This window comes from Syngnathus leptorhynchus, chromosome 3 (assembly GCF_054491065.1).
Source record: "Syngnathus leptorhynchus isolate UIUO chromosome 3, UIUO_Slep, whole genome shotgun sequence".
Lineage (NCBI taxonomy): Eukaryota > Metazoa > Chordata > Actinopteri > Syngnathiformes > Syngnathidae > Syngnathus > Syngnathus leptorhynchus.
This window is the reverse complement of record NC_141197.1, coordinates 12503345-12562734: the sequence shown is the minus strand read 5'-3', so window position 1 is coordinate 12562734 and position 59390 is coordinate 12503345. Positions and strand designations below refer to the sequence as shown.

Here is a 59390-nt window from a genome sequence, read left to right as displayed (position 1 = left end):
CACCCCTGCGGCCAGGATGTTAAATAAATCAGTTAACATTTAATTAAGTCCCAAAAAAAGGTCCTTACGTGATCTTGGTGATAAGCCAGAGTAGCACGAAAGGTATGAATTTGTACCGGTGTATGAATGGGCAGTGTGCTCTCTCTCTCTCTCTCTCTCTCGCCAATGAAATGATGCTTTGTTTAAAATGAGTGCATCTGAGAGTTACAAAACGCTATTTTTTGCTCCCAAGCATGTGTCCAACTGCTGACACCATAGAGCCATGACTACAAATCACATTTAGTTTCCCCACAGACAGAAACCAAATTGAAGTATCTCAAGTCAAGCACCGAGCACATTGCTCCATAGTCTAATCGACTGAAACGCGCTTTAATTTGGGAGCTAATGCATTAAAACACTGTGAGATTTTCCCAGCTGTTATGAAGTATTTTGGAAAAAAAATAATGTGTTCCTAACTAACGTCATTTGTTCTGTGAACATGTTTGGAACTCAAAACAGTTTTTTTTTTTTTAATAGATAAAATAATAATACAGGAGTTGTCCCCTCTAAAAAATTGCCTTCAAATTTATTGTCATTTTGACAGCATGTTTTTAAACGTCATAATTTGATGTTTCCTGTTCTTATCTTTACAGATAAAGAGATGCCCTTCATTGGAAGAGAAGAAGCGTTTTGTGCGTCGGGGTATGCTCGACACGAGACTGGGCGACATTTGTGAGGGAATTCTCATAACAACTGCGATTCACATTTGAACATGGCAGAAAAAAAAACAAAGAAATGTCATTGATGGATGTGATAGATGCTCAGCCGCTATATAAAAAGAGATCGTAAAGTGTAAAGTTGGGAAATTAGTTCGTTAGGCCCCAAAGAGCTCCATTTGTTCCTAATTCTTGGATGGCATGAGTATTTTTTTAATGACTTTATCACGCTTTGTCTTATCCGCTTGCATTACACTAAGCTTTTGTTTTCTATGTTATTTGTATACACCCTCTGGGCTTTGAACACAAATAACTCTGTTTTGTTTTCTGCAATGAGTAGCCTTAATCTACCAAGCTTGACAGAGTTTATTGTTTGGATAGTTGTGAAGAATTTTCTTTGCTGTGAACAGAGCCGCTTTGTGCTACTAATGAACAAGACATTGCTGCTCATCCCCTTAACATGTTACTCGTTTAGGCTGAGTTGTGTTAAGATGATTTTCAGATCGGTTCAGTAAAATGATTTGGTTTGCATTTTGAATGAGCACAATTAAAACCTATAGGTGTGATTATTAAAGCAGAAGTTTTTGCCATTTCTATTTTTCATGGATACGCTCAGAAAAATAAATCTCACTGGAAATTCCCTTCTTTTTAATGCAGCTATTTACAACCAGCAGAGCAACATCACTTGATTATGGGTTTAATTAAAATCCTTTCATTTCGATTTTCTTGCATTATATATCCATCAATGATGCCTCTATCGGATAAAAAATAAAAATATTCATAACACTTTTGTATGTTTACACTTTGTAGTAAAAGCACAGCTAATCACTGTCATCTGCATATTTGTTTCTTATCAGTACAGGCAACCGGAGGCAACTGAAATTTTATAGTAGGACCTAAAAAGCAAAAGTACAAGTTTTTGAGATTTAATTTTTTTTGAGTTTTTTATAACCAGTTATTATGTTCAGGGCCTGTACATGGGGGGCACACAAACAATACACAGCAGATTGCATACAATAAACAATTTCTATTATTCCGATGAGATTCATCATGTCTTCTATCATATCAACATATTTTTTTTGTTCAGACAATCAAATTTGAAGTTGGGACCTTCTGACAGTTTCGACTCATACTCCAGTCTTCTTCAGATGACTGCTCTGAAGTATCAGTCCAAACTGTCAACAACTTACATTTTTATCGTCTGAACAAAAGAATCTATTCATAATAGACAATTTGATCCTCAGAAGATCCAAATGAGACGTTTGCCTACGGACATCCCCGAATGTCCAAGACGTGTCTGAAAGTGATTCCATTTTTAGCACAACTTTCCCAAAGATGCCCAAAGGGTTTCCTAGTTCTCCCTGTGACAGCAACACAGACTGCAGCTGAGGACTATGTAAAGCTGTTAAAGTTGCCACAAAAAAATTATTTAATGGACGTAAACAGCAGCTTTCAGGCACATACCACATGACTGGGGTGGAAGTACTTCTTCAAAGAGTGACTGTAATTTATAAAGGCGACTTGCTTTGGGTAAAAGCACAGTCGTGGTTAGGAATAACTAAATCAAACCTTTCTTCACACGCTGCTGGCAACATCAATTGAACAAGAGCCTGTTGATGATGATGATGATTATGTGCTGCTCTTAAGACTTTGAGACGAGGAAGTGACCTGATACACAATTTTCATATGATGCGAAAGGTCGCGCTCGATTTGACAATACGTACTATATAACAATAAAAAAAAGCGTAAAAGTTGGTCAATGTTATATTTACCCTATAGTCGTCGCTTCAAAAGGAAAAGAAGTTTTCTCTCCAAAAACGACAACTGCCAGACACATTTAACTGCAGTTTGTGTCATCTTAGATTATTTCTCTATTAACTCTGCTCTAATTAACGATTTTTTTTTAATATTTATATTTTTATGTTACACAAAAAAACATGAATTGTGTGTGTTGTTCATTAGTTTGAAAAGACAAGCCAGGGAAGCAGCTGTTAAGGAACATGCAAGTGCAAATATTTGACAGTATTTTGTTTTTACGTACTTTACAATAAATTTTGTAGCACTCCATGTTAATAAAATCTACATAAAGAATCGATATATTTGATATCACTTGTTTTTTTTTTTTAATCAGTAAATCATTTTCAAAATAATTTGGAAATCATTGAAATACAAAAGTAGGGATTACTTGGGAAATTCACATTAGTTTAAGTGACTAGTTTTTGCCGATGTTGTTTGTAATCAAGTCAACGGGGTTTTGTGGACAACGGAGAAGAAAAGAACTGGCTGTGCAGTCAAAACTTTCCTTCCCCTTTGAAGAAGAAGTTAGAATTCCTCAAATTTGACTCAAATGAATTGTCTGCTTTTGCCTTTGAACACTTCAGTTTAAGGAATTACACACAAGGGAATTGTTATGATATAGTCTCTTTATTTGAGACAAAGAAGACAACATGTAAATATTTACAATTAAAATACAGGATGACCTAACATCAATATGAAGTCTATGTCTGAGTTTGTATTGGCCTTGTAATAATTTACACACTCTGAATGTCGAATTAACATTCAATTTAAGCAAAATGCTTATTTTCCAGTGCTCCTCAGCTAAATAAAAGTCATTCGATTTAGTAAATCCAACTTCATGGAACAAAATCTTGTCAGCCCTTTATGAAACACTTGCATTATAATTCATCTATATTGCTTCTCAGCCTTTGCACATATCATGAAATCAGATACACGACATGCAAAGTGAACATAGCTGCGTAGGAGAGAAGACTAGACCAACATGATGTCACTGATGGTTAATTTTAACGGAGTAATAAGATATAAAACACTGTCAACAGTTGTTAGCCGATTACCAAACGGCAGCGCGTACAATAAAGTCCAATTGTATACATTCAATAAATGACTATCAGGCAATACAATATAATATATGCATCATAATTGAAATTCTTTCAAGTTAAATCCTTATATCTGTATCAATTTGATTTTTTTTTTATGAGCAGTCAAACTGGGGACATTCCAGCCAACAATGATGAAAGGTCAGAGTCATGTGTTGCCAGTCACAGCGGCTGAACATGTACGTGGAAATGGCTTTCAAAGCCACACAGACATGCACTTAATAGATAACCGGGCGTATCAGGCTCGGTTCTTCACGGGCATCACTTTTGAACCGTCGTGATTGAGTATCTTGCTACAACAAACACAGAGGGGGAAAAAAAAGAGAACTTTGTATTTAGTATTTAGTATTTAATGCTAATTGGTTCCACATAAATGTATTTGGGGAGGCAAAAAAAATATCCCTGAATAAGCCTAGGGAGGCATTGAACTGGTTCTTAATGATAGTAGTCATATTACATAATGATCACTTCCATGTTGATAAAAATATACAGATACTGCTTGAATTCATTGTAAACAGTGTTTGTTGAACTCATTGGCAAGTTCAAGTCAATTGCCCCAATAATACGTCAATGTGACTTGACTTGAACATGATTTTGTGACTTTCAAATAAAATAAAGGATGAGTTCAGTTTTTGTATGGCATTGTTGCAATTGAGGTTGATGTCAAAGTCACAGCTTTATTTCTTCAATGAAAATTCTGTGGCGAAAGATGGGCCACTCATCAGCAACACCAGCCAGATCAAGCTTTCCCATTCCGAACTGGACTGAACAGTAACAGTCAGCGGAACGGCGGCTGAAAACTTCCGGAAAAAGTGTCAAACACTGAAGAACCAGCTGCACAGGAGCAGCTCCTGAAGAGTTTTACGCAGCTCTTGGCTCCTGTAGGCATAGATGAGCGGGTCTATGAGTGAATTACAGATGATCAGGATAAGGAACAGATTAAAGTTCCGGAAAAAGCAGTTACAGAAGGCGTTGGTGGGGCAGGTAAGGATGAGAATGAGGTGCAGGAAGAAAGGTCCCCAGCATACGATAAAGACGCCCAGAAGGATGGTGAGCGTGATGGCGCCTTTGGTGCTGGTGGACGGGCGTCGCTTATTGTTGAAGTTGACGGTGATGCTGCGCGAGTGTATGCGCGCCAGCAGGAACATGTGCAGGTAGAGCACAGCGTTGAAGACCAGGCTGGAGCAGAAGAAGGTCACCAGGCACACGATGACGGCGTTGTCCGTGTGGTAGACGATGAAGAAGATGCTGGAGGTGAGGCTGGCCAGCCACACCGCCACGATGATGCCCACGGCGCGCCGCGTGGTCATGATGCTGTGGTAGCGTAGCGCGTAGAAGATGGTGATGTAGCGGTCCGCCGCGATGGTGCTCAGGAAGGAGAGCGACGACACCACCGAGCTGCAGATCATCACGTCGATCACGTTGTCCAGGTGCCGCAGCATACCCGGTTGAACGTCCAGAAGGCCGTGGTCGTGCAGAAGCATAACGATGGTCTCCACCACGTTGCTGACGCTCACCAGCATGTCCGATACGGCCAGACAACAGATGAAGTAGTACATGGGCGAGTGTAGATTTCGATTCTTGACGATGGCTACGATGACGAGGATATTCTCCACCAAGCTGATGAGGCCCAGTGACAGGAAGAGCTCCTGAGGGATCTGCAGCTGGAAGCAGCCCGGCGAGTTGGGTTCAGCTTCACTCGAGTTGGTCTCATTATCTTGCGGGAAGTCGCTAAGGTAGTCGTGGTGCATGAAGAAGTTGTTGTGGGATCTGTTGGAAAACTCCATAGCTCCTGAAATAGAAAATGGGATTTATTCCTGTCAAATATGATCATAATCAGGGCGTGTCCATTTGGGGGCATCAATCTAGTAGGCTAATTGATTGATGAGATATATTTTTTATAACATTTTCTTTAATTTTAACTTGAAGTCTGATGGAGACACCTTATAAGCCCGTCAGGGTTTCTCGTCTTCCTTGCGCATGACCATTTTCTTTGAATTCTTTTCTTTTTTCATGTGACATTTGTGTTATTTTTTTTGTGTGCTAAATAATAATAATATGAATAAAAAAAACTCTCTTAATCAACACAGTACTTTATATATACGATGGAACTACAATGAAGACCTTCATCAAAAAGCGAAGAATAGACCCATCAGTCACATCAACACAAATTGTACGGTCAGGGAGAAATATGTTACGGTTTTGGGCTGTAATTCGAAAAGTTAGGTCTGATAGACACACAACATGGCTCATTAAAAAAAAAAAACAAAAAAAAAAACACTATACCTGCAGTGGAGCATGGTGGTGGCAGCATTGTGCTTTGGGGCTGTTTTTCTAGCTAGCTTTTGTCAAGGCAGACGGAATTATGAACAGTTCCAAATACTGGTCTGTGAAAGAACAATACCTTCAGGCTTCTGCGAGAAAGCAAAACAAATGTCAGGAAAAGCTTACGAGATCAGAGTGGCAGCCATTTGCTGACGGCCATTTAACACAAGCTTGAATGGGATTTGGTGGCAATTCCAAATACATTTGTTGTGCTTGTTTTGGTCACTATAAAATCCATCCATCTTCTATCAATTCAATTTGAAAATCCTCAAAAACCTAACTTGAAACATTGCTTGATCAAAAGCATTTCTCTTGAAATAATGTTTGACTAAAAGCATTTCTCTAAATGCTGTTTATTCTCTTTCTGCAATCACTCAACTGAAAATTTCGTTTCATTTTTCGTTTTATGTAAAACGTGGAAAAATAAATAAATAAATAAACAAACAAGACTGACACTTAGACACAATAAAATGACACTGAAGGAAAGATGATCTTTATCACTAAAGTACTGTCACATCTTTTTGAGCACGAAAGTGACATCGAGAAGAATTTGTCTGAAAATATAAAAGCTCCCTCTTGGGATGAGTATTGATCCTCACCCCTCCGAATATTTCTTGACACACTACTTTGCTCGAATGGAGCAGATGTCATCAAATTGGTTCCGGATACCCTCTTAGCAATGGCCAAATCAAATTCATCATTTGAGCTCCTATTGACAAAGATCAACTGGAGATAACTTATTTAGAGAGGATACTGTTGGCTAGACTTGCAAGCCAAGTCAAAGGGCAAACAAAATTGAAAAGCTTTGGGGTGCTGATACTGGAATTTATTTCTGGCCAACGTGTTGCCCCAACACATTCGTTAATCACAGACAAGCTACATTTATTGATTGCATAACAAAATAGCATAAGTACAAGCAAACTTGATTGCAAAGAATTAGAATTAAAGTTGATCTAAGATTATTATCACTGGAAAAGAGTGCAACCTTGGGGCTCAATGCTTAACTAGTTGTAAAAAGAATACCTACCAAATAATACCAAATAACATTGGTGGAATTTTAGAGTTAGACTTGATTGGTGATGAAATTACATTTGAAAAGCACCTACGTTGAGTTACACCTTGACAACACAATAATAATAATAATTTACACATTTTCCCCTGAACATTAGTATGATATGGAGGAAAATAAAATTTGTTGAACATACCAGTCGCAATCAATCCAGGCGAAAAGTGAATGTCTTCGGCTTCTTTATGAATGCAAGCTGACAGACACCAACGTCCAGAACATGTACTTTTCCCAAATCATGTTTTTTGCCTTGGGCACGCTGAAGGCGCCTGTCCTACCTAACAAGAGAGCTTCTTTGCAGAAAGCACCAGGACCAACAGGATGATAGAATACTGTACTTGGAGAGAGAACCGATGTGGGCCCAATACACCATGTGAGACTTCACAAGACTCCTCCTTATATGCTGACATCACTCGGAGGATGAGCGCATGAAAGAAAAATATGGAAGCAGTCGCATCATTGTGGCGTGCGGTAGACATGCAGGATATTTTTTTTTTCTCTAAGTTCATATTTGGCCAAATATCTCTTCTTGTCTTGTGGTGCATATCTCAAATCATTATCCCCAATTGGAATGAATGGATTTTCTATTCATCTTTGTCCGCCTCCTCCAAAAAATCAGCAACAGTAATATTATTATTATTATTTTTGAAAGAAACTTCATTGTGAATTGCATGAAGCAGAACTAATTAGTCTTATTTCCCATTTAGAAAGGTATTAGTGTGTGTATTGTATCGTTGAAATGGATGTTTAACAACAAATATTTAAAATGGATTGCATAAATATTGAAAGTAAAGAGTGAAATACAAGTCAAGTGCACTTCTTCACTGATTGCAATAGGTCAATCTTGTTTCCATCAAGGGCCATAATGAAGTTATGGTTGCCTGCAGGAAGTGGACATAAATGTCATTTAAATAGCAACATCAGCCACTTAAGTCTCGTCTTTTTGCAAAGCATCAACCGTAAACATTTAGAAGTAGGCCACTAAAGATCAAATGTGTGTTTTGTCTTGAGAAATATATTCTCAGCATGTGACATTTGTAAAAAGAAAATTGGCCTACATATCGGAAATAATTGATAAGGTCACATTTGAATTGTTTGACCTAGAAAATGTGTTTCACATTAATAATGCTTATGTAAAACAAAGCCTAGTTTATTTCTATGTGTTTTAATGAAAGGCCTTTAAACTATATTGGATCACATTTTTGCCAATTCAATCCTATCCAAGCATGACAACAAAGAGGTTGTGTGCTCTGGAACTACCCTCACTTAATCAATATTAAGATCAGGTGATTTTGTTTGTGCAACATTTGGTGAATGATGTGACACAAGAATCCAATTTAAACATCAACAGTTTGACTGTATTATTTTTTCTAGGTCAATTACAGTAGTAACAGTGGCTCAAAATGTTGGTCAAATGTGTGGAAATTTAGTGGTGAAAACACAGCCAAGATAAAAAAAAATAAAAAATCCAGCAAGCTTCATAGTTTCAGCCTCATTAAGTGTGTCGGTTTGTGTCCTTTGGAATTATTACCGGGAGGAGTGGTGGGGCCATCAGGGCTGCAACAGTCAGAGGCTTTTTCTTCTGCTGCTTCTGGGGACGACTTATGAGATGATTTCTAAACTGTATTTAGATCACATGAACAGTTCTCAAATACTTCATTTGTAGCTCCAGATGAAGTGAGAACAATGAAATCATTTGAGAATCAAGCACACTGTCATTTTTTTCGTTAGCGGATTAAGAATAAACAGATAATATATGGGAAATGGTGCAGGTAACAAAGTTTAGGAAAGCTGTTTTTAGATGATTGGAACCAGAGCAAATTGCTCACAAGGCGGATCATGTAGATGTTTATCATATTCTTAGATATTTGACAGAAGAGCAAGGCCCTGTCATTCTGTATTCTGGCAGATACAAACCATTTGGCAGATTCACAATTTGACAGAAAATAATATCTTTGAATCGCACTTAATACACACAGGGGCCATAATATTAGGAACACCCAGAAGATCTCATCGGATTACTGTCGATAAATGCATTCAAATCGATTTAATTGGGGTTTATAATTTTCAATCAAATAATTGAAATCTGTGAAAATGATCTGGTAGAAGTTTGAAAAAGAAAAATTGAGAGGAACCTCTTTTTGAAGGAGCTCATTTGGCAGCATTTTATTTTCATCCCAGATGTTTTCTTGATGAGCTGTTCTTCTGAGTTTCCTCACTCAGTCCCACTCTTCCTCATCTCTAAAAGGCTGGTCCTCTCGTGGTGGCTCTTGAAACCTGATGTTTGCCAGCATGTCCCTCATCGCCACCATGAGGCGATTCACTTCTTGGTTTAACTCTTGTCCAGCCCGAGCCACCTCCATGTCACCCTCCTCTTCCTGCCTTGGCCCACCCTGATAAGGAAAGTTTCAAAAATATCGATCAAACCAGCAATCTGACATTTCTGATACCATCACATATTGAGTTTTAAAAGATGGTCAGTGTATGACAAATGGAGTTATGTAATTGAGGGCGAGGTTGTATTTTTTTCCAAGTATATTTATAGAGCAAGAAATAAAACCTAGCAGTCTAAGACATTATCTTGACACAACCGTGTCCCTTTTCCTTGCCATAAGTAGATCATCCAAATCCAAATCAATTTTAGATGACAAGCTTCAGGCAATTCTGATCATAACAATAAACATATATACAGCTGGTGCTCCGAGGGAGGGACTAATCCATATGTATAAGATCAGCACGCTGTCAAATACAACAGTGCCTTTGATTCGTTGTCGAGTTGGGACAGCACGCAATGATTCTTCTTCTCGTGGGAGCCAGCAGAAAATAATCCAGAAGCAATAAAGCCATGAAATAAATGCAAACTATCCGCCATTAAACAACAATAACGCATTGTTTGGAGTGACAAATTGTCCACGTGACTAAATACAAGATACTACATACTACAAGACATCATTTCGAATAGTTTACCTGGAGGTTGAAGTTTGGCAGCAGGGAACGGAAAAACAGCGACAGCGTGCTCTCATTGGATGCTCCAACATGTCTTCTACAAGCACGCAGAGAAACTAAGCATTACAAAACATGACAAACAAAAACATGACTTGCGTTGGTCGCTAAAGCAACAAAGGGGAGGTAGGACATTACCTCTCTGGTCTGGTGTACGAGATGACAGAATCCACTGGCGGGAGGGGGTCAAATCCCATCATGGGTTGAGTCGTCACCTCCTGAGTTGGAGCAAAGAGGGCGAGACACAATGTTGTGGCAGGTCTCGTTGAAATCATGAATGCTTGCAAGTTTCTTTCGAAATACTATAAAAGCATCCTCAAATAAACACAAACTTGTCTACCAAACACATTTACCAATTGAAATAAACGACTTTACTGATTTGTGTTTGTTTTTTTCAGTGGAATGTATATTCAAAGGAACCCAAGTATGAACAAAATACAGGCATACGTGCAAAAGTCATGCTCTTTCGTTTTTTTTTTATGATAAACGTGTCAATGCCGACCAACATGAAGTGCAAGCACTCAGTCATCTTATTCCTTAATCATAAAAATAAATCATGCAAGCAGTTCAGCAATGGATTTGTTCCCCCCCCCTTCCATTTTTCCCTATTGAATCTATAAAAACCCAATTTTTTCTTTGTATGAAAGGTTGTGCGTTGTACCAGAGGCAGATTGGACGTGGCTTCTTTGATCTCCGACAGCAGAACGTGGCGATGGATGTTCCGTGGAGCACTCTGGTATCTCTGCTTTCTTCTGCATGGCAGTGGTGATGGAAAATTAGTGTGGCCCAGTACGGAGAGGCAAATGCATTCATTTGAAACTACTGGTACTTTTACTAATATGGTAGACTGGGAACTCTGAGTTAAATCATGATTCGCCAAAACACTGGTCGAAATTCGTTCAAGTTCAGGAAAAAAAAAAATTCCCAATGGAAAACATATTATCTAATGCAGGGTGACGTGAAGTATTGACTTAAGTAGTGAGGGAGATTTCCTAGGGATTGTTACTGCACAAGATGGAAGTTCGAAATGATGAGCAAATTTACAATGACATTTTCAGGACAATTTGTGCCAATTTCCTAATTTCATAGGTTCCGCTGCGCTGTTATGTAAGCGTGATCAGGAAATTGGGAACATTCAACATGGAGTTTGAGAAAGATTCACACGGATTATTCACGCCTGTCGTGAACGTAAGTTTCAGTCAGTAGAGCAACCGAGCTTTGATCTCACTTGTTCTTGCAGTCCTCCACCAGTGGGTCATTTGCATCAATTCGACGTAGGGCTTCCTGCACACTCTCTTCCAACCAAAGCATGACTGCTGCTTCCCTCCAAATATTGTACATCCTCCCCACATACAGAGCAGTCAGTTCAGCCAAGGCTGGCAGTTGTCTACAGAGAGCAAATGGTTCAAGAATTACAATTAGAATTGATCAAGATGATATCATCAGGCCAAAAAAAGTTGATATTACCCAATCTGACTGCTTGGGCCGAAGTACGCATGTGAGGTTACTGTGGCATCTGGCTGCACAGTGCATAGATCCAGTAAAGGCATTAAGACTGTGGAAACATATTCATATTTATGACATGATTTTAATCCTCCTTTCAACGTGTCATGATCACCGACTTGACGCCACTGTTTGTTTTCCTTGCATAAAAATATCAGTACATCTGTTTTTGACAGCAATGTGTGTGCTTGGGTGGGCATAGGAAAATGGCAAAATTCGCTTGACCTGTTTATTAATAGCGTAACACAAAATATACGCAATATCTTCATAAAACTCACTTTTAGGTAACCATGGTGGACAAAATCGCTATTATTAGTGGACACAAATGTTAAGTGTGAATGCTTGTTTCTCAGCATGGAGATGCTTGGGCAGTGTGAGATTTTTGACCTGCAGGAAACATGATGAGCGCATCCTGTAGCATTTGGTCAGCTTTACGTTTTGCTCGATCAATTTCATCAGGCTTCATTTCTTCCTGCTGACTGAGATGGAAATGGCAGAGCGCGGTGGAAAATGCAAAGTTTGGCAGCTGGGACAGATTTCTGTGCTCCTGAGACACAAACAGACAATTATGTAGGTCTAGAATTGGGTAGTTGTCCATGAAAAATAAAAAATAAAAAATGAGGAAAATGTAGAATGTGTAGGAGTACAATTTACCTCCCAGGCCTCATAAAGTTGAATGAGAGAATCGTACTGTCTGGAACGTAGCATCAGGAAATCAATAAGTAGCAGCATGCAAAGTGGGTCAGAGTCCGGGTCCAAACTAAGAATGAAAGGGGGGGGGGGGGGCACGAATCTTCAGAAATGTAGCCTCTTTGAATGCACACACTCAACCAGTGAAACAGTCCTCAAAATTCCAATCTCTTAATATGACTTCATTCTGTTGACAAAGTTGGTGAATAACTACGTCATAAGATGAAACCCATGCCACAATACACTGAACGCCATGTGACAATATCATATTTATATTACAATTAGATTTATATTAAAATAAATATATTATATTAATATTTATATTAATATTATTATATATATTTAGATATTAGATATATATATATATATTAGATCTATATTAGATATATTTATATAAATATATTAATTTATATTACTGTCGTAATTGGCAAAAAATAATGATAATAATAATAATAATTTTCTGACCTTTTGTGGCACATTTTGCGAAACCACAAATAAAGGAGCATTTTTCCCTCCAAAAATCTGAATAGGTAAATTGGCGAATACTGATCAAACTATCAAAGATTTTGCGGTCTACTATTTCAAGTCTGGTACACCAAACTGAATGAAAACAGTTCTACATTTTCATGTGTTATATTTTTTAAGTGAGCAAATTCCTAAGAAATGTGCATGATTGTAATTAGTATTTGGAAAGAAACACACACAGCCAATTGTCTGGCCTTATAAAACATTTTGCGTTGACAATTCGCTCCACAGAATTACACTGGCAAACCCATTACACACACACTCAACAAATTATCTGTTCTTCAACGTGAACATGATTTCTTTTCTTTATGAGATGCTTGTGTTCTTTTCTCCTACCTCAGGATCAATTTGCAGTACTCTAAAGCTGTCCGGGGGCATCCTCTCTTCTCAAGGAACATCATGTGCTTGAAAAGAGCAAGATAAAATGCCCTAAAAGCACATTATTTGATCACTCGACTCTCTGTTTTTCAATAGGTCATATTCAGGATAGCATTTCAAATCAATAAAAACGGACTAGTTTAGTCAAGACCCAGAAAACGTAAAAGGGTTAGAGAGAAAGTTCAAGTCTTTCCAACCTGTTTTCAGGTCTGAGGTAATCCAGTCTGCAGGCGCCAGAGGTCAGACTAAATACAGGGTGAAACGCACACTCAAAGCTGTACAAGGCCCTCTCTGGAAATAAAATACAAATCATTCAAATACATCATTTGTGCAGGATGTTGATGTAGCGTATGCTTGGTTTGAATTTTGTTTTTGCAAGATGCTCAATCGAAGGAGCGAGCAGAAAACGCTGCCGTGGAACGCCTATTGAATGATAAGGTAGAGGCACTGTCGGGGACAAGTACGGTTAAATGACATCTTTGCTTCTTTCTTTCTTTCTTTGGATGAAACAGCCTCACCAATGAGGTCCCTGGCCATCTCCTGATCCTCTTGTATACGACAGACGTCAGAGAGTTGGAGCAAGGAATCAATGTGGTAGGGATTCAGCTGCAGCAGAGCCTAAGAAGAGACATCAGTAAATGATCCAGACGTATAGGAGATGTGGGAGTTTACTTTTAATCACGATTCTATGAATACTCAAGACAAATTATAGTTGTTACAAAATCATGAATCAAGAATTTATGAGGTTGACTTATGTTCACATTAATAAGCAAAGATTTTTTTAAGTATTGAAAAGAATAATGTGCTTTTACCACAAGGTTGTTTGGATCCATAGACTCAACAGCATCCAAGAACTTGAACTGTACTTGTTGGTAGTCCCGACTATGCTCAAAGGTGAAGTACTGAACACCATCTTTTGACTCAAGTAAGGTCATTGAGATTCCTGAAAAGATGTCATTTCAGGTTAACACGGATGGATGTATAAGTGGCACTCGAGTTACAACACGTCCAACACAAACAAAGCAGTGAAATAAAGCCTACCATACAAATGTAATTAATTCCATGATGATTAAAAAAAAAAAAAAAAGATAAATATCACCAACAGCTACATTCAAGGCAAATTAAGAATAAAAAAAGATGCTTGCAAGTGAAGCAATACTCGGTTTTACTTTTGCAACTTTCCATGATATAAGGGCAAGAATACCAAGAGGACACATTCTTCAAACACATGAAAAAGATATAAACAAGCCTAACCTGGGCGACTGAATCGAGGCCAACTTTCCTTGGGACCGGTCATCCATGTGTTTCGATGAAACTGTCTATTGCGTTGTCGCGGTCTGAAAACAAATGCCAGGATGATGACAAGGCATGAGCCACAAAGAAGGTGTTAACACCACCAATCCATGCTTACCTCTGATCCCCCAAAACTGCTCGACTCCCAAAATATTTCTTTAGCTCCGTCTCTGGGTTTAGATTCCTGGAGATAAAAAGAGAAAGGAAAAAAAATCACTCTGATCCAGATAAAGTACCCAAACTATTACAACTATCATACAAACTACAACTCTCGCAATAAACATAAATCTAACTCTTGAGACACATCACTATAATTTTTGTAAAGCAGATGAATAAGTGGCATCTGAGCCCATGAACATGGTCCACCATTATCATCCTCACCTATGCTCCACATGTAGGATAGGTCTTCTGTCACAGCCACCACAGTCATTTTGCAGAGTCAAACCATTGGACTGGCTCAAGTTTTCCAGCAATAAATCAATGTTGTCATCTGGTGATTGTTCTTGCTGACACAAGATAGAAGTCATTGTGAGATACCTTTTAGGGAGCTTTCTATCTTATGAAAATCCATCGAAGGTATGGTTTCAAGGAGATCATTTGGAAACAATTTAGGTTTACCTGTACGATTTCAGATTTAACTTTTGTCTTCTTTTTCTTCTTCTTTTTCTTAACACTGGACAAGGGCTGGGAATAACAAATGACAAATATGCAAAACAACATACACATAAACAAACGCACAGAAAAATAATTTCTCAAAAAAATAAAAATTACAACCAAGCTTCCACATCGTTTTTAGTACCTCGTTTGACCCCCGACTGCAGTTTTCTTTGCTGTCATTGTTTCCCGTGTTGCTTGTTTTGTTTCCATCTAGTTTCTCTGGGTCTTCATCAGCGGAGGCTTTTTCGGTATCACTTATCTGGAAAACAATTGAAATGAAATCCCTTATAAAAAAAAAAGTGTTTGCTGTAGCAAGGCGATGTTCTCGACCAGGAAGTGTCTATCAGATGCTCACGATATTTTGAGCACCCTTGAGATGTCCTGAATCAAGTCTCACCTCTTGTCACGCACGAAACAAATTCAAGGAGAAATGTTCTCGTTTTAGTTGTGTTAATTGATCATCTAGCCCTCATTGGATGAGGTAAACTTCTTATTTGTCATCAACATGTATCTAGAACATGTCTTGAACGTTTGTCATACCACGAATGTTCTGTTGTTTGACAAATAAAATCTGCCATGGTTCGTTGTGTACATTTAAATGACAACTCCCTATTAAATCTGATTTGTTATTCAAAATAATTTGTGGCTTTGTTTACTTTATCAACAGGCACCAGATAGGCATCGCTAAACGCTTTAAGCTCACACAACAGGCGTACAGTCTGTACAACGTGTAGATGGATCAAGTATAATGTGCACAAACCATTCCCAAAACAGCACAGATGTCTTTACGATCCTTGTTTGTTTTTGAATTTCGATTACTGCCATTCCGACGTGACGCTGGACTGACACTGGTCGTGAGCAGCTGCTCGTCCTCACTTTCAGCTAGCTCATCGGGGCTATCTGCCAAAGTTAGCTCCTCGACGACAACCGCCTCCTGTGCTCGTTGTTTGCCTTTCAGCCTCCGCAAAGCCCTGCTAGACATTTTATACTGCCTGACCACTAAATTTACGTGAGCATACAATCTAAATAAGCTGCGTGGACTGCCATGTCGCACAAGTTTTCTTCTTTGTGTTTTGTTTAACAGTCTCAACCGGTTTGTCGTACTCTACTGCCTCCAACAGGACAAATGGGGAAAACCGACGTAAACAAAAAACACGTGATGCGCTTAAGTCAACAGGAGGTGGCAGTGTAATATCTCTCTATCTCTGCTATTTCAAATATTTTAAATATAATAAAACACAATAATAATAATAATAAAAATAATAATAATAATAATAAAACGGTCTATAATAATAAATAATAAAAATAATGAATATAAATATATATAATATAAATAATAAAAACTAATAGGTTACATTTTTTGTATGATCCAACATAACTGGGGTGTATTCTCATTTAATGTGTTCAACTGTTTGTCCCGTTCAATAAAATGCTGAAAGTGCTCCCCTCTTCACTGCAGTAAAAAAAATTAAACTGAAATAATTTTATTGCACAAGTGAGTACACCGGCTTGTAACTTGGGTGTGACTGTGTTCAGAATTAACCAATTATATTCAAGCTCATAAAAAAAAAAAAGTCAGCAGACACTTTTCACCATTGAATAAATTCCAGCCATTCAAATTGTCTTGGCATTTTAGTTGACGTTCATGAACTTCACCAGGAAGTTTAAGACTTCCTCGTTTCCACACAGACACACAAAAAAAAAACCTAATTGGATTGTGCAACATGAGTGCACTGAACTTGTCCAACAACATACCCTGGAGGAACAAAGTATTAATTTGACATTGTTTGCCAGGAATGTAATGTGAAGTCACAGATATGCTTTGTCTGGAAAAGGACACAGGAAATATTCAAGAGGGGAAATTTCAACATTTTGAAATTCAGGGTGTTTGCAAAATGGGAAGCAGCAAACAACCTGTTTCAAAGGGGAAGTAAAACATGTTCAAATGTAGACCTGACAAAAATAATCATTTATTTACATTAAGTAGAGAAAAATATAGTACAAAAGATTTTTTTTTCAGTGAGTCAAAGTGGACAGACAAAATAAATGTCAAATTCACCCAAACGAACAAACTGTTGAGGAATAAAACCACATTGGTGTGTGCAATTGCAAAACAGTGGCTTCAAAGCTCAAAGAAATGAGACAGCGGGAACAGAAATTTCAATCAAATGCACAAATATCAAATCAAAAATAACAGCGCCAATCTATGCATTTAGACATTTTACCCCCTGACAAATAATATGACATTCACACTGTCACCCTTTGTTCGAAAGGTATTTACCAAAAGTTCATGAAACCTTTTCAGCAAAACCACAGTGGAGAAAAGGAAACCAGTCAGGTTACTTCTCATCAACGACAGCCATGGGGTTGTCATAGGCGGCACCTTCCAAGTCATCAACATTTTTCCTGCGCATCTCTGCTGGAGGTCTTGGTGGCGGGTTCTGAGGGGGATTCTTAATGCTTGGAGCTGCCCTCCTGACTTCCACTCTTGGTAGAATGGGTTCCCAGTGTTCTCCGTGGATGGCCGCCTTAAATAGCAAGAAATAGATAGAAAAAAAATAAAGTAAGCAATCACCCCATTCTTCAAAATATAATCATATATATATTATTATAATATAAATATCATATTTCTTCATGCTGTGGACCATTTGCAAATGTAATTTTGAAAAGCAGAGCCACCTTGTTGGCAATCGACACAAGGACCAAATAACTGTCACACCTCTTCCTTGTCTGATTTCAGGTGTGCTGAAATCCGCTCTTGAAATATGTCTCAAGAGCTGTGTGTCATTTATGAAACAATCTCTTCCTTGTAACCATTTCCACCAACTTCCTGCATGGGCTGAACGAAATGTAAATATATACTGACGCAATATTTTACTTACTGAGAGGTAGATGAGGCTGGCGATAGCGAGGCAAACGCACCCAAGGACAGTAGCAAGCATAAAACCAGCAGGAACAGACAGCCTGGAAAATAGACGGAGGTATTTATTTCGGTCAATGTGACAACACAATAGAAAAGATTGTTTGGGAGGAATGTTGTCGAGCAGAGGAAATGGACTCGGATTTTCAACTCACGCTGCATGTAAAAAGGCTCTGACGTAATAATTCCTTGTCAGAGGCCCAAAAGCTTTAACACACACAGTGAAACAATACTGTCCCCTGAAAACAAAAGATAAGGAGAAAATGAGCATTAATCAATCATGCCACCATGTTAATTTTAATTCGATTGATGCAACGGCATCACTTACTTTCGTTCCACACCGGTGCCTTTTGCTCTTCTGCTTCTCGGGTATTCCAGCAGACATATGAAGACGCCGGCGACACTGCATAACGCTGTCAAGGATTTCTTATCGGACAGGTTTGTGCTATTACATAGGAGTTAACCTTCCTGAAATACTTTGCACATGCCACGGACATTTTTTAAGAAGTACACTTAAAGGGAAAGACAGAATATGAGCCAATCAAGTTGCAATAACAGTAATAAATATGTTGTCGTGTTTCTGCCATAGCATAAATATTAATTACAGCAGTACAGTAAGGTTATCCGGGCAATAAATGTATATTGGTATAACTGAAGAGGATATTTCCAGCCTATAAAGTGGACATTTTTACTGAGATCATTTGAGTTAATACCTTTAAGTGAGTTGGGCAAAGGATACATAGCATAGGCAGCAAACTGCCACCCTCTGAACAGCCCTGCCACCCCCACAATGCCTCCAGTCAGGAGAACTGCAACAAGGAAGCAGGAAGATTCATATCACATTCAAGGTCGCCCATTGAACATGAAAAAATAAATAAATAAATAAATAAATAAATAAATAAATACTTGAGTAATAGTGACATGAAAAATATATATATTTCGGGATTGGAATCTAAATACTTGTCAAATTTGATTGGACAACAGTTACAGCAAAAAGTGGCAATTCTTATCTGATCAAAAATATCAAATGAAAATAAATAAATTCAGTGTGAAAAGTGGCTGAACTTACTGAGTCCAGAAGCGAGAGCCTGCTCATTGGCCCACATAGCCCACTCGATCTTCCCCATGTTGCCTTCGGTGCACGTTCAAGGAGGAAATGTTTTCTCTGATGTGAAATGTTATGAGAAGTAAGGTTCGAACCTACCTGCGACACGCCCCCTTTGCGTCACTTCCGGTGAGAGCACTTCAAATGTGGGTCGATACATTCCTGCCTGTGATTGTATTTTACTTATTTTATTGAAACTAAAATAAATGGTTAGCATTATTTTTTATTAGTATATTGTGGTCTTCTACTATGAACACAAAATAATGTCATCTTACATGCTCTAAATTATTGTTGGTTAGAAATAAGTAGTCTGTCAAGATGTATTTCAATGGAAATCTGCCTTTTATTCAAAACATTTGACATTTAACCCAAAACATTTATCTGTATTAAACAGAGTAACAATGTGGGCAATAGATTTGTACAGTCTTTAATGTAAGTATGAGACAATGTTTCCAATTACATGATTAGATCTATGCACATTGTACAATCACATGAAATTTGCTGAAACAGCAAAAATAAACTGATTTCATGGTTTATTTGTGAACATGAATGAGAAATGAAATGTCTTCAATCTAAAATACGTCATGATCAATATTCAAAATTATGGTTCAGCAGCATCTAAGAAGAGCACATAAAACAACTTAAAACAGGAGATATAATCAAAATTGGAATCTGATAATGATCCCATTGATTTGTAGTGATATATAGTATTAGTAACAGTTTTTATGTTTTACTCCAATGTCCCTGCCCAGTAAAAGTTGTTTCTTCGGTAATCCATCAGGTCCAAGCAGATGCTGCGTGGAATCCTTCACAACACAAGGGCCTGGGCCAGGCTGAAACAAAAGAAACAAATTATAGCGTGCAGGACAGAATATATAGGAATAGTGTGAGTATTTGCCACAAACTTGATAAAACATAAAAACAATGTGGTCACTTCGTGCTATGTTGACAAACTGAAGATGGTACATCCAATTACAATTAGCAATTAAAATTAGCATTAGTAAATGGGATCACAGGTAGATTTTGTTTTGAAACGATTCCTAAATGTATAAACCGGAACGTCCACGAGTAATAAGAGTGACATGGATGAGAATTTGGTATGCATGTACCTTAGTGCTGATCATGTAACTAATTCCTCGAGGCATGGGCTCCAAACCAATTGCCTGTTTCAACTCCTCAGGAAGATCTACATGAGGAACTGGAAGACCTTTTACAAACCTAGACACAAGGAAGTTATATTTGCGGACACGGCCCAAATGGGATCACTCGTGAATTTTTAAGGCCAAAATCCTTCATTGGGGATCTAAATGACAATGGTCTACTCACTCGCTACCATTGGTTTCTGGAGGGAAGAAATGTCGGACTGCTTGAACAAATTCAGGAATGTGCTGCTCTAACGTGAATATTACCGCATTGGGTCCTGCATCAAAAGTGTAAGCGACCTTACAGGAAAACACAAATTGATGTTTTTTTTTTTTTTTATAGGAGAACTTGAAACTCACACACATTTTCACATCCTCATTAAATCACGTCAGAAATACAGCTGCACAAATCAAAATAGCAACTATGAGGAAGTTAGCCGAGTGGGGTTTTTGTTCACGGCAACCATTTAAATTACTTTTGATTTGCTTTCCTTTGAATGATATCTAAGTTTGCATCTTAAAATGATGAAAAAAAAAAACATGCTCACCCTTGTCTGCCCGTAATGGCTGTTGTATCGATGTACCAAGTTGATGACTTGATGAGATATACTGTTGAGGTAGAATATGGGAGGGTACGTGTCCAGGCAGGTGGCATGAAACTGGTTACTATCTTTCATGGTGAGTTCAGCGAATGCAGGAAAGTCTTTCCTGCGCACGGCTTTAATCATGTCAACCATGCGGCCTGGGACAACCGACTCGGCCCGATACTGCAAACACAGTTTTGGGGTTATTTCATCTTGCGCAAGAATTCAATCTGTTTTGTTTGAACAATACCACATTCATCTATTAAGCCATGTTTCCACCAAGTGCAAGTTCGGTTTAGCAAGTCCGGGACAGATCTGACATTTTTCCTTTGCCCGCAAATTGCATCTATTTTTATTGCATGGTGGAAACAGAGCTTTAGAACATGGGTTAAAAATAGTACCTTTAAGAGCCGACTTGTTTGTACACTAGTTTGCATGCCAGAAGTGCTGCCCACATGTTTCCGTTCAGCGCTGGCCTGTCAAACAAATACGCAATTAGAATAAACTGGCATAACTTGTACTGTTGCCCTGTTGTCATTTTATGTCCCTCCCTTCTTCAACGTAGTGCAAAAAAAAATCCAACATTCATACCACAAGTACAAGTATTCTCAGCTCAGGCCAATGAGTCTCTGGCTCCACCTGCTGGGCAAAACTATCCTTGCCGTCATTCTGATGTCCCATGAGCCACTGCACAAATCCGCCGTACATACTTCTGCAAGCACTGCCAGAGCCTTGACGAGCTACCAAGGACAATTCCCCTTCTACACCGAACGCCTGGGCCAGTGTGTATACTGCACAACAGCGGGAAAGAGTGTGTAAGATGCTTTGAATATCATCGATGTTGAATGCAACACAGCAACCCACCTAAACAAGCAAATCCTGCAGCAGAGGAAGCAAGTCCAGCAGCGGTGGGGAAATTGTTGACGGAACAGATGTGAACTTTGTGAGATAAGCCCATTGAGTCTAACCCAGGATCGTTATCATTACGTCTTTTCCTTGCAAGACGTCGAACTACAGGGACAGGACATTGAGATGTAAAGAATCCTTCATTTTGTTAGGCTCGATTTGGCTAAGCAGAAAAGAAAATCGTACTCTCTCTCAGACAGGACTGTAGTCTTGGATGGCTGATATCTTCCTCCTTGCCGTTGAGCCACAGTCGATCTTCTTCAAAAGACTTGCTGGTGGCCACCGTTGTGGTTGTCTTCAACTGAACATGGGAAACACAATACATATTTGCTCAACAGATGTACCTGTCCAAATAGTAATGGTCAGTAGACTGAGAATCCACGTTAAAATATGATTGTCTTTTTATGACAGGTGGTCTAATAAAATAGTCTGTATGTATATGGAGTGAGGGGTTCAATAAAAATAAGTCACAATGTATGTTGTAATGGTATTTTGTGGGCGCAGTAATTCAATGCACATCAACTTTTGATCGGAACTGGCAAATTTGTTTTTTCTTTTACGAATAACTTCACCAGCACATTATAATTAATGTGTCTGAAGATAACCATAGAATAATGTTTTGCCAACATCATTTGCCGACTTTTACTGAAGGAATTTCCCCCCCAAACAATCAATGATATTTAACTTTTTCTTTGTTTATTTTTACCTGATCTTGATGAAGTGTAACACTCAACGATGAGTTAATGGGTAGAATTAGGTCTTCATCTCTCTTCCCCCCTAAAAATACCATGTTATAAAATACAAAAACAATTATAGTCCAATACAGTCAGGGTTATTTTGAAAGTTGCAAGGGTGCGCAACAGAACAGATCTCTTGCAAAGAGGTCGATAAAGTCAAGACAATTTTATTTCTCAGGTGAGCCATAGTGATACTTACAGTATTTAACGACCGCTATATTGACAGGAGCCGTGCACGTATGTGTCTTCTCCATGTTGTCTTCGGGCATATTTCTACTTCTGTAGATCGGTATTAGTCAAATTTGTTCTAAATTTACAAATAAGATCTTGCCCTTAGTAGCTACGTTAGCTAACATGACTGACAACACCACAACAGTCTAAAGACACAACTGTCTTGTTCGTGATTGGCTGGTGTTGAACACATGGGTAAAGCCATAACCAATCAGAATTAGACCCTCGGTGCGAGCAGCCAATGAGAGATTATCTGACCACACTGGTGCGAAAACGGGCCATCAGACCCATCCCATTTACTACGATTTATGAATTTTGATGGTAAAATACAGATTTGAATTGATGTGCTACAAGTAATAAAGGGGCTTTAACACTTTGCCAACATTAGCATGATTTAAATATTTGATATACTCACATGAGCATGAGAAAACATTTGTCAATTAAAATTGAAATTTTAAACTCAGTTGAGACTCATTCTTTAGAACCTTATAGCTTAGATGTTTATATGCCGTGGTGCAAGATTTGACGTTGTGGGTATAAATACAACCAAGCTTGGCATGTTTTTAGGTTGAAGTATATACAATATGTACAACCTCGAACACATGACGCACTTGCAAAAAAAAAAAAAAAAAAAAAAAAGGACTAGAAAGATGTCAAGGCTTTTTTCCACTTTATTTTTTTGTAAACGTTTAAGAGGCATGTTTGCTTGAAAAAGAAGACCGAAATTGCTGGCCCAGACAGAAGAATGACTTGTAATACGAGTAATCATTGAACACATTTGCTTCTTCAGAAAGCAGTAAGAAAAAGAAACCTCATCATGAACGAGCAGGAGAGTAATCCAGTCATGTAAATTAAGAAATAAATGCAAATGTGAAATAAAACCGCAACTAAACATTATATTTGACACTGTGTGTATTCTATGCAACATCTGCTTTTGTCAATGCTTGTTTTCCCCTTCTGGTGTGTCACTTCCAGAGACACAGTGTAAAAACTGAAGCATTTTAGAGTACTAGCAGGAACACACTGGTCACAGAATCCCAGTGAAACGCATCGCCTTCTTTTCCTGGTTCATTTAACAGCTTCAGTTGCCATTTAATCTTCTTCCTCCTCGTCCGAATCCATCACTCTCCGCCTATTGAACTGAGATTAAAAAAAAAAGTGTTTTAATAAATTAGGATCTTGTTGCTAACTATAATCTGTAACCTATTAATGGAACATACTGTGACTGTTGTTTTTTTCTCTGTTTGCTTGCTGACTTTTTCTAAGATCTCAATCAAGCTCGAATCTGAAATCTGGCAAGAGAGGAAAATTATATGTGAGCAACACAGTTATGATACTGTCTCCAACCAAGTCGATTTATTATTATTATTATCCCGGAGGCGAGATCAGACAAAGAGCTATTTTCATCACTCTCGATTTTTCACTGATTTGTAATAAAAGAAAAAGACCCACAAAGTGATTTAACACATACTTTACATACAACAATGAAAAAATTCCAATAAATTTAAAGTATTCATTTATTTACGTACCTTTCCTGCCAATGATCCATACTGAGCCATTTGAATAAGATAATTCTCAACTGAACGTGCTTTCTCCGGCTTTACCAAAGCGAGACTGTTCACTGTGGAGAGAAAGAAAAAAAAAATTAATAGTCACGATGGACAAATACCCCCAAAATTGGCCTTTAGTAAGAAATACGAACAGCTTGATGGAATCAAATATTTTTTTCCCATTATTATTATAATGCTTAGGAATGTATCAGGGAATATACAATCACTCAAAGTATGAAAAAGTGAACAATTATTACAGTGCACCATTAAGATTGATTACACTTTACCATAGGAAACTGTAAGAGCCCCCCAAAAATGAAACATACTGCACAAATGTGGTATAAGGACCTGAAGTCCACAAGTATGGCTTATGCTCGCAGTCTCCGTCTTTTGCTACCGTAATGTAGCGTCCGAGATGGTAACACAACGGTTCCTCTTGGATTAGTGGCGCAAAGTATAATGTTGTTGTTCACAACGCTGTGTTTGGCTGAAGTGGACAAAAGGTTCTGCTTGTAATATCATAAATAGGACGCCGACTATATCATGGCAATTTTAACATCGCAGTTGTTACATCCCTAGAATTTTATAGAAAAGACTTACACCTGGCACGTGCAGACTGGTCGAGAATTTGGGACAATATGGAATTCCTCATCTCTGTCTCTCTGTGAATAAAAGACCGCCACATCCGTTTAACCAGACAAGCAACAATAATATTTTGAAATTCCCCAAGTTAAAAGACTGTAACTCTTTTTTTCCCCCCTTCTTCTTGGGTGTACCCTATTGCTCCTTTTTCATTTCTATTACATGCACTGGAAGGAAATCTAGATGATCTCACCTTTGTTTGGACTCCTCTCCTTGCTGATTCTTTGATGAATTCTGAAGAAGCATAAAACACACTCATCTTAGAAAGCAAAAATGCAGTCAATACTCTGCTTGGACAATATTACTATTGAACTCTGAGTAAAGATCCTCAAATTAACATTACAATATAGAACTCTGTAGTGATATGGTACTGTATTATTTAAAACAGATATATGTATGGATATGTAGTGATCATCAAATATTTTCAAAGTCATGAGTGGGAGTAAACCAGGGCCGAGTATTACACGTTTATGCAGCAGAGAGGAGCTAATCCGTTGCATTGATTCTAATTTCATGCTGAAAATGTTACATTTTTAAACCACGTTTGGCCTTTTACGTTTAGTTGAGGCACTATAACATTTGTTGATATCATGCAAGATTACACCCAGTCAGAGATTGAGAGGGGTGTGCGGTGTCATATTGAAAGCAAGCTAGTTAGCAATTTGCTAAAGATTCAGTAACTACAACCATTTTATAAACTTTGCATATTACACTTCACGAATATTTGACGGGAGTTTCACTTATAAGCAAGACATAGCGAAGTGACCGGTGATTTATTACAGTCTCTATGCCAATTTTAGTCTAACTAACACGCAGCATTGTTTGCTAGGCATCTCCTTTTTAGGGAGGCTAACGCGCTTCCAGAACACTTCCTTTGTCCTTACCCCGTGCTTTGCCTGGAGTTCTGCCATTCTTTGCTGTCTGATTGCCTCTAATTCGTCGTCCGCCATGGTTTTTGTTAATGTGGACTGAAAAGTACAAGATATTGGAAAGAATATGAACGCTACAATCGCATTGCAAGGCCCTGGTTTACTCAGGGGGGTGTAATCGAAGCCGAGCACCGATCCACTCCAGGCTAAAGCTATCGAACACAGAGCTACACTCTATGACGTCTCCAAAAACCTAAAGATTAAATATACACTAATCTAAGATATAGTAAGTTAAATGAAAATACACGTTTATAAAATAACCTTGATTTCCGGCCGGCCGAAAAGTCTTTAAAATATATCAATATGTTATGAATGAAGTTGTGATATTTTAAAAGCTGCAGAAATGTCAGTAACTTTTTTCCATTGTTACAATGAAATGGATTATGAAAGAGTAGCGTTTGCAAAGCGGTGAAAGATGAACAATAAAGAAGCATAACTTGTGCCACCGAAGCCGCCTCTGGAGCGCGACCCTGGTCTACCTGTTTGTTTGGCCTACGGAGATTCCCACATCACTTACAATGGACGGCGGCCTCCACCCGTTTCCCCATTACAGGTGAGGCGACATAACTTTTTCCCACTGTCTAAAATTCTTCTGCAATGAACACATTTGATTAAACTTTATATACATGTCCCCAAATACCTAAAAATGATCGCGTATGGTCAATACAAATATTGCAACTTGCTTTCAACACTTTTTGGGCGTGCAAAAGTTAGTTATCCTCTAGTGTGTGCGGTCAACGTTGAAATACTGCATGAAAAACATCAAATCGAAAACGAGGCGACAGGATAAATTCCACTGTATCTCATTCTCAAAAAAAGAGTCAGAAAATAATTGTTTTAAAATTTAAAACTTTTTTTCCGACTCTATACTCTTTTGAAGAGTACTTACAAAAATCACTCAAATATCACCAAAATAAAAATCTCAGAATAATTGTTTTAAAATTTAAAACAATTATTTTCTGACTCTATACTCTTTTGAAGAGTACTCACAAAAATCACTCAAATATGACCCCCCAAAAAATTTCAAGGGTGATAGTACTGGGCTAGTGCAAACTACTGTATACGCTGTCTGCCATCTATTGGTGATTGGCGAGATTACATTTGTAACTTTTTAACATTAATTTGAATGTTTTTTCAATCTGTTGACTGTTATTATTTCTTTTTACCAGGGGTAAAAAAATGGTGACAGTCCACAATTTCTATGAGCAACATATATTTGGGTTTGTTGAAAAAAAGAAAGAATAAAACCTTTTAAAATGTGTGTAATGTGTTGTTTTGATCATCTTTCAGACATCACACACAAGAACAGTAAGCACACACATGCAGATTTTTTTTCTCCATCATTTTAGAGTTTCTCACATTTTAAAAATAATTGATTTGTACCCCTCTTCAGTCATTCCTTTTACAAAGCGATACAAATTATGTTCAGTACCACGTTTAATAATCTGATTCACGATCTAAAACACACAAAGTATGAAACGTAAATTCAGTGTATCACCACCATATTATTTAATAAAAAAAAAAAAAAAACTAATACTGGTTGTAATGCCCTTTTCTTGGAAATAATCTAATTGTTGGCACATTTGTGTTTTGAGTACAATGGTTATACAACACATGTCAGTCAAAGTGAGAATGGGATAAATGGTTCCAAGAAAGAGCGATGCCAATTACCAAAGGTCACCACACACTTGACCTCTAGCTTCCTCTGTACGTACTATACGAGAATGGACTCAAGAGCAGCGGTATGTGGTACTTTTGGTCTGGGTTGCTTATCGTGAAGACAATCTGAAACAAAACAAATTTAAGCAAATGTTTTAAACTGTCATGTTTTGTATGATAGTCTATAAATTAACTGCAGTAGAAACATTGGAAAAACGTCAAGAAATGAAATTATTTAGGTCTTCCTAGTAAGTGTCAGAACATCGAAACAATGTCTCACCTCAGCATATGGGTAAAAGGAGGTCTCCCCCATGCTTTCCCAGTACTGAGCAGTTTCAAATCGCAATTTGTATACGCCGCACAGAAAGTCCTGTTTTGTGATGAGTCCCGGGAAACGGCCATCAGCATTTGTGTGGCTGTTCAGAGAAAAATTTCAAAAACCATGAAGGATTTTATTCACGACACGACAGACATGTAAAGAGAACCAATTCCACGACGGAAAATCAAGTTAATTTCTAGTCCTCTCTAGACAATGATGACTTCTCAATGGATTTTATTTAAGGTTGTTTTATTACTTCGCATGTGATCACATTTTCTGTGCTAGAAATCCTGCAAAAATACTTCTCGGCAACAACAAAATCTTCCTTCAGTGCAGTGCCGTGCAAATAATGGCTGACAAATGTTGGTCGCATTTGCACACCCCTGGTTTGAAACCATAATTTGAAACCCTAACATAAGTTTCAAACCTTACCCGTAAATTTAAACCCCTAATTTGAAACCCCACTTCAAGTTTAAAATACTAAACCCGATTTAAAACCTTAATTGGAAACCCAAACTATTGTTTGTAACCCTAATTTGAAACCATACCCGCAATTTGAAGCCCTTATCTGATTTTGAAAGCCTACTTTAGAACCCTAAAAACCTCATTTGAAATCCTGCTTTTGTTTTGTTTTGTTTACATGGTAACTGGTTGCGTGAGTGCACTTTCTATTCATGTAGAAAGAGCAGCTTAAAAGAGGAAACATTTCCATTCCACTATGCACTCATGTAGCGAGATATGAGGATGCTACCCGCTGTGATTGGCTGGTGACTAGTCCCGCTTACTTGCCAAAGTCAGCTGGACAGGCCCCAACCCTAGTAAGGACAAGAAAACGGATGGATGGAAATTTTACCCAGTGTTAATCAACAGCCAGGTCTCAGTTGATGGCTCCAGTCGATGTAGGCTTAGGGCTATGTTGACCCCCGGGACACCCTTGGCGGTGTTCAGCACGTGTGTGGTCAGAGGACTTGCCATTGCTTGGATCTTTTAAACAATCACATCATTAGATGGCAAGACAGACAGACAGACAATCATTCCAGACTATTAATGCCACATATATTACATTCTGAAGGAGATAGGTTTGTCAACCCTTTGCAAAGAGTGCTAACAATGACCTTTTGTCAAGCACACAATATGCTTACCTTATTTTCAGGTAAAATATGACTCTTGAGTCGCTGTAGCCTCTTTGTACTCGTGCGTACTGATGAAAACATTCCCGACTTGTCTTTTGTCAGCAGCAAACCGGTTGTGCAAGAACTAAGCTCCTCCCCATATTAACTTGCAGCACTTTGGAATCTGTTAAAGTGGGCGGTTCTGAACCACATGTAGATGAGCACAATACATACTATCATTTTAAGGTTATAGTCTTCAGAGTATTCTAGATGTGTGTAGTGCATTTGTATTATCTGTAGTGTATATATAGTTAAGAAAAAAGAAATTTGACAGCCAAAACCCAAAAAATAGCTTCCACAGTAGGAATTATTAATCCATATCGGTTTGAAATCTTGCCAATGGTTGACAAAAGCTCTCGTGTGCAAACGTGCTGGGCTTTCATTCCATTAAACAGTTGTGCTCTCTGGCTAGTTTAAAGGCTGCACTCTGTTTTTCTTCCTGCTTTAATTTAATACTGTGCTTTAGTCCTTTTAATCCTGGTCTAACTCAAATCTATTTTTTGTTATTGAGCCACAGTAAAATGCAAAGACGATGTGCAGTGGTTCAGAATGGCACACAGTGAACTTGTCTAGTCTTAAATCCACCACAAGAACAAAGGTAAGTCCACCAAAAGAGTAAAGGTAAGGAACCTTGTTCTTTTTTTTTTTTTTTTTTTTTTTTTTTTTCTACAGTTTTTCATTTATTTGAATTTAGGAATGTTTCTCTTATAAATATTTACTGTATTCATGACTCTACTACTACATTATCATTGGTTAGTGATCACCTGTATTTTAAATAAGTATTCCATGTATGTCCCAGAGATTTGTCTCAACATTAGACAGTGGTGCCTTGAGATAAAAGTTTAATGTTCCATGATAGCTCTCATAACTCATTGCACTCAAATCTCGAATCGTCTTTCTCCAATGCAACCCCCGCTGTTCACTCGAAAGGTTACGAGAACATATTCATGGCATCTTCAATCATTTCAAAAGGAAAAGATCATCTCAAGGCACAACTTTACTTTCTGCCATCACATGCCAGTGAAATAATAACACACACCTATGACCCATGTTGTCAATATGAAAATACCTTTACTAGTGACAATGAGTATTTTCCACTTGGCTCGTCTCAGGAATGGTGACAAAAACATGAAACACCATATAATTTATAATAACATTGTTGTTTGTATACATGTATTTTTTGTTGTTGTACAAAATAAAGCAAAAGTGGAATTCAACAGCTGAACACTTACAGTTAAGTTTACAAGAATGCACAATAATACACACTGACCTGGGTCACAGCAATTTGACACAACTCTGTGCCAAAGTCAAGCTGGGAAAAAATTGTAGCACTTTCCTAAATCTTTAAAAGTACTCAAAAGACTTCAAAATGGTATACTAATACATCAAGAATAAGAGAATTGCCCTTCGTCGAATAAATGCCCCATGACCGACTAATTTACTCACCCCGTGAGTTGTGATATTTTAAATGTATGGCATGTGAGTTGGGCGACAGAGAATTAGTTTCTATGCAAAACAGTACCTTCATCATGAATTTTAAAAATTCTAAAGTGAACCGTTTGTGTGGTGGGCACATTGTTTTAACCGCCCGTGCGTCAAGTCTAAACTAAAGAACCATTTTTTTTCTTTCTTTGCTCAAGTAAAGCCTCACGAGGCAGCGGAAACATTCTTGTCCTTTTAGCAACACATAAATGACCATGTATGATCTTGTCACACATTCCACCTTCATTCAAAAGAAGCCTTTTATGATTGTGATCAACAAAAATTAGTACCAGATTAGGTTTATGTTCTCAGCAGAGGGTTCCGATTCCTCATTTGGATGAAAAGTTTCATACTTTATTTGGATTATTGCTCAAGTCTTTGAAGTCATGCAAAATACACTGGTACAGCACAATAGGAATACACGGGTGCAGGATTCCGCCCCCTAACTGTCTTTCACAACTACCGGATAGATTGAACTACTTTCTGCTTTCGTCCATCTTAAAACATCTTGTCGTATAATTTAATTTGTGTTGTTGTTACTTTTTCTCCCCACAAAAATGCAGTTGCAGCAACAAGTCAAATTAAGTGTTGATTGAAATGTGCACTCCCAGTGGAATAAAAATATTGGCTTGATCGCTTGCTGTTCACATTTGTCGCTCCATTCTTTTCTTCTGCATGTTGTTTTCTTCAAGACTCATATTTCCTCTTCGGGATCTGAGCTGTGATTGTTTTTCTGCCGCATAAAACAAAAGAGAGCCTTCATGATATTGCAAGATTAGAATGACTCAATTTTCAATCAAAACAGATTACATTCATAATTCTTACTTAATACCCTCCGAGTCATCATTGAAATAAGGTTCTATCCATTTCTTCATCCCTTTTCTATACTACTTATTCCATTCAAGCTTGTGGAGAGCTGAACTTTGGGCAAAACATGAATTGGTTGCGGAGGCAGCTAACCATTCACATTCACATTAAAAGGGAGTTATAGCCATGCTGTCTATGATTGCTTTAACATGCCTTACATCATCAAAATATCATTAACACAGCTATAACTCAATATACGGTAGTTCAATCTAAACAACAAAATACAGCCGCTTAACTAGATTGAGTTCAATTGTTTTGTACCTGACAAAACGGCCTGTGAATTATCTCACCAAACAAAAACAGAAGGATAGAAAAATGAGTACTATGTCTCATCGGTGTTGTTTTCAATTACCATATGGTGGTTATCATCGGGCCCTCCCGGTACTGAGGTCTCCTTGTGGATTCGATGGCAAGAGCTGGGTGGAGAGAGGGAAGAAAGAGAGTGCTCTGGACTGCTGGAGTACAGTGAGCAAGCTGGACTTTCCTCCCTCAAAGGAGAGTCTGGGAATCAACAGTGAAAACATTGAAACATTAAACCATGGCTGGAAAGGAAGAAATAGTCTGAAGGAGAAATGGAGGTGGTTTTCTTTTATATCACAGTGTGATATATTGTATTATTTTCATGGATTTACATTGAGAAATGGGCAGATTGCCTATACGAGTCGATTGTTATTCAAATGACTTTGACACCGTTAAAGGATCATGTTAAGTGAATCACCGAATCAGCAAGTGCTAAATACAAATTTTTGTCTATAGTCTAACATCTTGAAATTGACATTGTCTAAAGATAAAAGTAAAATTCAATTCAATATATAAATGAGCAAGCTTAAATACGTATAAAAACATATAGTCTTAGAGGGAAATGTAGCCAAATTGTATGAACTTGCCAACTAGTGTGCATGTTTATTAATAGTTAATATATTTGATATTTTATAAAAGATTTAAGTCGAAGAGAAGCAGTTTTGTCTGATAATGGACTAGCAAAGAGGCCAGTGCAAATTGTGAGCGTAATTGCCCAATCCTTTTTAAATGTTCTTCGAAAACGTTTTGGACTAATCATGTAATTGCTCAATTTCTCTTTGAAAGAAACAACAAATTCAACACAAGTTTAGAAAACTTGTGGATTAAATAACCTGGATGACAATCTATACATAGAGACGTGACTAAAAAAAAATGCCAGCATGTTGGTATTTTTCGTTGATATTGATAAAAATGATAAAATACACAATGAGGTCTGTGCTAGCTGGAAACGCACCACCACGAAAGCAAAAAAACTGTTCATCGCAGTAACTCATTAGTTATCATTATTACAAAAGTGTCTACTATCGATTAAAATGTTTAAACTGGCCTTTTAAAATCAAAATTGACATATTGTTGCTTTTCATTGAGGGGCGGTATATACAGTAAAAATGGAAAATTACGTAAGTTGACACACGCACAATATATCTTTCCATACTTGTCATTATGTAATAAAATAGTTCAACTTTAAACCAAGCATCTTCAGAGCTGAATCTTGACTAAAGGCTCATTCAGATCTTTTTTTTTTTTTCCTGGCTGATGGGCCGGATGGTTGGGTCATGATGCCCTGACCTTGCTATAATGTGTTCAGATGCCCACACGAGGGCAGCAATAGCTCTGACATAATTTGGTTCCAATTTTAGCTGGTTCAATTTCAAGGCGTCATCTGTCACAGAGCTTCCAACCACATTGTTTGTTCAGCATGTTATTAAACTGCCATAAGTCCCCATCTCCCCACTGCAGTGGATATCGACCTTGTTCAACATCTCAAAATTCCTGACTGGTGAAAAAATAATGAGTTTGTCAGGTAAATCGCCAGTCCTGTCTCGCCATCACTCAGAAGCAAAGGGCTCCTGAATGATTTGGATCAGACGCGTGACTCTCTGGAACAAATTGAGCAGAAATCAAAAATCTTGCATTTCACTTGAGTCAGCCTTAAAATGTTTGGGACGTGAAAATAGATGATTTATTGTTTGACCTCCCCTTGCCTCTCCTTTTGCCACCGCAGTCTTTCTGAATGAGAGCCTTACCTTTATGGTCGCTCGTGTGCGTGTCCATCCTGTCAAGACTGTCAAGCAGTCCATCGATCTGTGTCTTTATCAGAGTCAGCTCCTTTTTAATCACCTGTAACTCCTCCATGTCCACTGCGGGGACAGAGGAAGGACTGAGATGTGACCCACATCTACCGAAACAGTAGAATCACTGACACGCATCATTACAGATCATTGATTACGCCTGATACTAAGCCCTGTTCCAAAAAAAACCCTTCTGGTGTTCTATCTTATATTTACAGGTTTATATTTTCGAGTAACCTATAGGCTCTAATGATTCATGCAATTGTCTATTGATTGCATCTACAAATTTTGAAGAGATTCTCAAAGTCAAGGGATCATCTTTATTGAAGAAAAATATCTGAATAAATAACATATGAGGCTAAAATGTAAATGTAGACGATTGTTATTATTATTATTATTATTGTACAATTATGTAAATATTCATGGCCTCACATCTGTCCGGAATATGAGCTACCATGTGCTTTGGAATACATCCCATGCTACTCACACTTGGCTATGGTGGAACTAGTGGAGTGGGCTCTGGAGCTTTTGGAGTGGGTTCTGTCTCGACTGCGTCTGTGCTTGGAGGAGTAAGAAGAAGATCGGGATCGTTTGGGTAGACTCGGCCCCATTGAAGGCGGGGGAGACAGAGATGCAGGGACACGCTGGTAGTCATACACCCTAGAATGAAAACAGACATCAAATAAAATGAACCTCAATCAATTATGCTCGGAAGTTTAAAAATAAATAAATAAATAAATAATACAGTAGCAATAAGCACAATAATGATAAATGGTTGATTTATCACTTGTTTTGGATTTGAGCGACATGACATTTGTTGTGAATTGTGATTACAATGATATGAAAATATTACAGGCGAAAGAAAACCTTAGGTTAATATAAAAATATTTTATAATAATTCTGAAAATGTCAGAAATTAGATTTAAAAAAACAAAAAAACAATTCAAATCTCTCTCTACACGTGTGTCTTTATATTCTGTTAGGTTTCATCTAATTATTCTTGCTCTGGAATTGGCCCATCGTTGCAGAGGGCTGCATGTCTCTATCTGTCACTGAATGTAATTGGTGTTGCCATGCTCAATCAATAGCTCACCATCAGGCAAGGGGTGCCACTAACACCCTCTCAGGCCAATTTCCTGCCAGTTACACAAACACAACTGTGCATCAAGTTGATATTTGAAAAAAAAAATGCACCCGAAATTGATTTAACCTCTACGAGACCGGAATTCTCTTTCTTTCTGGTACAGAAATCATCCTTTTATGGATGGCTGCATGTGTGAGGTTAAAGGTCACTGATGAAAATCGTTTAATAGGGATTGAGGTCAGGACTGCACTCCCAACTAATCCAAACATGCATTTATCAACTTTGATTTGTGCTCTAATAATAGAAGTGTTTTCCTTAATTCGAATCGTACAATTGCTCAAAATGTCCTAATGAATGACGAAGAAATCAAATTTAGGGACGTCTGATTCATTTATATGGCGAGGTCTTTCCGAAGACTTTGGCCTGTATAGTTTGTGGGGAAAAAACGGAATTTCCCCAGTTGCTTGCAAATAGTTTGAACAAAGCCAACAACAAGAGGGAGGCAAGCTGTCAGCAGCGAGCACTTAATGCAGGTTTACTGATTGAGCTGTTAGCCAGTCAGTCAGTCAGTCAGTCAGTCACAGCTCCTAGAAGTGTTTTCTTTGGTTTTCCACTCTGATGTCCTCTGAAGCCTCTCTGCTGAGCCGAGAGCTCAAACAAACTGTGCTCATCAGCGGTGCATGCACGGACTCAGGCACGCTTCACTCTAGTCACATCGGGATGAAGTTTATTAGGCTGCCAAAAATGTGCGAGATTAGAGGCTTTGAGTTTTGTCCGTGTGGGGAGACATAGGGGACCAAATGGCTCATGGGAGTTAAAGTCCCTCGGAGCAGCCTGCTGGGGCACACAGACAATGTGTTGTTACGCTGGCTCTGAAGTGTCATCCCAGAAAATGGGAGCTCAGAAGATGACAGAGGATTACGGCAAAGTGTGCGTGTTTGTCTCCATGGATTAGACCCCCCCCCCCGGGTGGAAAGCAGCTTTGGCAACTCGAGCAGTTATCTTTGTGTCCGAACATTTCCTTCATGTTTTTTCCACAAGGTGAGACAGGACAATAACAGCTACGTCAATCCCTATTGCGCACTGATGTGCACTAATAAGAAACGCTAGTGCCCGAATGCAAACGCATGCAGTTCTTGAAGAGTTTGCGTGGAAAAAAAAAAAAAGTGCAAACGCAGTAGGTACACAAACATACACACACATTTAGCTGTCACTTATGCTGGCCAGCGGCATGGGGTAATCATGCGCTGTGTTAAAACAAATTGAAAATCAGTGGCAAGTGTTGCCCCCCCTGAGCAAAGGCGGGGAAAATGCAGAGCTAGGAAAACAGCATCGAGGAAACGGTGACAGTTAATACACAAAACAACAGAGTGTCTTTGTGCGCATAAACCAGGGCGGGGATATACTATGAAGGTCCCTGAGTAATTTCACGTTTGGACCAATGATACAAAGTCACTCTGAGCTGCAGTCCTTCAAACTAAATGCTACACTGCAAAGTGTTTTTTTTTGGGGGGGGGCTTATATGGAATAAATTAACAAACCCTACCAAGAGGCAATAACCAATAAGACAGGTAGACAGGTTTTATGTTTTGCAATAAATCTGACTTGGGACGTTAGGTACACTTGCACAATTGAATGGGAATTCAGATTTATAAGTACAATATCGTTATGTTTGAATTGATACCTTACAAGTTGCAAATTTCTCAATGTCTTAATTTCGGTGGTTTTATCTTTCATGACTGTACAATTCTAAAAAACATGAAATGTTAGGTTAATTGAAGACTCTAAATTGTTCATAAGTGCGATTGATAGCCAGTCCAGAATGTGTCCCATGATGGGATACTTTACATATTTACCCATTTTCAGCAATAAGTTATTATTTTCTCTATCATGAATTCAAAAACTTCATGTAGGCTAGAATCAAATAAATACCTTTAAAAACACTCTTTGCTACCGAACATGATATGACAGTTGGGTCTTTTTTCATTTTCCAGTTTGTTGTGTTTTTCCGAAAACATTCTAAAAATGTCTGCTATTAGGCAAACGATTGTGTGCACTCACAACCCATACAGCTCAAATTGACTGACAACCCGTGGGGCATTTATTAACGGACATAGCAAAACAAATCAAATGGGGGATGAAGACTCTTCAGACTCTTTAGCACAACCACCCACCCACACACACACACACACAAACACACACTTTCACTCAGGTATTTGTCCTCCTTCCTGCCAGTACCTGTCATAGTAGTCCTCATAGCTGTCATCCAGGTCAAACTCGGTGCTGCAAGGATAGACACAAAGAATAGAGTTAGTAAAGTATTTGTCAAAACTACATGTTATGCTCCCAGGTAGTCAACGTGCTGCAGTGACAGCATACAATCAGTTTAAATATTACACACACAGACACCAATATACAATATACACACACACACACTCCCCCCCTCATCACCCCCATGCGTGATGAGGAAGGAATATATAGGCGAGAAGTGACACAAAGCCCGAATGAGATTACACTGCGGTGTGTCAGACTTGAACATTCCTCCCTAATGTCTGCTAATAATCCCTCAAGTCGCTACCCCGCTGACTTTCATTGTCCTTTCATTCAACCGGGGTGCTTTTTTTTCTAGACCCACCTTCATCATCTCCATTACTCAATTCCTCAATCACTCTTCAATGCAGTTGTAGGATAGAAAGCCCAACCATTGTGAATTGGATCAAAGTATACTCCTGTACTGCATATGCTTACATTTGGTTTGTAACAATTTTACAGTCAAGTAACCATATTTGGTAACGTGTTCAAAAAAGGCCTCTGCACATCTGCAAGTGTATTAATTTTTTTTTTTTAACAAACAACATGCAATTAAAACAGTTTTGTATGATTATTTTAAGTCCTAAAAAGTGAAAATGTAATATTGTCCAGGACAATGTAAAAGGTTAAGATCATGTATGACATTATATTCCCAGTCCAAGGAAAAGCAAACCATCAGTACTTCTCGGTGTGAGATTGTTAGTCTATATGTTTCCAGCCTATGAGTGATAGTTGATTTGTCTCACACAATGTTGCAAAACTGGGATAAGCTCCAGCTTTCCCTTGACTTTGACCCGTCTCGGGCTAGGCAGTAGATCATGGATGGATGTACATTTTCATCAAATAGTCATTTCAGAGCACACATCCAAATAACAACACGTGCTCCATCAGTGAATTGGCAAAATTGTGTTATTTTTCCAGGTTGCTTCAACATATTTTAGGAAAGTATACAAACTCTCAGTCTGCGCCATCTGCTCCTGGGTAGCTCGGGTAGGCGGATCGACTCTCAGCGGAGAACAACCGAGATGCCATTTTTAAATGTTGGAATAAGAAGGGCAAGCCGTCACAATTACACTTGCACTTTTATGTTGGAAACATCCTTGTTGCGGCTGGTGTGCATCAAAATTTGGATTGGACTTTAATTATGTTCTCTACACACAGTTGCACTTGTATGTCTCGCACCAGATGGCTTCCTACGCTCAGGAGACAGACAGCCACAAAATAATTCATAATGAGTGCTTGTGGGGAAGCTGTGCACATGCCAATATAAAGAACGTGTCATGGTGTTTGAGAGCATGCTGTCTGACTTGGGTGTCACAGAATAACCCTCATTAGAACAGAGTAGAAGGAGCCGTAGATTCCCGGCATTGCCGAATGGCCAATGTAAAAGTGTAACAAAAGCAAAGATGGGGAGCGGAGCTAAAAATTGTACTCAAGTAAAATTTAGAATACAGGTGTGAAACTCCCGTCGCTGAGGGCCACTGTCCTTCATGTTTTATTTGTTTTCCCTCCTCCAACACATTTTATTGCATTTCAAGCAATGTTGCTCTCTGCAAAGGACATGAAGGGAAGGATGTTTGGCTTTTTTTTTTTTACATCATTGAAATGCAAAAAGAGTACGTTTGGAGAGTCAAGGGCTCTTAAGTTCCATGGAGAAATAAAAAAGTGGATCTAAATGGGAGGGAAAGAATGTAAATTTGCCAATGACTAATCTCTGTACAATATTTTATAAAACGAATGTACGTTTCCGATAATTATGCAACCACAAGCCAAAAAAAAAAGCAAAATGGTTATACTCTCCTTGCAGAAGAAATAACATCTTTATGTGAATTCAGCCTGAGGTAAAACAGAAAATAACAGGAGTAAGGCTGAGCAACTCCTCCAACTCAAATATTTTGGTGTTTGCCTGTTTACTTTCAAAGTGTATCAGCATCATAATCTTTTTTGTTATTGTCATCATAAATCTGTTTAGCAGCTGTTGGATTATAAATCGTTTTGTACTTGACCTTCAAATAGTTCAATCGTCAAATAATCCTTACGCTGCATTTTAAAGTACAGTCTGCACATATGTATGTTTTGTCTTTTCACCATTACTTAACATTATGATATTAATTAGTCTTCAACGTCTCTCTAAATAACAGCAAATTGCCTGTTGAATGAGTGATTAAGGTATTTAAATAACATCATTAGTTGTGTAACTGAATATTAAATGAGAGATATTTGGGGATTCATGACTCATCTGAGGTCAATGCAACATGTCAATGAGGTAGAATAATGACATGACAACTAACAAGTATTTTTGTGGAATTCAATGAAGACCAATTCATAGCACTTAGCCTATTTAAAGTCTAATTACCTCCAAAATGAACACTTTAGCATCTGGGTTAATATGTATTTATGTTTGTGCGTGCGTGGGTGTGGGTGTGTGAGAGAGGGGGAGAGACAGAGAAATCGAGAGAGGAGACAGAGAGGGGTGGGGGGGGGGCAGATGGACACAGGGGTCACTAAAGGCTAATTAATTTCTTTTCATAATTTCTCAAGTGCCAAAGCAATCCATTAGACACGGCTGGCTATAAATCATCTGCCTCAATGTGTGTATGTGTTATCCTGGCCTGCATGTGTGTCTGTGTGCATCCCCTACACCAAAAGCCTAAAATCACTGCTGAACTGAACTAAAACTAGATTTGTGAATTCTTTTTTTTTCCTTTTTAGCAATGCAATCTGAATGAACATCGACATATATGGTCACCTATTGGTTAAATGAATTAGAATGACATACAATTCTAAAAACAATGATTACAGATATTGCAGTAACATTAACGCTTATTTCTGTTCATTTATGCAATATGCTCACCTGTAAAAGTAAGTACGAAATAAAAGTGGTAGAATGAACTTAAACTCATGGCAAAACGGAGGCATGGCCTTCTTTGATTTGGTAAAAATATTACATCATGTACATAAAATATAGAATGTGAAATGTATTCATTTTGACAACCTTCCATTTTTATATAAATATATATATTTCTTTTTTGATTGTTTTGTTTTCATCTTTATGTCCCCACGGCCTACTTTAACTTGCATACTTTGCTTTTCCAATCGATGACATGTTCATGCTAGTAGAATATCAATAGTGAATACAGCAGCATGTAATCTACTCCTCAATGTCCATTATTGCTTAGCTCACCGGACCGCATCGTGTGAATGTACAGGACGACGTAGTACATGTACTGATTTACCACTGCAAGGCGACCGGAGTCACCGAGCGACCCTCTTAAATGCATCAAGGTTGGATTATAGGCTGAAAGCAATCCATTCATCTTGAGATAAGCACTGTGCTTCCGATTGCAATCATTTTTCCTGTCTTTAGTTTATGTAGCATTGAATGTCTGACAGCACGTTAGGTTTGATTGCCCCGGCCACGTTATCGTAAAAAAAAAGAAGCCGAGGAGCTGTACTCTGATGGAGTGTTACTGCGTCAAAAAAGGCACTGAGAGTGAGAGTGAGGAGAAATGGCGGTACAGACTGAATGCATCAGATAAAATGAGGGAGCAGGAGACTTGATAAAAAGTGTCCCGAGAATGAATGATTGCTTCTCTCTTTGCCCACCTCACTCCACATGGTATCTGACTTGTCTCCGTGATGCCAGTGGAAGACCTCATTGATGGTAAAGCCACACTCAATTGGCAGCTGGAGTGGACAGAGTGAGAAAGGACGAGTGTGCTACTTCACCTCATTTCCTGGAAGGTTATAGCTCAATGTGACCCACCTACAAATTCAACTCAAGGAACATAAGTAAGTGAGTAAAGGTCAACCTTTTGAATTCCCCGTTCACTCTTTGCAAAGGGCTGCTTAATACAGGAAGAAGGCAAAGTTATTTTTTTCCATTCCAATCAGCAATGCCCAAGTCCAAAAACGATGACACATAAATGCATATTTAATCGAAATATGAAATCAGTTCATACTGTAAAAAACAAAAACGAGCGTTTTAAGTTTGAATGACTTAACATCTAAACCAGCGGAGACAGGCACCGGGCTACGATCCTCTTTATATCTTAACAGCCAGTGCCAAATATGAACATGATTGTACTTGGCCGCCATTTTCTGTTTGCTCTCCTGACTCCTAGCTCGCAGTGAATGCCACAAGTGTTGTTTAAAAAAAGCCAACTGATCCATTGTTAGTGTGCTCCATCGTTTGTTAGTGCATCCAGTTCATATGGATTCATTAGATCTACCTCAAGACTGCCTCTTTCCCCAAAACAGCCGCTATAGGATCCAACTCACGAGCGACCCGAGTGAGGATAATCGGTATAGAAAATGGATGAATGGCCCTCGAGCAGGGCTCATTTCTATTGATGTGATAATTCCCTTGTCCACCAGTTTGCCTCACTCTAGACATGAAGGACCATTGAGCTAAATTACAGTGGGAGATTGGTACTCTGATGTCGCGTGCCAAAAAGTGGTATAACACCAAAATCCAATCCTGACATACTCATATCAGATACCTAACGGAGCCGCTTGATGGAAAACCGCTTTTGTCTACCACATAAGAGCGATCCGGATGAGTCAGATTGTCCCACAGCTGTCGGACATTCCCGACCGATGCGCTTAACCTCTCGGATCAGGATGGCCAAGCCGAGGCGTGGCATGGCCTGGTATGATTGGTCTCTTCGCCAGAAAATGTCTGTGCCTGTCTTTTTAGCAGCATCCTGTGCACTGAAATCCTTGGCACAGCTAACAATGTATTCTAGTTTCCTAAAAAGGGGCAGATGGTTGTGTCATTAAATCTTAATTTATAGCTGTCGGGCACCAAGTTGGGAAAATTCTTGAGCTACTTACTATTTCAGTGACAGGAAACAAAGTGATGTTTCAAAATGGAGGAGAACAAATGGCAATGAGAAAGGAGACTCTTAACGGCTATGGATTGTCTAAACAAAAGATTAACATAATCCCCCTTTTCAAATCTCACTGTGTAACAGGTGTTTACAGTGATTACAAAACAAAAAGCCTTTTGTATCAACTGCTCTTCCAGCATTTGCAGAAAAGGACACTGGCAAGTGAATATTCTGACTGGATCTGGTCTAACCATTTGGCTGACCTGTGATTAAATAGGAATAGAATGTGAGGATAGGAATAATACAGATCACAGCGAACGCCGCATGTCAAAGCCGATTAAATAACATAAACACGTGGAGATTGATTCATGTCCGTACGGGATTATGAAGGTTACACGTACACACCGTGTGGGGAGATAACACGGACTTTAGTCACGTGCCCAGAGCAAGTTGCCCTTGCAAAACAGTGGAGTTTTTTTTCTTTTTATTTTCGGTATTCAAAAGACCTTTTGTTAGGGAGTGGCTACACATCTGTATGGTCAGGGATACAAGGGATCACAAGATTGGCCAAACTATTTAACTGGAACATCACAAGGAAAGTCCATTACCATTTCAAAATGTAACCTTTTGAAAAATCACTACATGCATGGCTAAGAAAGGCGTTTGCTCGCAAAAATTTCATCTGCTCGTGCGCTGTTAAAGTCGACTTGAGTCAAAGTGCTGTTATGTCATGCTTTGTTCATCTACATAAGGTCTGTGGTTGTACTGACATTCAAGGTCAACATTTACTATCAAATAGCTAAATTAAGAAGTGTTTTTAATTTATTTTAACAGAAATATAAAGGCTTTAAGTTTTACATTTTTAAATATTCTATCATTGCCCTGCCCCCCAAATTCCTTGTTGAAATATACGATGATACAAATTAATCCTGAGGAGTTGGCAATTCAAACAGGACCAAGCAATGAACCCAGTAGGAAATAATCCAGAATGATGAGGAGAAAGGACATTTGCATTGCAGGTGGGATTTTTTTTTTAACCACCTTAAATAGATGAAGAAAAGAAAAGAAGAAAAAAAAAATATATATAGTGGTGAATCCCGGAAAAGGTCTCAGACCTCAGACTTTAGATTCATTTAGATGGTAATGATGAGCCATGTTGATCAAAACACAATATAAAGTCATTGCTATGCAGATTTGCTCGTCAGACTTTGTTGTGACTGCCAAGCAAGCGATGAAGGCTGTTTGAAACTGCTTATTTAAAATGCAGAGCGTGTCGGTAGCGGGCCGGTTGAGGAATTTACAAGTCTCAAAGGTCGTAGTTGGCTTTCGACCTGTGTGCAGAGGTGTTAGAGCATTATTAAAGATACTTAGTGTAAGCGCACAACAAAGTCAAGTGCAAGGGCATCACTAAATGACTGAGGTGAATCAAGGTCTTCTTGACACAGTCCTGTCACAAGTGCTTATTATAAAGAAAGAGGGGAACTTCTCCAGGCTGCATGAATGTGGTGGTGTGGTTTGTTGAATCATGCTGTTTAAAAATAACAGCGCAGATGATATTTATCTTCTGGATAAGATCAGACCCCGCTGTAAAGAGAAGCTGTAATTTTAATCATTGACTCTGTATGGCTGATGATAAGGTTCATAATGTGAATTTCCCTGATGAGTTTGTATGAAAGGTTATACAGGAGCTGATATTTGGCCATAGCGTATTTTTGATTGCAGTAGACGGCTAATTGTTTTTGGAAATTATAATTATTATCTACTAAGAGAGCGCTGTCAAGTCTTAACGACTTTGGAACAAATGTGACAAATACTGTTTTGTTGTTGTTAAATGAAAATTGAAAACTCCCTTTTTCACATGACATCTTAAATTCTGAAGCCTCATCTTGCCAAGCTATAAAAATAACTGCGGTTTCTGTCGAGCTAGGATTGTCAATATATGACATATACTTGCAACATTTGGTCCAAGGCGCACAACTATTTTCCCACTATCAGTGGGAAATGGCCACTACATATACAGACAGAAAAAAACAGATGACATCAAATTGTGCCTTCTTGGAAAACAAAACAGCTTCCACTCTACTGTGAATACTGTCTACAACATTTTGCCATGTGTCTGTGGGATTTCATTTTATTTCTCCACAAAAACATTTGTGAGCTTGAAGGACCTGGCAAAGACCCTGGGACACTATCAGTGTCATATTTTATCCCAAACATGTTTGATAGGGTCCAGGTCTTGTTATCCTCTCAGTTTCTTCCACACAATGTCTTGGTAAAATCCAAAATTAAGATTCAAAGGTAGTGAAGGGTTCAATCCTAATACTCGATTGATTAACTTATCTAAATATGTTTCGAGACATACAATACAGGCTGTGTTAACATCGGTATGTTTAGATGCGCTGCATGTGTTACCGAGGGTAAGGGAAGGACGTTGTATCTCTCCTTGTCATTCATGAAGAAATAGACTAAAGGTCTCACGCAGAGCAGTAATTGGAAAATTTTAGGTTTCGGGATATTTAGTTCTAATTAGTCGCATTACGCAGCAGGAAGGTGACAAGTGACATTTATGGCGCTTACAGCTACCCCTCCCCCCCTGCCACCCATCAACCGAAGGAAAAAAAGCGAAACGTCAAAGGTAATGTTGCTACCATCGCGGCGATAGGTCCTGTCGAAATTGACTTGCAGCCCAAAGTTAAAAGGTTATTGGTGACTGCCTTGAGTAATTAACCCTCGCTGTCATTTTAGCTCAGTCTGCTGCTTCGTTTTCATGAGCTGACATTTTAAAAGCATGTTGCAACTTGGTATGGGAACACCAGCGCTGTTGCAGAATAACGTATATTCCATCAGTAAGAAGAAAAAAAATGTGAATATTCGGACATCATTTGATGGATAGCGTCGACAACCTAAGCTGCCATTCCAAAAGATTCTCATGAGAGTCATTTTAGGATTGGGCAAAACTGACATTTGCTCGATCATCCCAGGACCGCAGCCTCAGTGGGTACAAGTTTGCCCTCAGCTAACGTTAGCTTGCTCAGTCAACAGCCATCTAGAATGTGTCAGAAAGTGTTAGAATCTGCCAGCAATTTTTTTTTTTTTTTCTATCAGCAAAATATATTTTTTTACTGCGCCTGTTAGAACCCTGTGGGACTCCATATTGGATGGTGAGTAAGGAGAAATGTTTACAGCCAACAAGATGAAATATATAGGAATGTGAACAGTCTAAAAAGAAAGTATGAGAAATAAGTTAAAAACTTGCGTGATAAGAAAACTGAGGGAAAGCCAGCATTGACGGGAAGTACATTCAACTTAAGGAATAAAACCGCAAAAACACGAGTAAACCAAGTCCAGAAATAAAACCAGTTGAAACAATCAATTAAAATGGAGAGTTTTCCCTGTACTACACTGAGACTTTTTAGTTTTTTTAATTTTGCACAAGTTATGGACTATAACCCAAATATTTTCCCTATAATTTTTACACTTATGGATGTATCACAATACACAGTATAGTTTGTGTAAAGGGATTGGATTAATACTATGATATGTTTTAGGCCGTTATCACCCAGCCCTACTAGAAACCTAAAATTCATTCTCCTTGCTGACCTCTGTTGACCCTCAGCGCTGACAGACATATTTTGCCGTTCCCGGCTCCTGCTGCCTCATAAACATCCTCCACCATTTCCCTCATTTTCACACACCCAATTCTGTGCCTTTTACAATGAGTCCTTAACTTTTTCCTCTTTCTCTTTTACGTGTTCTTATTGACACTGTGTTGGTCAAAAGCACATTTGAAACGCGTCTAATGTGTTTTACATTTATTGGACTTGAAGACACACGTTGACTCAAAGAGCTGACTCACCATCCAAATGCTAAATATTGATTATTCTTTCTGAAGTCTCTCACACAGTTTTGGTGAGGACACACTGAATGTGTTAAAAGTCATTAAGTGCTCCAGGCCTCAGATGGCATTTTAAAGCAAATTGACTTTAAGTCTGGTAAACCTCCCAGGTTTTTTTTTTTTTTTGAAATGGCCTCTAGATGTGTGATGAATGAAGCCCGCACATAGTGTGTGTGAGGGGCACATGTTGACAACCTCTCTGCCTCTCTGTAGTACTGAACACATGTGTACTTTTGTGTTGGGCACATGCAGAGACGTCCAATCTGTGCGCAACCGCGTGGGTGTGTACATATAGGGTGCGAGCTCGCCCCCTTGCCACCCCGGGGGGCCTCCGAGCCCATTTCCTGGTGTGCAGTGTGATAAGTTTCCCTGTCAGATCCTCCCAGCACCACTATATTTCTGATAAGCTCCACTGCTAGTTTTCCCGACCTCTGGCACCGAGATCAATTTGAGATTGATTCGGAATGCCCTGCTGGGCCTAGCTGGAAGATCAATTTGAGATGGATTGTTCCCGCCAGGGGGGCTGATGACACGCGGCGCACTGCTCACTTGCTTTCGCCCCGCTATTTTGCTTTCCTCACCCCTCACTTTCCCTGACCGTTATTTCTTTTGCTCTCTACATTTTTCCTCCGTATCTACTCCTCTTTCAATTGTTTCACACTTGCCCTCTGCACCGCACTCCATCTATCTTTCATGCCTGTGCACCAGTCTTTTATTTATGCTTCGCCCATTCCCACCTGTTTCTCTTGTCCTTTTTTTTTTTTTTACCCCCAGTGTAGGCTAATCAGTTGGGATAGAGAGGACTATGAAAACGGAGAGCATGCCTGAGGAGTGAATGATAAGCCTGCAGGACACTGGTGCTAACTCATCTGGGTAGACACAGTATACCTTCTTCCTCAAGGATACTCCGACATGGTCACGATGGCTAGGGACCGAATTCCCAACCTTTTGGTCGGGAGACGATAGAAAAATAGACCGGGAAAAGAAAAACAAATGTAAGAACAAAAAACGTATTTTGGCAAAGACTTATGGCGAAGTGGAAAAGCAGTGTATGTCTCTGTTCTAGCTACAATATGGCGTAGAGCCCACAACACCATGACGTCATTGTCAAGGAGATATTTCAAAGGCACCCATTTAGTGACTGTAGAAGTGCATTTCTGTGACAGAGACTCTTCACGCTTAGCTTTCCCATCCACAGGTAAATATATACACACACACACACACACACACACACACACACACACACACACACACACACACACACACACACACACACACACACACACACACACACACACACACACACACACACACACACACACACACACACACATACATACTGTATTATAATTTAATAGTAAGGCTTGGCAATGGCGGCGGTCATTCCAACATTCCAACTATCTCGCCATCACTAAGCTCCAGACCGATTCATGACCTTATCTCTGCCGAATATCACGTCTGCGTCATATCACCCGCTCCTTTCTTCCTCTGAGCTTTCTCACTGTTGCTCTCTTTGCGGCTCAGTGAAACCAGCAGATGCGCACCTCTATCTTTTTTTTTTTTCTGGCACAATGACCTTTTCTTCAGCAGTACATCCACCTGTGACTGGGCTGACCTTTCCTGCACTACAGCCCACACAACGTCTCTACCAGGGAAAGGACAACAGACAGAACGTCATGGCATCTTTGCAGCCAGAGGGATGGGGAGGAGATGAATGTTAAAATTTAAAGAAAGTGTAGTGTAGGCTTTGGTTTGACAGCTCATTTGTTGTTATTTTTTGCCTCTGTGCGAGCTGAAAAAACATTGAAATGCTTCTTGTCATACTCTTGAGGATGGCGCGTGAGCAGCCCGCGGGGATCCGTTTGCTCCAGAGACTTAGGTTGTTCAAAGCGGCTTTAAAACAAGTGTGCGGGCGTGGAGATGCTCTAAAATGTAAAACAGGACGTATGTATACCATCACACGTGGTTTAAGAGTTGACAGAGAAGGCCTGCATGACTGACTGATTGACTGAGTGAAATCTGTATTTCAAACATGCAAATCAAACAAAGCCAAACAGACAAAAAGAAACTAAAAAGAGTGTCGAAGTCTAACTAACTAACTAACTAACTAACTAACTAACTAACTAACTAACTAACTAACTAACTAACTAACTAACTAACTAACTAAGCAAGCAAGCAAGCAAGCAAGCAAGCAAGCAAGCAAGCAAGTAACTAACTAACTAACTAACTAACTAACTAACTAACTAAGCAAGCAAGCAAGCAAGCAAGCAAGCAAGCAAGCAAGTAACTAACTAACTAACTAACTAACTAACTAACTAACTAACGAGTCCCTGAATTCACATTACAAGTCTTACCAAGTAAATATATTGCAGGTACAGGTCTTAAAATATAGCAGGTGAAAATAAGACAGAAGACGGAATTAAAATATATTCATGTCACTAATATCTTCGGATGTGATACTACTGTATACCTACTTTTGTACCTCCTGTGTATTAGTAGGATTAAATCTTTTTTTCATGAACACTTCGGCCTACTACATAACTGTATTGTACTATGGTGGTACTCAGTGAGTCGTGATTTTCTTAGTTGCTACGAGCTGAAAACTTTTGAGAACCACCGCATTAGATAATTGATATCATATGAGAGGCTTGCGGTCTATTGTTGGTAGCGTGAAGCATACTAATGTCTTACCTCATCAAGCTGGGCTTCACCTGGTCGATGTTTTCTCTCAGCACCGTGCTTGTTATCTTAATCGAAAGTCTTTCAGGGAAACGAGCTGAACATGGGATTCATGCAAGCGAGTCTCTCAACAAATGAAGCATACAGCACGTAGAATTACGTTTAAGGCTCTTTTGTTCTGTTCTGCTCATGCCGAAAACTGTTTGGAATGCAAAGTACAACCCAGGAGTTAATTTGCTCGTGTTTTCTTTCTTCCTCCACCACCGTAGTATAAAATGTGATGAAATAGTGACGAGCTTCACGCCATACCTTAACGACCGTATTGTCAATCGAACGGATTGATTGCAAAGTCTGAAAACGTTCATCATAAAAACGGGACTTCAATGGCCTCGGTGCTGCAGGAACATCAGAACCGGGACGAATCCTGTTCAAGGGCAGCCGTTTGTTTTTAAAGCCATAACAACACTAAAGCCAAATCCCACCCAGCCCCACCATGACACCAACCCTCTGACACTCCTTGTACAATAAGGACAATGCGCAAAATGCATTACACTATAATTCACAGGCGGGTCTTTGGATGGCCTTACTGACTACCATTATTTACCTGTCTACAGTAAATTGTTCCTCCTGGGCTTTGGCTTTGTTTGGCTTTTAAGAAAAAAAAATATCGGTTTTGCTATACAATTCAGGCTTGGTTTTAACAATAGGATTTATTTTGAGTAATTGTGGGGAAAAAAAGGGAGGGGGGGTAGATTACATGAGAAAGACCTCAGGCATTTGCTACCCTCCTGAGTTGAACGACAAATATCTTGCTTCATTTCATATAGTCCTCTGTGATTTTTTTTGTTTTTTTTTGCTCATCATCAAACTACAGCAATAGTGAAGCATAGTTGTGCTTTTTGCATCCAGATTTAGAGTTATTTAACAAGACTTTGGGGATTTCAGTAAGGGAACTCTGAAAAATATGCCCAAATGATGACCAAAATACTATTTTGTGATGCTTTTATGATGTTGAACAAACATTATATCGGAAGGGAAAATATTATTTCTTAATTTTCCCCTCATTTCCGACTAATGTGTTTTGAGAATAGGTTATGATACACTTCATTTCACTTAATTTGATCAAGATGCAGACGTCAGCTGAATGAATTGCTATGTCTGAAGAGATGTGGAAATCAACTGGAATATGTATGGCCAGAACAACTGGACAGTAATGCAAGATTGATGATATTGACAGAAGCTTTCATTATTTGCTTCCAATTAGTTCACTCAATCATGCAAATACATTGCTTTTTTTTGTTTAAAGAATCAATCATGTCACTTTTCATGTAAATGTCTTTTTTTTCCACAAGCAACATCATGTCACTTTTCATGTAAATGTCTTTTTTTTCCCACAAGCAACATCATGCCTCATTTACCCTATCAAAACATAAAACAGAGAATATCTAACACTAGCACAAGCGCGTCTCTTTTCATATCAAGTCTTTTTTAGTTGCGTGCACTCTCAGCTGTTATGTGCCAATCAAAGTAATGTCACCCAAATATGTTGCAGCAGATTGATGTCATCCAGACAGGCAGATTAACATCGCCCGCTTTCTTCTTTGATTGTCACAATTGTTGCCCTTTGCGTTTTTTTTCTTTTTTCCCCAGTCTCCATTGGTTTTACACGTCATCCTGCCAAGCCAGTGACTTTAATGCATTGTGCAATTTGTCACAATAAACGACAATTGTTGCACAAAATGGAAGATGATATGACTCTTAAGCTGCATGGTATACTTCAAACAATGCCGGCCATACTTATGCATGACTGTCGTTTATTTTTATTTTCAGGCGCCTTGGTGGCTATATAGCTACATGTGGTTAAGCTAACATAAACACATAAAATGACAGCTGATGGCTCATTTGTACTAAATGCGGCCTGCTTTGTAATATACTATATATGTATTATTTCTAGGCTGTATTATTTTGTGTTTCATAATAGCCACTTTTTTTTCCCCCAATTTTCGCACTTCTACAGCAAAATGTGGCAGATCATAAGATGAACCCTGTGAAGGAATATAAGCACACCAAGTAAAGGTCATTGTTTAAACTTTGTAGAGACTCCAACGAGATTTGACCTTCAAGTAATGGATCTTTTGGGTTCGACAAGATGTATATTTTGTCCTCTAATCTCTCAATCAAAAGTGGTAATGATGTGGAAATGTAAGACACTAAAAGTACAGTAAAAACGCCAGCAATCATCTTTTTTTCCACTGGAAATGAACTACAAAGTTTTCTTGACCTTTAAGTCAAATTTATGTGCGCTCACATATTGGGATGGGAATGCAAAACCAGTTCTTTTTGAGAATCAATTTCCATCAATAAAATGTCTTCTGAAGATTCAAATTCCATTCTTGCTTATAGAAAATCTTCCTCGTACTGCTTAATATATGATAATATGATATCATATCTTTTGCAATCAACACAAATTATTGTCAAAATCCTCGTACTTCGGAAATTCTCACCAAAAAGACGGCATTTGTTCAATCATTAACATTGCGTTGTCAAAGGGAGAAAGAAAGCCATTCTCAATACTTTAGCTAGGCCAACAATGACCAATAATAGACATTTTTTTTTAAATTCATAATTTTACCCAATTGTAACATGAGAAAAATATGGAGTGTTCTTGTTTTAGAACCATCTTTTTACAAATGGTTCTTGGTTCTTTTTCACTCAAGCTGTCTTTACTGTTCATACTGTTGATGGGAGACATTCACATATTAGATACAACCAAGGCAACGTGAAAAAAGGCCAAAAGCACAGACGCACACACTTGCACTCAAAACGTAGCCTCCCTATACAATAGAGTCAACGTTTGTCGTGGTGCAGTGGAGCACATTGAGGCTGTAACATCTGGCCTGTGAAACATTGGCTTCGCTCATCACTACTCCTACAGCTGGGTCCTCCTCGTGACCTGGGGGTGTCACCAAGCCATGTGTGTGTGTGTGTGTGCTGACAATAAATAATGACAACACCTTTATATAGTCAGAGTTAGCAAATAGCCAGTGTCGCAAATGGCCAGTTTGAAAAAAGTGGCAATGAGGGAGGAAGAAAACAGCCTTAGGGAAAATAACATATTTGATTCCAATGAAGGACAAGTGATAGTTTTGATGGATAACTAGCATGCAAGTTGAATTTCAGTTCTTGACTGTGGGTTTGTATTTGTTGACAATCTAGGACACGGGTCTATTTTTGTGGGTTCTATAAGTGAACAGTGAAACGTTGGGCTTTTTGTTGTTGCTCATGTCTTGAACATTTCTGTATTATTCCTGATTTTTAAGATATTCCCTCAATATATGAATGAACTCATTTCTGCTCACAAGTCCAAACCATAATGACCCAAACGATGACTAATATCTTGAATTGTTCGTCTCCTTGAAATGAAATACAGGGCCTGCAAGAACCTATTAAAAGTTTTCTCAGGTTGTGGGAAATTGAAAAGGTTGGGAAGTTCTGCAGTTAACCCAAAACCATCCAGAAAGTTGACCTGTTTTGCTTTAATACCGTGTCATTTCAGTGAATTATCAGGTGGACCCAGGCTATATCACGACTAATACCTCAGGTGTGTTCCGGTTGTGGCAGCACATTGTGTGTTTGGGTGTTGTGTGACTAACCCCATTAATGCATGGCCGCGTACTGCTGAATAACTACACGGAGGAACGGGCAAATCGAGTTGGGGGGAGGTTGGCCTGAGACTGGGTGACAGGGAAGGTAGCAGCCGAGCTGGATTAACTGCTCAAAATGACATGTTTGGGATATACTGTGTGTCACTCCTGTATTGTTTACACTGGATGAGCTGATATGGTGAAGCAGGCCCGGTAGAGAGGCATGGAATCGAGATGGCGGGGATGCATAACTATCGCTGTTTATTTGGGAGCACAGCGTAACAGACATACGCAGAGTCCCAGTTGAGTGAAAACACAGAATGTTAATGAAAGCTGCTCATTAGGCTTGGAGCAAACATGTTGTTACATCTGTTCATATTATTTCTCTTGTAGTGTTTGTTTCATTGATCTGTTTAGACTTCAGGGTGAATGTCCTACATTGTAGTTGGAATGTATTCTTAAATGATTCAAATTGGAGCAGCACTACAGGAAAGTGACTGAGCAAGGGATGAAGTTAAGAGGATTGTGATTAGATGAATACAGATAGAAGATCCAGGATGCTAGGATGGACATTTTCCAATTCTGCACGTGGGCTACCAAAGTTGAAGAAGTTTAAGAAATAAGAAAAAGCATCTTTTTCTCAAATTGCTAAATCTGCAGAATCTCCAGCTCTTCTCAGTTTGAAATAAGAATGGTAGTTCAATCTTTATTCCAGGTTGCTGGAAAATATCTTTTCAAACTGTAAAATGGAGAAGCATTTTTTTTTTTTGTTCAACAGAATTGTTTGTGTTGATGATGACAGTCTTGTACACACACACACACACACAAAAAAAATCACTACAGGTCCGTACTGTTCTGTCTCTTTCACCTGCTTTCCTTCCACCAGCCAGTTTACACAGTTAGCCTGCCTCACCGTATTCAAGCAGCAACAATGACATGTAATCAGACGTTATCATAAGGTGTCGCAATATCAGCAGATAGATTAAATCACTGAATGGTGCAGACAGCACCTTTGGCTAAAATCAATAGCATACGACATACTCAGCTGGTGTGAAACATTAACAAATAATGCCTCATCGATTGCAATGCAGGTGGTGTGGCCATCGAGTCGTAGACAAAGATCGGTTTTGCATGCAGGTGCGTGCGTGAGTGGTTGACACTCACCCATAAGTGGTGTTGCTGGCCCGTTTACTTGCTGCCCTGGAGCGACTTGACTTGAGGTCTCCACTCATGCTCGTGTCTGCAAGCATGAACAACCCATTAGCTTCATACTGATACACCAAGAGTGTCGTCACAGTAGAGTGTGGCTACGCACTATTATAGCACAGAATACAAATAGGATAAAATATCTGCCTTCTTTTTTTTTTTTGCTTCAAGGCTTTCCCCCCTCCAGTTATGAGGTACCTTTGCTTTCGGTGAAGATACGTACATTGGAACCATTCTGGCTTCGGCAAAATGGAAAATAAAGTCCAATCTGTCAAATGCTAATATCTTATGTCATGCTCCATGAAGCACAAAGTCCCTGTTAACTTATAAATGGACGGCCAAAAACAGACAGGGTTGTAGTTCCGTTCGAGAAATGTATGTTTTGGCTTTCGTTATTTCAGTCTCGATGGAACCATTTATGCACAATGTATGGATCGCTATGGTGTTGTTGGTTTTTTGTTCCCATTAAGGGTCTACTTGTACATTACTGTCTAGCTGTGCTGAATGAAACCCCAAAAAGTGCCATTGTTCTTTTCAAATTACAATTGGCAATCAAAAAGTGACCCATGATTTTGTTCAATCTAACATAATAAAACAAAATGTGAAAGTAGTTTCATTTCTCGAGCGAGCATTTTTCTTTCCTAACAAAATAAAATAATATGAGTCACTTTTTCGGTTTTGGTTCTTGATTGCCAAAATAGAATGGAAACAACAAATGGTACATGGACTTAAACGGCATCGTGCAGTTAAAATAAATTGCTGCAGGCACGCCTCGTATAAGACAATCGGTAAACATTTCCAGAATTGAATAAGCCTTTCGATGACCCGCAACAGGGAAATCCTTGAAATGTGCAGCTCGATTCGTGAAAGCACTCCACAAAACTTATAGCGACCAGTAGCACAAGTGCTAATGAGGGATGTCCAAGCCGTGGATGTTCCAATCATATTTTCCTTTTGTTTGAATGATGTAAATAACAATTCCATCAGCCATCATTTAACATGCTAATGAGAAAAGCGGCCATTAAGTGTGTCAGGGGTTGTCCTTCACATCCACCTCCTATCACTTACCGTTGATTAGACCTGCCATGGCGAGCCAGCTGTTCACCTTTGTTTTTTTTGCCTCTTTCCTATCCATCTTTGATCATTATCAGCCTTTCAATTACAAATATGCTTCTAAGAACGACACAGTAGGCCAAATCACAATAAACCCATTTTCAGTTCGTTACGTGCCAACAAACTCATTATTGACATCACACATCATAGTAGGCACTCTACCGCTCGAAGCTCTGTCTCGATTTTCCAAGAGTGTAGAAAAACGGATGATGAGAGGAGAGGAAGATATGGACAGATGGGTGCTGAATGGACTGTGACTGGGCCAACTGCACGTACACACTCACACAGTGTAGCACTCAAATGGCTGCAAGCTACAATTAATTAAGTGTGGTTTGCAAATGCGTGTAGAAAAAACACATGTCTATGCCTTTGCCTAGCACAGAAGAGATACATTTGTAACACTATGAGGCTTAATAGAGGTGACCTGCTGGGCAACCTCTCTGTTTTTCCTCTGGTGCATCAGCTGACATCTAAGCCCCTTAGTGCACTAAGATGACTGTTGAATTGAGGCCAGCAACAAATATACAAATCAAATAGCACTGCCCTAAAAAAAATGACCATTTGCTTTTTTTTTTTTTTTTAAGTAAACATTAAACCCACACACTGCGAAAGTGGTATGCTCCACCATTTGGCTTAAAACACTTGGGTCCAGTGCAAAACAGAAAGATGGTTTTATAGTAGCACAATATTAGGTGCACCAACATCTAATATGAGATTGAGCTGTAATGAAAAAAACAACAATATGTTCATTATGAATATATTCTACAGTGGTCAAAGTGATAAGAAGATTGGTTGAAATTAGAATTTTAAAATGTTACTGTCATATAGCGTCACTTTTTAGACACACTACAATTAGCAGAGCAGCGCTTGGGACAAGGCATAATCCCAAAAAAATGCATGAAATGACTGAAAGACATCTCTCATTTACTGCTGTGTGTACAAATGTCTGGCCACTTAAAATAAAAGGCACTTTATAGCGATATTGACGCATTTGTTTCTCATTGGTAGGCGATATTAGATTGAATAAAATCTCATTTGTACATGCTGAGATGTTTTTCTTGAGTTATGTATTTCACGCAGAGAAAAAAAACGAAAAAAAAACAACAAAACTCCTTTCTTAATTGGAGACAATAAACTCCAGACTGCTTGTTTTCAAACCTCTGCAAGGCCTATAAAGATTTTGATTTAAATCAATCACAGTGACAATGCAGGGACCATTGATTTGTTTTGGCTGGTGCATCGGCACTAAAATTCAGACGCTTTACGATTGTTGTATCAAGTCTCAATGCGTGTGGGGCATGTGTGCGGGTGTGTGTGTGTTTTCTCCACTCGTCTCCTGAAATAACAAATGTTCTGATATAATGCCTGATTGCGTGTTAATATGAGTGGGTAGAAATTGAATCAGTGCAGATGCTTTCCATCTCTGTTTGTCATCGAAGCTTTTGACACAGCCCGCGGTTTCTGTTGAAGTTTGAAATATAATTTCAGTCGTAACATAAGTCACATAATTATAATGATATAATCCAACATAAAATAACAGATGCACAACATGAAATAAGTAGAAATAGTGTTTCTCATACATAAAACAGTCGCTCAATTTACTTTCTCAGAAGACCTTAAGCAAGCCGCCGTTACTGTGGGCGGAAGCATAATTCTTCATTGCTGATTCGACCTTCCTGGCGGCACTCAAGACAGTTAACTTCACTGTTGGGGTCAATCAACTAACCCTTAATTTATTACCTGACTAGCAGATCCAGATTCAGTTCTATTTAGAGAAATGTTAAGACTGGCAGTCGTCTTGTGCAAGTCACTTTGGGGAATTTGTGTACATGCAACTTTCATTTTACCTGCCTTTTAAATAGTTTCTGCCTGTTTTGTACAGTCACAAGCACACACTCACACACATGCATACACACATACAAGTGCAGACACACACACACACACACACACACACACACACACACACACACACACACACACACACACACACACACACTTATATGTGTAAAAAGCTCAAAATTGCCACTGTATGCTTATTAATGTGTTCACTTTGAAGTCACTGATGTGTGGGAGATGAAATATTAATATAATCAGATAAAAAAAAAGTCTGACTTATGTTTCCATCATAATTATTGCTATTTCTGCATGTTTCATGCAGTGGTTAGAACGCTACTCTTTAATCATTTACATAAATTCCAATTATCGTCTTCTACAAAGCGACTCGACTGACCCAAATATTGTTTTGCGGTCCCACTTGCGCATGCAATGTGTATTCCTTGAGAAAAAGATATTTCTATCATTTATCACCCATTCATCCCATAAAAACAACCTGCAAAAAAGTAAAATCCATAAAATAATGTTTTATTATTTCAATGAAAAATGTAAAATTGACTTGGTATCCTTTCGGCTCCTCATCACAATGGTCATAACTTTGCTAAACCTGAATACATTTTACATAATGATATTAATAATAATAATTATACGATCCACACTTCTATTTTAACCACTAATGTATGCCACTGTGTGTCTGAAAAGTCACTTGGCCTACGCACAATAGAAAAACAATTAGCTGCATTTGCAGTTTTTTGACATGAACCATCAGCCACAGATTCAAGTCTTCAACATTGTTGTAGGACTAATGATACTTTTCCTTCTCAGGTCAAAATTCTGATATTTTCTGTAAACACATCATTCTCATTGTAAAGATTACAAGCACATATCCGAAAGATGTTAGGCACCACATGCAAGACAAGGCGCAACATGATTTTGTCCTGTGCTGCAGCCTTTTGTGGCTTTGTGAGGGGAGCGCTGCTCTTCAATCAATGTAAAAGTTGTAGCCGCGCTATAAAAAACAAAGAAAATCCTCCCAGGAGCTGCACTGCTCCATAATATACGTAATTAAAGCCGCAATGAGCCTTTAAGCACAGAGAGCCTGCTGACCTTGCCAATGTGAGACCTCATGTTTACCATCATAAACTCTAAACCTCCTGTGATAAAGTGCAAAATCACACTTTAAAACACCAGAAACATTCAAATTAAACCAACAGGAATTGAATGTGAAGGAATATTGTTTTGCGTGAAACTCGGGGATAAAATGAATGAAGAAAATCTAAATGACCCCCCCCCCCCTAAAAAAAAATCTTTTTGGAACACAGTGATGCATGCAAACATCTAAGAACACACACACACGCACACACACGCACTCACTAGACACTAATAGAAAAAAAAGATATACTCACATCTTGGGCTGAACAGGGTCATAACAGAGATGCAAAACAAGCGGGAGGCTGAGATGAAAGATGCTCACTGAGGACCCCTTTGCTTGTGCGGCTCACTGACTGCTGAGATACTACTGAATCAGTATCAAGCCAGCGACGGAGGCACCACTGGGATGTACCAAATGTTTGACTCTGAGAGGGGTGGACGGAGGTGCACCGGGCTGCTTCGTTATTCTGGAAGCTTGGCTGAGGGGGAGTAGCTGCTTTTCACTCAATGACTGGAGTGTAGTTGAGGAACCAGTGCATTTTTGCCACTCTCACTTCCACGTGCACTTTTGCTGACGCCATAGAGAAAACAAAAGGAAAGCGAAGGGGTGTTGGACTTTGAAGAAGCATGGAAGGCCTTTGAAATTCCTCAGGAACACTTACTAAGTCTTGTGATCTTCTAATGTCATCAGTGATTTGAAGTCTGTCATCAATAGCTCACCCACCCAAATTAAAATGTTTGTTATTGGGCTGAATTTACATTAAAATCAAGTGCAACTGAAATACAGTGGAACCTAAAAGGTCAAACGCGCATTTCATGGAGGAGGTTTGATGTTTAATTTGCTTGGAAGGTCAAATACATTTTCCAAATGAAAAATAATGGAACTAGAATCCATCCATTTCAAGGTTGAACTGTTACAATCATAAATCTTTTAAAAACTGTATGGTCATATTTTGAAAAGCATTTTAGCATCCCACGTTTCAATGCATTCATTTTCTCTACTGATTACCCTTAATGACTTCGTTAAAGTTGCACGTGTGCTGGAGTAGTACGTATATCCTACTCTGGACTGGTCGCCAGTCAATCACAGGGCTCCAAAAAAAAAAATTTAAACTCATCGACTGCATCGAATCAATCACCGTTTTAAAATTTGGACCCCTTGTCTAAGCCAAACATTTCAAAATGCATACGCCATCGAGGTAAGAGATTTTACTTTGTGTTCTGCGCATGTTATCGTTCTATCTGCGAGGAATCTTAATTCCTCTGCAACGTTTTCAGGTTATTTTCTACCTCTACGGTGAAAATAGCACAGTGTGAAAACCCATACGAATAGAAGTGAGTGTAAGTCAATATGGCAAGCGTGCAACTGGCTGGAATCACAAGCAGAGTTAAGTGGTCATGGCGGAGCTTAGAGATGCAACAGAAAAGCACACTATTAGAGTGAGAAGAAAACTACAGATTTATTTCTGTTGTGAGTGGCATTAATATCCATCCATCCATTTTCTGTACCGATTTGTCCACACGGGGGTCACGGGCGTGCCGGAGCCTATCCCAGCTGTCATCGGGCAGTAGGCGGGGTACACCCTGAACCGGTTGCCAGCCAATCGCAGGGCACACGGAGACGAACAACCATCCGCACTCGCACTCATACCTAGGGACAATTTCGATCGGCCTACCAAGCATGTTTTTGGGATGTGGGAGGAAACCGGAGTGCCCGGAGAAAACCCACGCGGACACGGGGAGAACATGCAAACTCCACACAGGGAGGGCCGGAGGTAGAATCGAACCCGCACCCTCCTAACTGTGAGGCGGACGTGCTACCCAGTGTCTTATTGACCGTAACGAAAGGGAATGACGTCTTTTTGCATCACGTAATCCGTTCGTCGCCGTTTCATTCGGGTTATTTAAAATGCGCGAGTAACTGTTCGTTCAGCCATGTAAACGAGTTAACTTCTTAAAATGAGCTTTGCAAGTGACTGATTTCAGACACGCGAGCGTGCATATCCATTTTTTAGGGGACTTGGGTAAAAGGGAATGATTTGGATTTAGTGTATTCTAAATGAATCTAAATTTGCCAATGTGGCTATTTTGGAAGAAATCCATCCGTTCCTTCATGCTATCTTCAACCCGCTCTTTCAAAATCCTCTCTGATGTCATTTCATCACAAAACTGGACATCTTCAATGAAATAATATATAGTTACAAAAAGAAAATCAGAGACCCAATTTTTTTGACATAACTGTAAAATTACTCTGAACGAATAGGTTCTTCCAACA

General features: G+C 38.9%; 7 protein-coding genes across 9 annotated transcripts; all 7 read right to left on the bottom strand.

The window, feature by feature from the left end:
• Positions 1-3203: 3203 nt before the first annotated feature.
• On the bottom strand, positions 3204-8181 carry mc1r (melanocortin 1 receptor). Of its 2 annotated transcripts, none has more exons than XM_085907477.1 (3): positions 7120-8181; positions 5876-6003; positions 3204-5381 (listed from the first exon to the last, which is right to left on the bottom strand). In XM_085907477.1, exons 2-3 carry the CDS (start codon positions 5901-5903, stop codon positions 4405-4407), a joined length of 1005 nt encoding a protein of 334 aa, XP_085763603.1. In that variant the 5' UTR covers positions 5904-6003; positions 7120-8181; the 3' UTR covers positions 3204-4404. The 2 variants fall into 2 exon arrangements, with proteins under 2 accessions (XP_085763603.1, XP_085763605.1); XM_085907479.1 differs by having other exon boundaries at positions 5876-5976; positions 7259-8181.
• A 949-nt stretch (positions 8182-9130) lies between these two features.
• Positions 9131-16123, bottom strand: tcf25 (TCF25 ribosome quality control complex subunit). The gene is made up of 18 exons (XM_085907476.1): positions 15790-16123; positions 15172-15288; positions 14991-15056; positions 14754-14878; positions 14491-14556; positions 14334-14416; positions 13892-14022; positions 13598-13697; positions 13277-13370; positions 13038-13130; positions 12141-12246; positions 11874-12033; positions 11451-11538; positions 11212-11370; positions 10645-10735; positions 10122-10201; positions 9948-10023; positions 9131-9373 (listed from the first exon to the last, which is right to left on the bottom strand). The coding sequence occupies exons 1-18, from the start codon at positions 16009-16011 to the stop codon at positions 9200-9202; spliced, it is 2031 nt and encodes a 676-aa protein (XP_085763602.1). The 5' UTR covers positions 16012-16123; the 3' UTR covers positions 9131-9199.
• An 854-nt stretch (positions 16124-16977) lies between these two features.
• cyba (cytochrome b-245, alpha polypeptide) lies at positions 16978-19157 on the bottom strand. Its single transcript, XM_085908541.1, has 6 exons — positions 19019-19157; positions 18689-18758; positions 18278-18352; positions 18105-18188; positions 17912-17993; positions 16978-17557 (listed from the first exon to the last, which is right to left on the bottom strand). The coding sequence occupies exons 1-6, from the start codon at positions 19074-19076 to the stop codon at positions 17369-17371; spliced, it is 558 nt and encodes a 185-aa protein (XP_085764667.1). The 5' UTR covers positions 19077-19157; the 3' UTR covers positions 16978-17368.
• Positions 19158-19396: 239 nt separating this feature from the next.
• On the bottom strand, positions 19397-22804 carry mvda (mevalonate (diphospho) decarboxylase a). Its single transcript, XM_085907562.1, has 10 exons — positions 22623-22804; positions 22393-22463; positions 21873-21987; positions 21645-21791; positions 21372-21571; positions 21182-21256; positions 20745-20963; positions 20381-20496; positions 20164-20272; positions 19397-19887 (listed from the first exon to the last, which is right to left on the bottom strand). The coding sequence occupies exons 1-10, from the start codon at positions 22690-22692 to the stop codon at positions 19765-19767; spliced, it is 1245 nt and encodes a 414-aa protein (XP_085763688.1). The 5' UTR covers positions 22693-22804; the 3' UTR covers positions 19397-19764.
• A 503-nt stretch (positions 22805-23307) lies between these two features.
• pdcd5 (programmed cell death 5) lies at positions 23308-26325 on the bottom strand. Of its 2 annotated transcripts, XM_085908544.1 has the most exons (7): positions 26255-26325; positions 25731-25814; positions 25040-25080; positions 24805-24866; positions 24184-24275; positions 23875-23946; positions 23308-23794 (listed from the first exon to the last, which is right to left on the bottom strand). In XM_085908544.1, exons 2-7 carry the CDS (start codon positions 25794-25796, stop codon positions 23747-23749), a joined length of 381 nt encoding a protein of 126 aa, XP_085764670.1. In that variant the 5' UTR covers positions 25797-25814; positions 26255-26325; the 3' UTR covers positions 23308-23746. The 2 variants fall into 2 exon arrangements, with proteins under 2 accessions (XP_085764670.1, XP_085764669.1); XM_085908543.1 differs by lacking the exon at positions 26255-26325 and having other exon boundaries at positions 25731-25941.
• Positions 26326-27119: 794 nt separating this feature from the next.
• Positions 27120-29009, bottom strand: uraha (urate (5-hydroxyiso-) hydrolase a). The gene is made up of 4 exons (XM_085907336.1): positions 28896-29009; positions 28607-28737; positions 27715-27850; positions 27120-27560 (listed from the first exon to the last, which is right to left on the bottom strand). Exons 1-4 carry the CDS (start codon positions 28965-28967, stop codon positions 27471-27473), a joined length of 429 nt encoding a protein of 142 aa, XP_085763462.1. The 5' UTR covers positions 28968-29009; the 3' UTR covers positions 27120-27470.
• Positions 29010-31101: 2092 nt separating this feature from the next.
• On the bottom strand, positions 31102-57455 carry LOC147059324 (uncharacterized). The gene is made up of 7 exons (XM_085908286.1): positions 57370-57455; positions 52976-53051; positions 36690-36734; positions 33855-34027; positions 33323-33436; positions 31627-31775; positions 31102-31140 (listed from the first exon to the last, which is right to left on the bottom strand). The coding sequence occupies exons 1-7, from the start codon at positions 57389-57391 to the stop codon at positions 31102-31104; spliced, it is 618 nt and encodes a 205-aa protein (XP_085764412.1). The 5' UTR covers positions 57392-57455.
• Positions 57456-59390: the final 1935 nt, after the last annotated feature.

Coding starts and splice junctions, on each gene's coding strand:
- mc1r (XM_085907477.1), bottom strand. CDS start 5,903: ATGCTGCCACCACCATGCTCCACTGCAG. Junction 5,382..5,875: donor ACCACCATGCTCCACTGCAG/GTATAGTGTTTT, acceptor TTTCTATTTCAG/GAGCTATGGAGTTTTCCAAC.
- tcf25 (XM_085907476.1), bottom strand. CDS start 16,011: ATGTCTAGCAGGGCTTTGCGGAGGCTGAAAGGCAAACAACGAGCACAG. Junction 13,698..13,891: donor TGGATCCAAACAACCTTGTG/GTAAAAGCACAT, acceptor GTCTCTTCTTAG/GCTCTGCTGCAGCTGAATCC. Junction 13,371..13,597: donor GATGGCCAGGGACCTCATTG/GTGAGGCTGTTT, acceptor TTTTATTTCCAG/AGAGGGCCTTGTACAGCTTT.
- cyba (XM_085908541.1), bottom strand. CDS start 19,076: ATGGGGAAGATCGAGTGGGCTATGTGGGCCAATGAGCAGGCTCTCGCT. Junction 18,759..19,018: donor GGCTCTCGCTTCTGGACTCA/GTAAGTTCAGCC, acceptor TCCTTGTTGCAG/TTCTCCTGACTGGAGGCATT. Junction 17,994..18,104: donor AGAGCCTTTTTACATGCAGC/GTGAGTTGAAAA, acceptor TCTATTTTCCAG/GCTGTCTGTTCCTGCTGGTT.
- mvda (XM_085907562.1), bottom strand. CDS start 22,692: ATGCCCGAAGACAACATGGAGAAGACACATACGTGCACGGCTCCTGTC. Junction 21,988..22,392: donor TTACACTTCATCAAGATCAG/GTAAAAATAAAC, acceptor TCCCATGTTCAG/TTGAAGACAACCACAACGGT. Junction 21,792..21,872: donor ACAGTCCTGTCTGAGAGAGA/GTACGATTTTCT, acceptor CTGTCCCTGTAG/TTCGACGTCTTGCAAGGAAA.
- pdcd5 (XM_085908544.1), bottom strand. CDS start 25,796: ATGGCGGACGACGAATTAGAGGCAATCAGACAGCAAAGAATGGCAGAA. Junction 23,947..24,183: donor ATGGATCATTGGCAGGAAAG/GTACGTAAATAA, acceptor CTCTCTTGCCAG/ATTTCAGATTCGAGCTTGAT. Junction 23,795..23,874: donor AGAAAAAAACAACAGTCACA/GTATGTTCCATT, acceptor TTTTAATCTCAG/TTCAATAGGCGGAGAGTGAT.
- uraha (XM_085907336.1), bottom strand. CDS start 28,967: ATGTTTTCATCAGTACGCACGAGTACAAAGAGGCTACAGCGACTCAAG. Junction 28,738..28,895: donor ATATTTTACCTGAAAATAAG/GTAAGCATATTG, acceptor ATTGTTTAAAAG/ATCCAAGCAATGGCAAGTCC. Junction 27,851..28,606: donor TGGCTGTTGATTAACACTGG/GTAAAATTTCCA, acceptor TTCTCTGAACAG/CCACACAAATGCTGATGGCC.
- LOC147059324 (XM_085908286.1), bottom strand. CDS start 57,391: ATGACCCTGTTCAGCCCAAGAT. Junction 36,735..52,975: donor GCCAGCAACACCACTTATGG/GTGAGTGTCAAC, acceptor CTATCCTTGCAG/CACCGAGTTTGACCTGGATG. Junction 34,028..36,689: donor TATGAGGACTACTATGACAG/GTACTGGCAGGA, acceptor TTTTCATTCTAG/GGTGTATGACTACCAGCGTG.